Genomic DNA, 68,607 nt, shown 5'->3' on the forward strand with positions numbered 1-68,607 from the left:
TAAATCTCTCTCTCTATCTATCTCTCTCTCTCTCTCTCTCTCTCTCTCTCTCCGGGGGTTGAAGATCAGACGCAAATTGACATTCCTGAAATTTCCAGTGGTGCAACTTTCTGTTGGCTGAGTGAAAGACAGTGTCTTCGAGTGAATAAAGTGAGCGTTTCTTGTTGGGCTAATTTCTAATCCGCTAAAATTATTTTTACTTGTTTTGCTTTTCATTTTATTTTGTTTTTCTAAATTAATTAAAATTAGAATTAAAAATTATTTAGTGGCAATGGTATCGGGAGGAGTCTGTTACCTGTATCTGTCACGTGGGGTTGGCACTAATTTGTGGTTGCATTATTGTCCTGTTATTTTCATGATTTTCATTATTCCTTTTCTTTGTTTGTTGGCATTAAATCCCCTTTGTATGTGGTTGATATGTACATTGATTGAAATTTAACTTACTTCTTGTGTTCATGCCCATTCTGGAGTGACCGTCTCACCACGTGGATGGTTTGATGAATCTTATAAACTCAGGTGGCTGGCGGTTGTACATATTAATTTTGATTCACCTATACTAAAATACATGGACAAGTAATATCGTAAAAGCTTGATTGAGCGTCGATCAAAACACATAGTCAACCAAAACTTGTCGAATCAATGATCTTGACCTATATGCAATATTTTATTTATCCATGCTTTTTTTTTTTTTTAAATTTATCCATGTTTGTCAAAAAATGGAAGGATTAATATATGTATATGGGAGTAAATCAAGGGCATAAATGAGTATATCTTGGAGAGATAATCTTAACTAGATTATTAATTTGTCCTAATTTGTAGTTACTCGTGTGTCTACAACTCCCATGATTTTCAACGGCACCTGCTTTCGCCATTTTCAAAGACAGCTCTGTCATGCACTCTCTCTTTCTACGATGCATGAACATGGAGATATTCCTCCGTATTTTCGTATCATATTTCTTTGTCGTGTCGTACTTCCTTATGGTCATAGAGCGTTTCTTTTTTTTTATTATTCATATGTCGTGTTATATCTCTGTATCTTTGTGCATGCATCGTAGCTCTCTTCTTATTTTATTCTCTAATTCTAACGTGTATCCAATACATTTAATTAATTCAAAAATTGATAAATAATTATCTTTGCAAAGTAACTGAAAACAAAAAGATTAAAAGAGAGATATAAGTTATAACGTTCAAAAAACGCACAAACCCTATGGTTGAAAATAATAAATCCCCTTGAATGAGCTTGAATGGCAGCTGCAGAAACACAGATGAATTTTTATTGAGCTTTCCACCTACACATTTTAACTTTCATCATCCCATGCATATGTGCAAACTAATTAATTTCTGATTAAATCATGAAACAAAAAGAATATATATAGACCTTTTAAGAAGAAATCTATTTTATTTTAATAGAGATTAGTTGTAGGACTCATTCCATATCGAACCTCAATGATCCGATCTTTTTATTTTATAAGCCTTGATTCGTATATCATGTATGCAAAAATTCAATTGAATTCGAGACCAACTGTCCATTTAATTGTCATAGTGCAATTTTTAATATTCATCAATTTCTTTGAACTCAATTAGATGCCTCAAATATTTTCAATTTGGCTAACATCTTGTAAGGATGATTTATGAGGTGTAACTTGAAAAATAGACATTTCATATCGTTCAAATTTAATGTAATGTGGGCGCCACAACTAACCCTCAATTAAAAAAAAATAGAAATAAAATAGGAATCCCTTCCTTAAACTGTATATATAGTTTATATTTTCTTGTCAAAAATCCAAGAGGAAAAAAGCTTCCATGCACTGACAAATTCTTAAAAAACTATAACATTTGCTGGTCTGGGAATTCGAAAGCTGCAGGAAAATTTGAATCCCGGAGAGTTGAGTGAGTGTGGAATATGTGAAAACATCAAAACATGCATGCATGGAGCAACTCACAACATTTGGATGGTCCCTCCCTCTCCCACTCTCTCTCTCTCTCTCTCTCCTTCTCTCACACAAAACATGACTGTATTTGGGAGGAACATGTTGGCAACGTTCAAGACAATTCCCTTGGTAGAATGAGACTACTCACATGTCTCCTTTTTTTCTTTTTATAAAATTCTTCGACCTTTGATAAGCCACTTTTGTTTATTTACGTTTCTTTGTTCTTCTTTGATCGATTCAATTCGTGTTACTTACTACTGTAATTTAGTGGTATTATTCTTAACAATATGTGGAAATCAATCATCAATAAAAACAAGATCTCAAGCCTCTACATGTAGGCTTTGTGCATTTACCCACATTTCGCTACATCCAAACATTATATCGAGCTAACGGCTTAACACATGACGCATCGATTGGTTTAATTTCATATTTGATCAAATTGGTCTACTTTACTCAAAATCTTCTTGTTTTCCACTTTGTCACGCCAATTTTTTCAAATTTTCTATGACTAAATATGGTCTGGCCCAGTCCATAGTTTGAAGATGTTAGGCTGACCGGATTGGATTTTACCAGAACATTTTAGATTGGTTTGGCCTAGCCCAAAAAGTGGGTAGGAAACTTGTAGGGGGCAACTGAACATTTATTCAGGCTGGGGTTGCTATTGCGCTTCCCGTTCCCTTGTGTCATGATGGTTTACGGGCCCTTCACCCTAGAAGAAGATCGCTTTGGGGGTTACTGTGGCACGGCTGAATGTAGAGCAGTTTGGCCTTGCAATGTTTGATCAGTAGATTATTTAGAACTTCGGAAGATTGAGGGGCTATAATTAGAGATATTATTGTTTTTGGTACAGAAGTTCCTATAAAAATGGGAAATGCCCTACCTTTGAGTGCGGTTTGAACTATTGATTTACGTAATTGGAAGTAACCAATTAGGTTTACAACGAAATCTAGAAATCGATACAGGAGAACCAGGAAAGGAGAACTTTCCCCCCTTTTCCACCCGACTCTTTGGTCTTAAAAATGCTGGTTTTAAGAGCTAACAATTTAATAACTATCTTTGTAGCTCCAAAATGTTTAAGTTGATGCTCTTGTTATTCATGTTCAAGCAAGTTTCAACAGTACCATTGTGACTGTCACAAATGTACGGGGTCGAGTAATTTCTTGGTCCTTTGCCAGGGCTTGTGGATTCAAGGGTACAATGGTACACCATTTGTTCCTCAAACCACAGCAGGAAATGCTATTCAAAATGGCATATACATCACACATCCTAGATCAAGTAAAAACTCTGGGATTCCGACAAGCCACTACTCCATCCATTTCATTAGGAATTGGTGATCTTTTAACAATACCTTCTAATGGGTGGCTAGTCCAAAATGCTGAACAACAAAGTTTTATTTTGGAATAACACCATAATTATGGAAATGTACACGCGGTAGGAAAATTACGCCAATTTATTGAGATATGGTATGCTACAAGTGGATATTTGCAACAAGAATTGAATCTTAATTTTAGGATAACCGACCCCTTTGATCCAGTCCATATGAAGTCCTTTTCGGGAGCTAAAGGAAATGCAGCCCAAGTACACCAATTAGTAGGCATAAGAGGATTAATGTTCAATCCACAAGGACAAATGATTGATTTACCTATTCAAGCTTAACTTAAGCAAGCAGTTTACTTTTTTTTTTTAAACAAACCGTCTTGATCTACGACCATAACATCTAAAATATTTTATAATCGAGACTGATACCAATACGCGCGAACTGGTTCTCGTTGAAAATTCATAGCAAACCCGATATCTACTTGTACTAAAAAACAAGTGTAATTCCCCCAAGACAATAACTAGACAATAAAATATTGCCAAGGGCTAATGTAAACACTATTGGTATGTTGGCTTAGAGCATCTTCAACTGTTTCTCTTTAAATTCAATTTAGAAATATTTTAGTCATTTATATGCATAAAACAAATGAATGGTTCATTATGAGGATGTTACTTGTTACCATACCGTTTATTGTTTTAACACGAAAGGGGGAGGCTGAAATGCCTCTATGAGTCTTCTCGACCCCTGGAAGATGTGGATAATCGTGGCTTGCCACTAGTTGTCCCTTAAAAAAAAAAAATCTCCTAATTGAATGATTTTTTATAGTTATACGATCTTTAGATGATAGTAAAAAAAAATAAACGGTTATGATTGTAATGTTCAACAGTAAAAGCAGTAAGTGTGAAGACAAATGTGTGACATCCCACATCGCCCAGGGGAGTGATCCTTAAATGTATATTCTCATCTCTACCTAGCACGAGGCTTTTTGGGAGCTCACTGGCTTCGGGTTCCGTAGGAACTCCGAAGTTAATCGAGAAGGGGGCTAGAGCAATCCCATGATGGGTGACCCACTGGGAAGTTGTTCGTGAGTTCCCAAAAACAAAACCATGAGGGAATGGTAAGCCCAAAGCGGACAATATCGTGCTATGGTGGTGGAGCGGGCCCGTGAAATGATTATTGTGACATCCCACATCGCCCAGAGGAGTGATCCTTAAATGTATATTCCCATCTCTACCTAGCACGAGGCCTTTTGGGAGCTCACTGGCTTCGGGTTCCGTAGGAACTCCGAAGTTAAGCGAGAAGGGGGCTAGAGCAATCCCATGATGGGTGACCTACTGGGAAGTTGCTCGTGAGTTCCCAAAAACAAAACCGTGAGGGAATGGTAAGCCCAAAACGGACAATATCGTGCTATGGTGGTGGAATGGGCCCGGGAAATGGTCCCACCCGGCCCGGGATGTGACAATTTGGTATCAGAGCCTAACCCTGGCCGCGTGTGCCGACGAGGACGTCGGGCCCCTAAGGGGGGTGGATTGTGACATCCCACATCGCCCAGGGGAGTGATCCTTAAATGTATATTCCCATCTCTACCTAGCACGAGGCCTTTTGGGAGCTCACTGGCTTCGGGTTCCGTAGGAACTCCGAAGTTAAGCGAGAAGGGGGCTAGAGTAATCCCATGATGGGTGACCCACTGGGAAGTTGCTCGTGAGTTCCCAAAAACAAAACCGTGAGGGAATGGTAAGCCCAAAACGGACAATATCGTGCTATGGTGGTGGAGCGGGCCCGGAAAATGGTCCCACCCGGGGCGGGATGTGACAAATGAGTCTACCCATAAAGAAACATAGGCATTATCTTTTTTGAAATACCTCTTTATCCTTACATGTGAGACATATGTTGGTATAAATATAACCCAAATTGAAGGATAATGATTCTCTCTCCTCTCTTTTTTGTTTCCCTCCCTTCCCTCCTCTTATAGTATTTTTTTTCTTCTTTTTCTTTTCTTTATAAAGATATAATCTTGAGCGTTCAAACAGGAGAAGAGGGAAGGAAAAAAACAGAAGGGAGAGAATCTTTGTCGAAATTGAATGGGAAGTTCGACTTGGAAGGAAATTGATATGGATCCAATAGAAAATAACTACTGAGATCTTGTAGAACTTTTTCCAGCACGCGTATAAATGACATTAATATATAACCTTACGCCACATGGACAGTTGGTGCAATTTAATGAAAAGGAAAGCCAACGATTCATAAATACCAACACTAACTATGGACCAACCTACCCAACCGTCTATATTTCGCTGTCAGAAAAATGTGTTATTGTTAACTATTTGGACCGAGATTTTCTTCGAATCTTGCACTTCAGAGCTTGCAGACTAACCAATTCGGACCATTTAAGAAAGAGAGATATCTGAGGGTCAGAGAGAGAGATTGTGTGTGAGGTGGATCAATGAGATGGAACAACAAAAACCACAAAATTTAAATTAAACGGTCTGAATTGCTGGTTCATGAGCTCCGAAGTCGGGGATCCGAAGAAAATTTTCAATCCAACTATTTGGATGTATAAAGGTAAAAGTCATATATGTGTCAAAACATAGGTGCAAATGCAGTGAAGGTTGTCTTCCCCATTGCTATGCAAAGAGCTAAATTTGTAGGTGTTACTTTGGCAAAGCCATGCCACCATGACATGTCAATACTTTTTCTGGAGCATGTCTCTCACGCCATATCTCAAAGCTGCAAAAGCATGGTGATAGATCACTGCCATTTATACTTCCCCATGGCTCTGCAAAGAGTTAATATTATCAGTTCTCTTTCTGCAGGTACAGTAGTACTCTCTCTAGAGCTTACAAGTTCTCTTCAACAAGATCTAGTGATTGTCATTTTTTGGTAGCTCCAAACAACAACAAAGATCATAGACTTTTGGGGTTCTTTGGAGTAATGTTAGCGACTTAGTCTTGAGTAGAAATGCTTTCGAGTCGTAGATGTGTCTGTGTTAAACTCTTTCGACATGCTTAAAGTGTGTGTATCTTATGACTAGTTCAACTTCAATATAACACACGACTCAATACGACCATGTCATTTTGTCTTTAAATTGACGAGTTAGCAAATAGTTTGCTAACTTTGACTAATAAAAAGATGGATAATGTGGTAGGAAAACGCTTTTAATCATAAGGGCATGTTTACTAATCAGGAACTGGGGCAAGCAGGAGGAATTGAAGCCAAGCAATTTATTATTTGTCATAAATTAGAATGAAAATAATGTCCATTCCATTAAAATTGTTAATTGTTAATCGGACTCCAAATTTTATGTGGGGCTCGCAGTACTTTTTATTCCTCTTCCGTAAGTAAACAAACGAATAAACCTCAAATTTACTCTAAATTGATGTTAATCACCTTTGTTGTTAATCCATATCATGCCACATAAGAATGAGATGCTCTTATATAAACATGCCCTAAATAAAAAAAAATAAAAATACATTTCATCTTTTACGTAGATGATAATATACTTATATTAGTATCACAATAAGAAACACACTTTCGGTCAATTATTTTCATATATAGGTAAGTCCAAAACTTACTATTCTTGTTTATGAAATTCCAAAGAGGCCATGTTACATAAAGTCTCAAATACCTATATGTTTGTAGTATTAAAAAAAAAACTACTCCACTGTTGAAAGAATAGCAGCAACTGCAGTTAAACCCCTAATAATAGATGGACACGTGTCCAATCATATTTTTAATTTGGCAAAATTAGATAAAAGCACTCCAATTCTACATCTTATTAATTAAACATTTGTGGGTTTTCAACTTTTTATTAAAACACTTTGTATTTTGATTAAGGTGCTTCCATCTTTATCCATGTCATTTTTAAATTTCCAACTCATCATTTTAAGTAAATTTTAAAGAAAAAAAATGAAAATAAGAGTTATTTATATTGAAACTGATCATATCTAAAATCCCTAAATTCGTGGAAAGAAAATAAGTTTGAAAATTTTGATTGAATCATTGTCCCATTAATTAATTGTTAAGAATTTGATATAATTAATTTTCAATACAAAGTTTTAATATGAAAAATTCTTTGTTTTTTAAGGGCAACGTACCACTAGATTGTATGTACGAAAGTTAGGTTAACACATTGTACCAATACCATGGTACATACTAAAACAAAAATCACATAACATACCAAAATTAGTAATCTGTAATGTACCAAAATATTAATACGTACCAAAACTAAGATTATATAATGTACCAATTATGCACCAAGTTATTGGTAGGTTATGTTTAATACATATATGCATTCAGGTATCATGTCCATAATTGGTACGTTATGTTTAATAGGATGTTAGTTGTATTTTTAGAATTTTAATGATATTTTTATTTGAGTAATGAAAAGTGTCGTTTGAAATGAATTATGGAATAATATATCTCCCACATTTTAGGATTTAGGTGATATTAATTTGTCATTTGATTGGTAAACCAAATATATGTAATTTTTGTTATTAAAAATTAGATAAGAATGTTTGATCAAAAGTTTAAAATCTATGTTTGTTAAATCTAATAATTTCAAAAGCGAAGCACCTATATCAAAACATCCATTTTAATTTTAATTATTTGAACATGTGTTTATTTGTGATTAAAATTTAGCAGCGAAGTAGTGCGTATAGAAAAAGTGGAAATTAATTCTTGTTGGATCATTTTCCTAGAGATTCAGCAATCGTGTCCGTTTATCGTATACTGTGGTTAGTTTTTGTTAGGTACTATTTATATTTAAATTTTAAAATTTAAATAATTTATAACCGTATGATATACGATGAACAGACATAATTACAGAATCCTTATTATCCTTAAGAAAAGGATACGGCGATGATTCTTTTCCAAAAAAAACTCACCTCAATTTAGTGTACAGTCAGACTCACAAATAATTCAAACTTTCTTGACTTTTCCTCCATTTTCCCGGGAAACAAACAGAACCATGGTAAAAAAAAAAAAAAAAAAAAAACCCCAGAACCATGGTAAAAAAAATTACTCATGCGCGTACTGTACAGTCAGACTCACAAATAATTCAAACTTTCTTGACTTTTCCTCCATTTTCCCGGGAAACAAACAGAACCATGGTAAAAAAAAAAAAAAAAAAAAAAACCCAGAACCATGGTAAAAAAAATTACTCATGCGCGTGGGAAAAAGGCAAAAGGACGCACGGAATCTACCGCTAGATACAGCTCTTTCCCGGGACAAAACTAACTAAAACCGCCGAGTGCGAAATTACCAAAACACCCCTTCTCAGTTTCCGAGACTGACAAGCCGACCTACGTTACTCTCTCTCTCTCTCCTCTCTCTGCAGATAAACTCTGCAACAAGCATCAGAAAAATTCTGACCAAATTTATCTCTGTCCTCTCCCCACTGTCCACGTCGGCTCCTCCCTCGCAATCTGAATGGCACTCCCTAACCCAACCGCCCCTCGCATTCACCGCATTTACAACTCTGCCACTGGCCGCTCCTTCTCTATCTTCCCCTGCCTCTTGCTCCTCCTCCACGGAGCTCAACCACCAAGACCTCCTCTGTTTTTAGGGTTTGGGGCTTTATTCTACTCCGATTTTTACGCTTGCCCATTTGAAAAATTTCCCCAATTTCGAAGCGGGTTCGGATTAATCTCTATTTCGGAGGTTTGGGTTCGCTCAAACTTTGTCCTTTTTTGTTTGCATTTGAATATTTTTTGTTGTTTTGTTTAAATTTTGAACTTTTAGATTCTCTCTTTGACTATTTTCTCTCTCTACATCTTTCTCTAGATGTGTGGTGTTGAGCTGGATGGTGGTGGTTTGGGCTAATGGGAATGGGACTGCAGGTTTTGGTGGAAGGGGGTAATCAGCAGTGAGGTTTTGATGCTTTTTCTTGGAAATGGTGGAAATGGCTTTCTCGGTTTTTGATTTTGGAGTCCAGAGGTAAGAAGAAAGTGGCTCTTGTGAATTTCATGGTGTTATACTGTAGCAAAAAGGTCCTGCATTGTTCTTTGCTTCTGTAAAAATGCTCAAGTTTTGATTTTTATTCTCTAATATGGCAATGCTGATATATATATATATATATATATATATATATGTATATGTATATGTATAAGTGTGTGTGTGTGTGTGTATGTTCTGTTTCCAGTTTTGTGGTTTAGGGTTTTCTGAGAAATCAAGGCCACCGCATTCTTTACCAGTTTTTTTATTAGAGGTTCTTTCCGTTGTCCTTTTTGATGTTTGTATTGTTGGCTTGCCTCTTTCAGGTCGGGAATGCATAGGTTCTTTTGGGGTTCTGAAATTTGGATTTAGAGGGCGAATTCTGAGTTTTCTGTTTGATTGGTTGTTTTTTTTTTTTTTTTCGGGAAAATGATGGATGGGCGGCGACATTCTTTTGATATTCCTATCTCGAAAACTCTCGTGCAACTGAGGAGGGTGAGGTCTCTAAGGGATCCTGATACTAATTCTATGAGCAAGTTCTCTGCTTTGGTTGAGAATGTGAACTGGGAAACGAATTCGAGTAATGACATTTCTGTGCGGTTCATGAATAGTTTCCAAGAAGGTGGCTCTGGCAAACATCATTCTTTTAGATCAAAAAATCCGGGTCTGTATGGACAAGGAGGAGATTACATAGATGATTTTGAATTAGATCGTGGCTTAGGAAAATCTAGGTTGATCTTGCATGAGAATTCCAAGTGGATTGGAAGCACAGGGAATCGTCCAATTAGGAGCAAACAAGTTAAAGAATTTGATTTTTCAGTATCAGATAAGGAAGATGTTTATGAAAATAAATTACTCAGCGATAGGTACTGTGGTGGTCAAATGGATAAAGGATTGGCCTTGACAGGCATCAATCGTTTGGAGGATGGGGATTATGAAGCAGCTGTTAGGTCATCAAATTTAGAAAGATTAGATCAGATTGCATCAAGGAGACAATCACAACGCAAAAATAATATAAATTCATCCAGGAAAGTTGGTAATTTTAGTCAAGTTTGCAGTCCGTGCCACTCAGCAAGTGATGCTCTTTCAAGCCATAGTGCATCTTTATTTGTAAATGAAGAGGCTGATGCTGTGGATCACAATCGCCCTAGTTGCGAGGTCAGCTGCTGCTGGTCAAGAACCCCTCGATTCAGAGAAGCTAATTTTCCCTTCAATGTAGACGAATACCCTCTGCTATACAAGAATGTAGATGAGAGTGCGCTTTATGACCAGAGGAGCTCGAAACACATTCGTAATGATATGAGTCCACGATCAGAAAACCCTAGGAGTCTGAGTCAGAAATTCAGGCCAAAATCTTTTAATGAATTAGTGGGACAAAATGTAGTAGCGATGTCTCTTTTGGGAGCTATCGCTAGAGGGAGAATAACCTCATTCTATCTATTCCATGGCCCTCGTGGTACAGGAAAGACATCTGCCTCAAGGATTTTTGCTGCAGCACTAAATTGCCTTTCACATGAGAAGCATAGGCCATGTGGTCTCTGCTGTGAATGTGTTTTGTATTTTTCTGGAAGGAGCAGGGACATCAAGGAAGTTGATTCTGTGAGAATCAATCGGAGAGACAGGGTTAGATCCCTTATTAAGAATGCAGCTACTCCTCCACTTTCGTCACGGTTTAAGGTTTTCATTATTGATGAGTGCCACCTGATGCGCGGGGAAACTTGGGCAACTGTTTTGAATAGCATAGATAACCTTTCTCAACATGTTGTCTTCATGATGCTCACTCCTGATGTCGATAAGCTTCCCCGAAGTGCAGTGTCACGGTCTCAAAGGTTTCACTTTCCAAAGATTAAGGATGCTGATATTGCAAGCAGATTGGGGAGAATCTGTGTTGAAGAGGGTCTTGAATTTGATCAGGGTGCTGTAGACTTCATTGCTGCCAAGTCAAATGGTTCACTTAGGGATGCAGAGATGATGCTTGATCAGCTAAGTTTGCTTGGTAAAAAAATCACAATGGGCCTGGCATACGAGCTTGTAAGTTCTTGGCATCTGTTTTTATTCATTATTTACGTTTATATAGCACACTCTATTTATCCAATACTTACATGAGAATTTCTGTTTTGTTGTTATGCAGATTGGAGTTATCTCGGATGATGAATTACTCGGTTTACTAGATCTGGCATTGTCATCTGACACTTCTAATACAGTAATAAGGGCCAGGGAGTTGATGAGATCTCAGATTGATCCCATGCAACTGATATCACAGTTGGCAAATCTTGTTATGGACATTCTTGCTGGTAAATGTCAGGACAATGCTTCTGAAGTCCGAAAAAATTTCTGCAGTAGACACACGTGTAAGTAGTCTAACATTGCACGTGTAATATTGTCGCTTAGTACTTACTCTCCAAAAGCTCCATCAGAAATCTATACAGGAAATGATAGTTCTTTGAGGATGATTTTTAGACCCAAAATTTTGTTTATTTTGGTTTTGATTAATGGTGAAGTAAATTAATTATTAATGGTTTTTCTCAGTGTCCTCATAGATGAACCGAGTACTACTTGGAACTTGTTACAAGGAGTCATGTATGATCTATCTTATATAAATTTCTCATGCATTGTCCTCATAAGTTAATATTTCAATATGCCTATTATTTCTTCGATGTATATGATGAATCTGTTTTAAAAATGTTTGTTGGTTAGAGTGGTCATCGTGCCTACGTTATGTCTACTGCTGTTAATTACTCTGTCATCTCATGATTATATGCTTATACTAAGGTTGTTGTCTCAATTTTCTTCTTTGCAGCTGAAACGGACTTGCAGAAACTGAGCTATGGATTGAGAATATTCTCTGAAACTGAGAAGCAATTAAGGGTGTCCAAAAATCAAGTGACATGGCTTACTGCAGCTCTGCTGCAGCTAAGCTCCGTGGAGTCTTCGTCCTTGGATGGAAATGGTACAAAATTGTGTTTGAGAAGTACACAAGAGAGAGGTGAGAATAAGTGTATTAGCTGACTCTGACGAATACCTTACATTTTAATTTCATTCATGGAAAAGGCCTTTCTTTATCCATAACTTCCAACTCGTTAGTTTAGTCGAACTTTCATATCAAGGATATTTTTCCTTGGTTTCTGATATATTTTGTTATTATGGCGGTATATCATCCACAGCGACGGCGGAGAGCTTCAAGAATCGTGCCACTTGTTCATGCAATTTAGAGACACCAGACAAGTTGGGCATGCGGAAGGATAGTGATGGAAAGTTGGAAGCCATATGGAAGAGAACTACAGATTTATGCCGATCCAATTCACTCAAGAATTTTCTTAAGAAACAGGGAAAATTGTCTTCCTTGCTTGTTGGTCAAGGTACATACGTCTACTAGTATCTAGTACATGATCATTAATCATCAAATTATGGTAAAAACCACATACAAACATATTTAAAAATTAGGGGAGATAGAAATCAGGATGAGCTGGATCAACATCTTTATCTTCTTAATTTGGCTTGTTATATGACATTTCCGTACACGCAAAATGTTCTCATGTTTATAAAAGACGGAAATGGATTTTCTTATGCTCATGTGCACTAACAGAGTAATGCTCAATGTAGGTTTAGCAATAGCTGAATTGGAATTCTGCCATCCCGATTATGTATCTAAGGCTGAGAAGTCATGGAAGATCATTGCAAATTCACTTCAATCTATATGTGGTTGCAATGTGGAGATCAGGATCAATCTTGTACCTTGTGCTTCTGATTCCAAGTATGCGAAAGTGAAGAAGTCATCTTTTACATTGTTCAGCTGTTCCCGCAGAATGCAGCAGAAATCACAATCATCTACAGAACGTGGAACTGAGTCAGACTATTCTGAGCAAACTTCTGAAAAGCCTATGTTAAGCGACAGACCTACTTTACCTTGCTTGTCTGAGTGTTCTTATCGAGTGCCACATAACTGCAGTGACAAAATGGTGGTGGTAAGTACTTTGAGAAATAGTGAAGGAAATATTCTCAGCACAAGGACTGCCTCATCCCGCAGATCATTTGAAGACAACACATCAGAGGCACCTGGATTAGCGGTTGATTCTTCGAAGGACGATGGAAGCAATCATGAATGCCATGTTTTATCTTTTGAAGAACCTGAACATCAACCAAACTGTTTTCCTAGAACTTTGAGGCTTCAAAAGAAGTTCCGTTCATCAGATGCTTCTCAGACGACCTGTTGCACCAAACGACAAAACACGATTGCATTATCTAGCCCAAGCAAGACATCTTTTGGCACATGTCTCGTGGGAAATGATTCATATGTTTTCTGCAGCGGCGCTTGTAACAACACTGACAGCTGTATAGATGAGAATGCGTAAGTGTTGCTGTTAGTCTTCTTTCTGTGTGTTGGTGTCCTTAAAACTTTGGGTTTGAGATTCTTCTCGTCTTAATTTCAGATTGAAGGAGAACTCAGGCTTGCTTTGTTGGAGAACCCCAACGCTTCACTTGGGAAAGGTATGATTAAAAACTAAAGGACTAATCATCTGTTGAATATTTTAAATTTGCTTTTGTTGAAGTTTTAGGACCAAAAACAAAGTTCAAGATGTTCTTTCACTGCTTAATGACATAAGACCTGACATATTTGAGTGTTAAATCTGCAGGCTTGGCAGTTGAGACATAACCGACAAAACTCGAACCTAGGGTGTTGGGTTCTTCCCTGTGCAACTGCTAAGTAGTTCTACAAAGGAGTAGTACCTGGCGAAAATAGCCGTAATTTATGATGGCGGCAGAGGAGCTTGAAGGACATTCATACATGGTATTAGGTCTATATTTTGCAATCTGCAACAGGTGTCATTGATGTTTTGATATTTTCAGGACCCAGATTCAGGGTTTTATATATAATATACCAGCAAGAACTGTTTTTTCTCCGATCTCGTTTGGTTTTGTACAACATGCTTATGAAAACAGTTGATGGGAGGCAATGTTAAGACTTTCATGAAACGGGTTCATCCGGGTGCTAGACAGTGGCGTCCCGGTCCAATAATGCAAACGCCCATTCCATGAAAGTCGTTCTTCAGTATTGGATTCTCCAATTTTTGACTCCGAAGTATTAATCTCAAAAGAAAATAAGCAGTGTATTACCCTGCCTAGAATACTGATGGGAATCATAGGGAGCTTTCCTTGCATAAAATGAAATGTGGATACATGCCTTATCTAAAAGGTCGAAAATAAAGTGCTAACCATACAACCACTTATATTTCGGCTTAGTGGTATTTCTACTTCCAATGCAAGAAGATATCGTTTATTACGGCACCTTCGCCCTACATACATAAAAAAATGGAGGTTTCCAGCCCCTTTTCTATTCAAATGAGGAAATATGAGCACCCGGCCAATGGTAAGGTGCATTTATTTGAATCTCTGTAAAAAAAAGTTTCAGGTACTCACAAATTTGGGTCATATAGGATATAACACTTGGTTTATTGATTCTTGATTGTTAATGCATGTGGGTCTTGCAATGCATCAATAATCTAGATTTGCTTAAGTGATTCACCCGCTTGAGCAATTGGACGTAAAAAGTTCCAAAAAATAAAACAAAAATATAACAGGAGAAAAAAATTCCACGTACATGTTTTGTTTATCCCTCGATTCTCCTTTGATCTAGTTATCAAAAAACAGTTTTAGTCCTCCTAAAAATCAAAAGGCTTTTTAGCCAAAATGGTCTTTAAGATTTGCATAACTCCTCACTTTGGTCATTGAGATTTGAAATCGATAGAGTTGGTCCCTGAGTTTGTCCACAATCAATCATTTTGGTCATTCAATATAAAATCTCCATAAAATAAGGATAAAATGATAAAAATACCCTCAATTTTTATCAAATCATTTTGGCATGTTGTTTATTATATTGAGGGTAATTTTGTCATTTTGTCATTTTGATCCTTATTTAACATAACTTTTCACCAAAGGACCAAAATGATTGATGGTGGATAATCTCAGGAACCACTTCTATTGATTTCAAATCTTAGAGACCAAAGTGACGAGTTAGGCAAATCTCATAGACCATTTTGGCTTAAAATGTCAAATAAAAATTTCAAACAACCCCGTGGATCCAATCATCAAGTCCAATGGGCCAAAGTACCACGATTAAGCAAGTACTGGACCCAAACGGCCCATAAACCCCCTCCGATTTTCAGTTATCCAAGTTTCGGCTTCTCCGAGACGGCGGAAGGCAGTGAAATCGGGAAGACGAGAGCAGCTCTGGTTTGGGGAAGGCTCGCAGTCAGAGTGAATGGAGAACGTAAACGAGAGTACAAGTGTTCGAGTTCTATGCCCTAAGCTTGTCCTCTGCAAGAACGAAGCGGGCCTCCAATGGCTGATCGGATCCCCATTTTTCCCGCCACTCACAGTCGTCTCCACCGTCAGATGCATCCACACCGATTCCTCCTCTCCAGACTACCGCAGAGAATCAGGTACCTGAATTCTGTTTGTTTCCCGGGAAAATTGAATAAGTTCTATGAATATAGTGTTTCCGAGCAATTTCAGTTCAGAGTTTGATTGGTTTCCGTAACCTGAGCAGAAGAGCTTCGGACGTTACTGTTGAAAGGATTTGAGGTGATCGGGGCACTAATCGTTGCGAATTCCGGTGATGGAAAGAGCGCCGCTGGCGAGGCAATTGCGGCGGCTCGAAGGTTGCGGAAGCTTCTCTCCGGAGAAGGAGGAAAACTGGACAGTCAACAAGTAATTGGAGCTGTTGCGGATTTTAGTGGCGGCGACATTCAGTTTTTCGTGTCTAAATCCGCGAGCTTGACCAGCTTTGAAGCTGTGAATGTATTGTATGAAGATCATCCTGAAAAGTATGTTTGGGAGAGGGGTTGTCTGCTCCGGTGTGAGCTTCCATTTAAGCTCCCAATCTACTATCCGGTAAACATGCCAAATGGTAAGGTTTTTTCGGTGGTGCATTTTCGTAGTTTTGTGTAAACTATCTGATTGAGCATTGGTGCTGGTTCATGCTTTGTAGTTTGTTATATTTGCTAGTGTGATTTGGGTTGCTTGTGGATGAACGAGGGACAGACTGTTCAGAGCAGAAGTAGGAAGTACAATGTAGGAGCTTTTACTTACTAAAATGAGTGCATAACGTGGTTTCTGTAGCATCTTTTATCCGAATCTAGAAATTTAGATTTTCAATGGCTTTTTCGGAGTGGTTGAACGCCAGTTTGTAGTAGAGTGGTAGATTTTCTGGCCTTGATGATTCCATTGTTGACCTTTAATAATGAAGGCTTTGTCGAGTGTCAGTCAACGGAAATATGAGCTGTAATGGTCATATTCGCTTTTCCGTTTTTGCTTTGGACCTTTTCATTCATTTTGAAGTTCATACTTGTGTTTTGATGAAATTTAGCTACTATTTACTCTGTTAGATGAAGAGATCCATGTGGTTCATTGGAAATTGATTTAATGTTTATTTTCGTGTACTATTGAATTAGATTCAGAAAAGATGTTTCGACGTGCAACTGAAGCAGTTATTGCAAAATTCAAAGATCCAAAGGCTGCGTACATGGTAGAAGCATTAAGCAAAACATCTGCTGAAGTACCTCAACCTGTCATCCTCCGCGGTGTAGATTTGGATTTTGACACAGATCTCTCAAATGTCAAAATTTTTGGAGAAAGTGCTCAAGAGTCTGATGCTGATCTTTTGTCATGTTCCCACTTCTGTTTGGATAGTAAAAAAGGTGCACCGGTATATTCTGCTGAGGTAAGAAAAATGAAAGAGATTCATTGCTTATTGAGATCTTGGAAATATTTTATCTTCTGTAGTTTTATTTAATCCTTCTTTCAGCAATAACAGTAAGTATTGGAGTTCGATTTTTGAATAGCTTTCCTGCTTAGCATGCAGATAGAATCCAAGTAAGTGTTCTGCTGAATAGTTCAGATAAGTCTGAAAAATCGACAGCCCCCGTTGCTCAATATTTTCCAGGTATTGCTTTCACTCTTAATCATATGAGGTACATATTATACATTTTCGAATGTGAAGTTTTCTAGTGGAGATTATATTTCTACTCAGTTTAATGGATTTTAAATTGTGGTTTCAGCTTTGGAAGAAGCCAGAATTTTGGTGGTAGATTTTAAGCTAGAAGTGCTTTGCTATGCGGTCAAGGGTCTCCCGCTGAGGCATGCAGTTTCGAAGTTAATGATCCCGGGGTTGATTGATCAGTTTAATTTAGTGAAAAATACAGTCCTACCCAACCTCTTAGCCCAACATCCTCAGGTAAGGCAAACCATTTCTTTTGTAATATCATATCGATCTCTTGCTATTACTACCCATCTGAATACCTAAAATTCAGAAACATGAGATTATTTATAGTATAAGAGAGTACTTTCTTTTCCACACTTTCTTTCCATGTGCCTATAATTCTGGACTAGCTAGCGCTTAGGTGCCCACACTTGAAAACCTTAAGCTCTATCCGGGCATTCCGTAGTATCCGATGCCAATTCACACAAATGTTGAATAAAAGTCTAATACAGTGATTAATGATTATCGGCACAACCAGACCTAATTTCAAGTAACTATTGGTTTATTGCATTTTCAGCTACATCCGTATCACTTCAGTCCTCCCGGTGTTCTGCATCCAATCACTGTTATCTATGAACTCAACTACGGGGAGACAGAAATGAAGCAAGGTAGGCAGTGGCAACGATTAATTTTTCTACTTTCAGGGCACAATCGATTTATTAGTTTTAAGTGGCTCCCGACTGGAAGTTTAGAGATTGTTCTTTTTTATATTCAAAATAAATACTTACATTTCTTCCATGATTAAAAAGTTGTTTTTGCTTCAGTGCTTGTGAATGTGGAAAAGGTTGTATTATTTATTAGATGCAGAGATTTTTGGAGAGGAAGCTTTGTACAAGTTTCTTTTGTAATTGGATCTTAGAATTAGTTATCTTAATCTCATCTTTGCTTTCTGCAGTTGAAGTAAGAAAATCTTTACACCTAAGACTGGGTTTACCTTTTGATCGTCCTCTTCTAAGAATTGCCAACGCTCTGGATTTCTCTACATTGAGGGATGGTGTAAGGAGTGACGCAACACGGAAAGGTAACCTCATTTTCCATTGAATATGCAAACCTCATTTGTCAGTTGCAAGGCTCTTATTCCCCTATGTTTCATCTCCAAAAAGAAACGTTTTCTTATTCTTTGGTTTTTTTTTGTCGATATTAACTCGTTTGATTCATTTCTATGGTTGTATCAGGTTCTACTTTGCTTAAAGATGTACATATCGGGATTCCAAGCAGCGGGGGTTGGTGGCTGCTCTTGTTTCTTTGTTTATATCCTTTCCCTGCCTCTGATCAGTGGAATTTTGTTTGATACTATTACGTCTTTATGCAGTTTCTGGGGGCAGTGTGTCTTTGTTGCAAGGCTCTTATGAATACCATCATTATCTACAAGATGCCTTCAATGATTCAGTAATGAGCGATATCCTATACCTCGTATTTGTAATATCTTGTCGAGTATACATGTTAAGCTGCGGTTAGGTTGAATTTCATAATGATCGGATTAAAGCTGTCTAATAATTTTTTGCAGGAGTGCCCATCTAGGCCCTCTGATGAGTTTGAAATTCAGTTTTCTTAAGTGTTGTTTTGTTATCTTGCTAGGGTTGGGGTTGTGCTTATCGGTCTCTACAGACGATTATTTCATGGTTCCGACTCCAACACTATACATCCGTAGAAGTTCCATCGCATAGGTAATAAATTTACCTGTATAGGATTTGCTTGGTATCGATTAATTGCTACTTATCAGCATCGTATAATTTCATCTGACAAGCCAAGTGATATTAGGGAAATACAGCAGTCACTTGTAGAGATTGGTGATAAAGATCCCTCTTTCGTTGGGTCGCGGGAATGGATTGGTGCCATCGAGTTGAGCTTTGTTCTGGACAAGCTTTTGGGTGTAAGTATCATCAATGTGGTTTACGGATTTCTCGAATGTAATGCACACGATTTTGACAGGGTTTGGTTTCTTTACTGAACAGGTTAGTTGCAAAGTCATGAATGTCAGATCTGGAGCCGAGCTTCCCGAAAAATGTCGAGAGCTGGCCTTGCACTTTGAGACTCAAGGAACGCCTATTATGATCGGTTAGTTCCCTCCCGTAAATTTGGTTTTTCTCTGGATTAAAGATGGCATGGAAATTTTGCAGAAGTCAAGAAACACATTGAAAAACTCTCGTATGATTTGATATATGAACGTAGGTGGTGGAGTTCTTGCATATACCCTCTTGGGAGTTGATTACAATGAAGCAAGCGGAGATTGCGCGTTTCTAATACTCGATCCCCACTACACAGGCAGTGACGAACACAAGAAAATTGTGAGTGGCGGATGGTGCGGGTGGAAAAAGGCTGTCGATAGCAAGGGAAAGAGTTTCTTTCTGCACGATAAGTTCTATAATCTTTTGCTTCCACAGAGGCCTAACATGGTTTGATCTATCACTATCATCATCAAATCTATACACCCTGTTATGAAATGTAGCATTAAATTCAGCAGCAACAGTGCATTTCAATCGGCCGATATAATTTTAGAATTCTTTAACTCTTCTAAATTTGGCCTGAAGTTTCAGAGGTTAATGAGTAATAAAGGGAGGCGATTATGTTTTAGCACTAATTTTGAAATTATGCTAATCATGTCTAATATCTTTCGTGTTCTGCAAGAAAAATACCAAAAAAGCGACATTGATATGAAATTGAAATTCTAACCCATCAACAAGTGCAGATATTACAACTTTGCAGCCGCAGCGGTGGCAGCCGCAGCAGAAGCAGCCTGATCATGGTGAGAAACTTCGTCATACACTCCGGTCTCCTCATTGTATGAGTACCAAACCCCAGATGCAGCGGAGCAATAGAGCCCTGTAGACGGATCATAATAGTACCCCAAACTGCTGCTATAATAGTACCCCGAATTCTCATCAAACACATAATCATTCTGCCCTTCGGACGAACCGACTCCTCCTCCGTTAGAATCCGACGGTCTAGCAGCAGCATTAGCATCTTCATCATCATCTTCACCAAACATATCATATCCATCTCCAGCTGTTTCACCACCATTGTTATCATTAGCAACTGGCGCGGCCGGGATGCCTTCGAGTCTTGCCCTAGCTAAAGTCTCATACCCCTGAGCCTCCCGCTCGAAAATCTCTTTCTTCTCATGATTCACATCATACTCCCCATGCTTGTCCATCAGTGTCACAGCATCCTCAGTCAGCTGATCGAAAATCCTCTTCGTCTCCGGCGACATCTTCACCTTCTTGTCCCCCTTCAACCTCCTCAGAGCCTGCAACACCGTTTCGCCTTCCTCGAGCACATCGGCAATGCGCCTCTTAATCTTCCCAATATCTTCATCTTCCGGTGGCAAATCCTCCGTATCATCTTCGACTTTCGGTTTCGGAACATGTAACTGCGTAACTCCAGCTTCAACGCTATCGAGCCAAGCATCCTTCACTCGATTTCCCTCAGCGTACTCGACGAAATTCCCCTCGGCATCGAAATACCCCTCTTTCCTCTCCTTCTCCAAGTTGAAAGGCTCCATCTGAATCCCGTCCTCCACGAAATTGTCGTAATCCAATTCCTCGCCGTACGCGACTTCGGCGGCGGAGACATCGTCGCCGCCGATCCCGTCGTCACCGAACCGGCGTCGTTTCTCGCGTTCTTTGGCGGCGAAACGGGGGTCCGGAAACTCAACCCCGATCTCGTCGTCGTCCTCGTCGGCTCGGGGTATCTTCACGGGTTCGTCTTCCCGTCTCGCCTTCTTCCCCTTGGGAAACTTGACCCTCCTTTCCGCCGTGGGTCTGTCAGAATCGGAATCGGAGTCGGAGATTTCGGGGACAGGGCGCTTGCGATTAGATCGCGATGGAAGATTGGGTTCCATTGAAGAGATTGGAAGCAAATCGAATCAAGAGGGAGGTTTTTGTGATAGTGTAATACTGTAATTGCCGGCCGACGTTTTTGGCGCTGAGAAAAGCTGTGGAAAATGGAGGCGGTGGTCGGGTAGGGGTTTTTGTGAGGGGATTTTTTCACATAATTTTTGGGCTACAAGATAATTTGGACACAATCCATCTATTTAAAAAAAAAAAGAAAAAAAAAAAAAAGATTATTATTGTAACTTCAAAAATTTTATTCTATAAGATTTTTAAAGTGCTAATAATACTTCTGAAAATAAATAAAAAATGATTTTGCTATTTTAGTTTATTTAATTTTGAAAATGAAATAAATTTTTAGAGACGGCTACAGTATCTACTACTCAGTGATCGGGTTTTATACAAGATTTAACTACCATAAAAATTTATTAGATTCTTATACGCAAGATTAACAATTAATTTTTCAAATTATTCAGTTGTAAATAACATAAAAGAAAAAAAATCATTTAAGGACGACGGTAATGTCGAGGTTTCCGTTGATAAGAAGGGTCGGTGATGGAATGAGATACGCCGGAAGAGACGAGGGTTGCTGGCTGCGGGTCTCAAGAATTCTCTCTTTCAGATTTTTTTTTATTTTTTTAAATTGATTTTGTATTTTTTAATAAGAAAATGAAAAATGATGAGGTTTTTTGAAATGGGTCCAAAGTAACTAAAAATTAGACCTATTTCAAAAGTCAAAAGTCACTAAAAATTAGACCTATTTTAAAAAGTAGTCTCTAAAATTGGACCTATTTCAAATTTTCCCAAAAATGATTTAGCACTGTTCCGAGTCGACAATAGGGGAAGAGGTATATTCTATTGATTCTCCATCCTGTGCGAGGACTTTTTCGGGTGCCAATATTGAAAATTTTGGGTAAAAATGGTGTGGATGGGTGTCCAAATTACATTATTGGGTAAAAATGGTGTGGATGGGTGACCAAAACACGTTATCCAAAATGGGATTTTAACTTGTGAGCCTAAATATCAGCATCTCATCTCCTTCTGCAATTGACCCAAACACAAAACGCACTGTAGGGACCTCATTTCCCGGCCGATAGTGCCACAGTAGAATCTGACCAACTCTCTCCACTCCTATGTGCAAATTAACAGTCGATTTTTCATTATATTTATTTAACTACAGTAAAGATTTATTAGATTTTTATATGCAAGATTAACCAGAGTTTGAAACTTCACCGAGCCGGGCTGACCGGCCCCAAACTACAGCCGGGCTAACCCACTTTAGCCTGCCCATGGGCCGCGGACTAAATGATGACCCTCGAACCATGACAAGCTGCATTAAAAGAACCCAAGAGTCGGTCAATCAAAAGATACAAGGCAAAAATGTCCTACAAACTAGTGATAACTTTCACCAAATACAAGAAATTGCTTTCAATATCATGCTTACCTCCAGCAAAGTGACGACAGCAAACGCGGTGTGAAGTGCTCAGTTGACGCAACGTGTGTGAAGTGTCACCAAAATTTGCTTACTAAACTTGTTTATCTTACCTAACTTGTTCATCAAGTTTGTTCATGAAATGATATTGCTTGTGTAGAGTTACTATAACACCCAACAAAATTTAACGTCAAGAGATAAATTTCTTGGAAACAAGGATAAACGTGAATAGAACAAAACGACAAAAAAGGGCAGATTCGTATTTCCCTAACTGAAACCCTACCCGGTTAGACCGGGGCCGGGTGGAAGCAAAAGACGGGAGCAAAACAGTCCATGCTGGCTTTAGCGCGTAGGCCACGTGGACGGCCCTATCGCTCTCCCCACGGTGATGACGTGTACATGTAACCGTAGCCTCCCTATAAAAGCCTCCGCTTCCCTACACTTCCGTTCTCATCCACTTTCTCTCTCTCTCTCTCTCTCTCTCTCTCCTTACTTTCTCTCTCTACAAATCGCCAACTGATTGAGACTTCACTCGCTGATTCGGATCGAACTCCGCTGGTTTTCTGATTAGCCCGGACCCGCCGATCCGTCAGATCGTCGTCGGTCGTTCCTGGACTCGCACTTCTTCTGCAGTTTCGGCGCTTCCAGTGGGACTCCGGAGCTCCGAGATTTGGATATCCGATTGCTTCTCCTGTTCTTGGCTCGAGATCCGGGCCAAGCACAGAAGAAACGGATTCGCCGCTCTTCCGACTTCGTATACAGAGGTAATTTTGAAACTTTTGTTCGCGCGAATGGATTATTTCTTGCTGTGTACGTCGGTGGTGTTTGGATGCTGAGAAAATACGGGGGAAAGAGAGAAAATTATGCATGTGATGTTTGGTTTCCTCATTGTTTGGGACTCGGGAAAATGAAATTGGTGCTTTACTGTGTCTGATGCTGCATTTTGCTTTGTGTATTTCTTCACTTTCCTTCAGTTTCTTGGTAGCCAAACAGTTTTTAGCTGTAATCTTGATGTGTAGATAATGGTCACTTAATCCGTTTTAATATTTGATTAGTTTAATATTGCATAGGTTAATTAGTTTGTAACATATTTGCTTAGGTAAAAGTTTAAATTAGGGATTTTTTTTTTTCGTCATTAATTGGAAAGTAATATTTAGGATCGAATAACTGTATATTATTACTCGATATTAGTATTGATATAGGGATTTTATTTCAGGTAAATGGCCTCGAGTGAGGGATTCCTGACGAATGAGCAGAGGGAGAAGTTAAAAATTGCTAGCCAGAATGTGGAGGTTTTGTCGTCATCGCCGAAATCTCCTACATCTTTTCTATCTGAACACCATGTAAAAGCCCCCGCCGGTGGGAAGGCACCAACAGCTGGGATAGCCGTGAGGCATGTACGTCGGTCACACTCAGGAAAATTTGTGCGAGTAAAGAAGGGTAAGTCCCCATTCGGCACTTTTGCGATTCACCTTGATTTTATGTTAGCTTATAAAGTTTTGAAGAGAGTGGGATTGGATACATTGATTTGTAAGTAATGGTGTTTACGGTTTAATTAAGTAATTGTCCTTGTTAAATTATTGTCCCCATGATGCTCTTAAACAATTTTGGTGCATGTATCAGTTGAGTTTTAAACTTTTTTTTAGGCAAATGATTGCACTTTAGTTTTACATGGTCGAAGACTTGATGTTGTACATTAGTTCATCTTTGGGTCAATCGTAAAGTTTCTATCTAGCTCTACCACTTTTAATTTTTTATTTGATGTTGTTCAGTTGTGCTGAATTGACGATATTGTCAGTGGTTGTTAAAATTAGCTCTCTCTGGTATTTTTATTAGTTGACTTGATTTCTCGTCTATGTCTGATGGTAACAGAGGGAGGCGGTGGAAAGGGCACGTGGGGAAAACTGCTTGACACTGACGGTGTACCCACTCTTGATCGTAATGACCCTAACTACGACAGTGGCGAGGTAATATGTTTTTAAGTTTAGTTTCAATATATTCCCTACATGTATTATTTTGTGTACTCTGAATAGGTGAATTAAAAATTTCTAATTTAAATACTCTGGTCTCACCAGGAACCATATCGACTGGTTGAGTCAACTGTTACAGATCCCTTGGATGAATACAAGAAAGCTGTCGTTTCCATAATTGAGGAATATTTCAGCACCGGTGATGTGGCAGTGGCAGCATCTGACCTCAAAGAACTAGGCTCAAGTCAATATCATTCTTACTTCATTAAGCGACTTATTTCCATTGCCTTGGATAGGCATGATAAGGAGAAGGAAATGGCTTCGGTTTTGCTTTCATCTTTGTATGCCGATGTCATTAGCCCTCCCCAGATTAAAGATGGATTTTTCATCCTTCTTGAATCTGCTGATGACCTTGCAGTGGACATATTGGATGCAGTCGACATCCTCGCTTTGTTCCTTGCCCGTGCAGTGGTTGATGACATCCTTCCTCCTGCCTTCTGCACCAGGGCAAAGAAAGCACTCCCAGAATCTTCAAAGGGCGTTCAGGTAATCCAGACTGCTGAGAAGAGCTATCTTTCAGCTCCGCACCATGCCGAACTTGTGGAAAGGAGGTGGGGCGGTAGCACCCACATTACTGTTGAAGAGGTGAAGAAAAAAATTGCTGGTCTATTGAGGGAATACGTGGAAAGTGGAGACACTTCTGAGGCTTGTAGGTGCATAAGGGAGTTGGGTGTTCCATTCTTTCATCATGAGGTTGTGAAGAGGGCTTTGGTTCTTGCCATGGAGATTCAAACTGCAGAACCGCTAATAATTAAGCTGTTAAAGGAAGCAGCTGAAGAAGGCTTGATTAGTTTTAGTCAAATGGTAAAGGGCTTTTCTCGATTGGTAGAGAGCCTTGACGACCTTGCTCTTGACATTCCATCAGCAGTTAGCTTGTTCCAGTCCCTGGTCCTCAAGGCGACAGATGAGGGTTGGCTTGATGCTTCCTTTTTGAAGTCCTTGGATGAAGATGGCGATGCACGAGTTGAAGATGAAAAAGTGAGGCAGTACAAGAAAGAGATTGTGGCCATAATTCATGAATATTTTCTCTCAGATGATATCCCAGAACTGATCCGGAGCCTTGAAGATCTTGGGGTACCTCAATATAATCCACTCTTCTTGAAGAAGCTGATCACCCTTGCGATGGATCGCAAGAACCGTGAAAAGGAAATGGCATCTGTTCTGCTTTCTGCCCTTCACATTGAGATCTTTTCAACCGATGACATAGTTAATGGTTTTGTTTTGCTTCTGGAATCTGCCGAGGATACAGAATTGGACATTTTGGATGCTTCAAATGAGCTTGCTCTCTTCCTGGCTAGGGCTGTGATCGATGATGTCTTGGTTCCTCTAAATTTGGACGAAATTGGCAGCAAGTTGCCACCAAATAGCAGTGGAAGTGAGACTGTTCGATCGGCCCAATCACTGATTTCTGCTCGCCATGCTGGCGAGAGACTCCTGAGATGTTGGGGAGGCGGGACTGGCTGGGCTGTGGAGGATGCAAAGGACAAGATAGCAAAGCTGTTGGAGGAGTATGAAAGCGGGGGTGTTGTGAACGAGGCCTGCCAGTGCATCCGGGATCTTGGAATGCCGTTCTTTAACCACGAGGTGGTGAAGAAGGCACTGGTCATGGCCATGGAAAAGAAAAACGACAGGATGCTAGACCTGCTTCAGGAGTGCTTCAGTGAAGGACTGATCACAATCAACCAGATGACGAAAGGCTTCACCCGAATCAAGGACGGGCTAGATGACCTTGCTCTCGACATTCCAAACGCAAGGGAGAAGTTCAGCTTCTACGTGGAGCAGGCACAGGACAAGGGGTGGCTCCTGCCTTCCTTTGGATCACCTGCTGCGGATGGCTCTCAGAAATCCGACCCAGGCTCTGCAGCTTCTTGAGAAGGAACACATTTTTCGATTGCCTCTCTCTCATGTAATGTTGTTGGCCATGAGCTCTCTCTCTCTCTCTCTCTCTCTCTCTCTGTACTGTTTAAATTCGTGTTTTTTCTGTAACTTTCTAAAAGGCGGATGTGGGTATTGGGATGATATTTAGATTTGTTCTGAGATGTTTTTTTTTGTGTGTTACTAGTGGTAATCTAATCGGTTAGATTATAGCGATCCCACCGCGATGTATAAAGCTGCTTCTTTCGTTTTATGGATGTCTTATGTCTCCTTTCTTTGGGGCATTTGGGTGGCCAAAAACCACCTCGAAAACAACCTCGCGGCCTCCTCCCAAAGAGTGGAGACTCTAGTGGTGAACCTTGTGATTGATAGAAGTGCGTTGCGAGAGAAATTTACTTATACTGAAAATAATGCATGACAATGTGGTTCTTCCACCCGTTCAACTTCTTCCATGCCCTTCTTCTGGTCAATTTTGCGGTATGCTCACCATGCACATGCGTGTCAATTGACTTTACTCCAGTTAAGTTTCACATTCAATGTTACTTTTTTAAATTTGAAAAAAGTTAACTAAGGTTAGGTGAAAAGGCACGTGACATAGGATTAGATATATGGTGACCATACACTATAGTTTATGATGGTGAACAAAAATGTTTCCATGAAAAAGGAATTAAGATTCTTCCTATGGCTTTTAATTGAGTTGATTTTTGCTAAAAATAAACAAGCCCATTTGATTTGAAAGTTAACTAAAATACGATTTACGAGTTGCAGAATTATTGACATTTTCATATTTAAAAACAAAGCGCAATTAGTTGATAATGGAAATTTTATTTGAACTCATGTTTTGTATTTATACACTTGAAAATTTCAATGTGAAATTGTGAATGGTCTTTTCTACTCTATTATACATTATCGTTACGGGCAAAGATTTATTTGAAATTAATATTAAATTCATTAATATATCTTTACCCAATTAAGGCAATGGTCACTCAACTTTAATCCAATTCCAACTAAAAATATGTAACTATTGGTCCCTTAACTCATGAAAACATGCAAATATGGTCCTTTTCGCCGACTCAGTCAGAACTTCCGTCAAAATGAGTCATGTTGGAAGAACCACTGGTATAATCGAGTTAAAGTTGAGGGATTTCTCCAATTGTGTTAAGTTGATGGACCATTTCTCTAATTGGGTGAAAGTTGAGGGATCATTGCTACAATATTCTCATTTATTTTCCTTATTTACCCCTTGATTGAGCTACACGTGCCTAGCACCTGACTCATTTTAACCAAAATTCTAACGGAGTTGAAAAAAAAGACCATAACTGCATATTTTGATGGGTTAAGGGACCATTGCTACATTGGGTAACACTAGGGAGATCAAAATTTTAAACCAAATTTGCAAACCAATGATATGTCACCAGTAGAAAATACGCACATTAATCAACACTTAAGAAATAATCCAATCATTAACATCCACATAATTTAATTTACAAAATTTATTAAAAAATTTAGTGTCCCTAGTAGAAAATACACATGTTAATCAATACTTAAGAAATAATCAAATCATTAACATCCACATAATTTAATTTACAAAATTTATTAAAAAATTTAGTATCCCTAACATTATCCTTCTTCAATTGCGAGAGTAGGGGTGAGCACAGTCTGGTTCGGCCCGGTTCCACCCTCAACATGAAACCGGAACCGGAAAATTTCAACGGTTCGGTTTGGTACGGTTCCGCTTAAATTTATTACTAAAATCGTACGGTTCGATTCATGCCGGTTTACGATTCTAACCAAATATATATATATATATATATATATTTTTTTTTTTTTCTAATACTAGACACATATTTCAACCACAAATTGTCACATCCCGGCCCTGGGCGGATCACTTCCCGGGCCCGCTCCACCACCGTAGCACGATATTGTCCGCTTTGGGCTTACCATTCCCTCACGGTTTTGTTTTTGGGAACTCACGAGCAACTTCCCAGTGGGTCACCCATCATGGGATTGCTCTAGCCCCCTTCTCACTTAACTTCGAAGTTCCTACGGAACCCGAAGCTAGTGAGCTCCCAAAATGCCTCGTGCTAGGTAGGGATGAGAATATACATTTAAGGATCACACCCCTGGGTGATGTGGGATGTCACAATCCACCCCCCTTAGGGGCACGACGTCCTCGTCGGCACACCACGATCAGGGTTAGGCTCTGATACCAATTGTCACATCCCGGCCTTGGACGGATCACTTCCCGGGCCCGCTCCACCACTATAGTACGATATTGTCCGCTTTGGGCTTACCATTCCCTCACGGTTTTGTTTTTGGGAACTCACGGGCACCTTCCCAGTGGGTCACCCATCATGGGATTGCTCTAACCCCCTTCCCGCTTAACTTCGGAGTTCCTACGGAACCCGAAGCTAGTGAGCTCCCAAAAGGCCTCGTGCTAGGTAGGGATGAGAATATACATTTAAGAATCACACCCCTGGGTGATATGGGATGTCACACAAATTCAAGTAAATTTGAGTTTCCACTTCTAGATCTACTAAATTTGTGATCAGAAGATAGAAAGTGTAATATCCCCAAAATTTTAGGTGGTGATTATGAGTAGATTACTTGTGGTCATTAAAAGTTCTTTTACTTTTGAGACCAAGCTTTGGCTTGAAAAAAAAAAAAAAAAAACTGAAGTTATAGGATTAAAAGGGGATGGGTTCTAGAAAACCCCTCAATTAGCTGTTTCCCCTTCCAACCGAAAGAAATGAAAGGGTTTATCCCTTTTAGCTCTTAACTTGTCAAAAAGAAAATCTATGGAAGAGGAGTTTAGTTTTCTTTGCTTGTGAAGACTAGAACAAGTGAGGATCTTTCCTTTGTTTCCATTTAAGGTATCTATTTCTTACCTTTGGGATCTATTTGATTTTTTGGTTTGTTAACCCATGAATTAGTTTGGGTGGGAGTAGGAAACATGAAGGTATCATAGTTCATGTTATAGTTTTAGAGTTGAGCACCAAATGTTTGATTAAAGTCCCCAATTAACCTTGAATTAGGGTATGTTGTTTGGTATTTGTACAAGTGGTGTGTGATGATTTTTCTTACTTATAGATAAGGAAGAGAAGGACAAGAGGACTACGGAACAAGTCGACAAACACCCTGGAAGTTGATTGCCAAGAAATTTAGTTTGAGGTAGGGGAGCTTTAACCATAAAAATACTTTTATTTTTCAATTTTACTTGATCAAGCATTGTTGGCATTTGAGCACTATTTCAAGCTTATTTGAAATGTTTTTCCATTTTCGATTATGTGAAAGAAGTGAAGCAAATATTTCTCTTTAGTTTGATTTTAATAATTCGAATTTCGTTGCTAAAACTTTGGGGAGTTTAAAGTGATTGCAATTTTTTTTTTTAAATTGTGTTTTGACGTGCATGCCTCTCATTTTACTCAATATCGAATTCTGAAGCATCTCATTATGAATGTTCAAATTGTGAAAGTAGATGGAAAGTGGTACAATACCTGTGCAGTTGAGAATGTTGAGAAATGTATGAATGGGCATAATGACCCGTGAAGTTGTTTGATTATGGGCACAATGACCCAAGATTCCCCGTGGAAAGCTCCATGTGTGGGGGCTGTGAGAATGAGTTACGAAAGTGATAAATACATATGATATGAATATTGGCCAGGTATATTACAGTTCTTTCCAATCTGCTTGTCACTTGTTTGGGATAAAAGAAAATCTTTGTGATTTGTTGTGCTAGTGATTCTTTAAATGGTAATGGCTTTGTTATCTTCATGACAAAAGAAGTGACTTTGAACTTGTGTGTTGTACCGTTGTTATCAAGCTACTAATGCTCCGAAATCTTTGGTTTTTCTGTCATATGTTACTTTCCAGAAATTTTGAGCATATTTCAGATTTGTTCGATTACGTAGTTGTGAATATATGGTTTTGAATCACTCTTACTACTTTCGGCATGCATTAGAAATTTTAAATGACTACGGACTTACCCTACTGAGCATTTTATGCTCACCCCTTTTTTCCTAAACATGTACTTTTAGGTGTGTAGGGTTGACTAGCTGAGTTTCAAGTGGCAGCTCTAGTGTGGGCTAGTTGAAAGGAGTCCAGGTGTACACATCTTTTGGGTGAGCTGCCAAAGTGTTGTATAGTTAGTCTCTATCTGTAATCGATCCCTTTGTTGTGTAGCAGACTAAGTTGTTGTGGACCTCAGTGGGTTAGAGTCTCTACTTACCTGGGCTATGAGAACCATGTATATATAACTACTCGTCTTTTGACTTGTATAAGTATTTTTGCTGATATACATTCTCATCAAATGGCCTGAATATGTTTTCGTGTAAGAAGCCTTGAAGGCCTTTTGTCAACTCATTATAATATGCAAGGTTTTATGACTGGCTCTTGAAGAACCACTATAAACTTGGTTATGTTTAAAACCGTGGGTGTGTATATCCTACGTAGGTGACTTTTTGGCAAGGTTCAGAATTTTACCCTTTGGAATGTAGTCAGTTTTATTTCCAAGTAATTTGGTGCTGCTGAAATTGTTTTTACAGTAAAACAGCAGCATGCCTGTTTTAGATTTAAAATTTTCTATACTTCCCTAACTCGAAAATCAGTGAAATTTTAACACCACCCAGTTTTATGTGTATACTTTGGATCTGGAATTTTTCACAATTTTTTTGTTGAACGAGTTATTTTTGGTGAATTTTACGATACAGGTCGTTTTTTTTTTTTTTTTCAGTTTGTATTACCGCGAGGTCTTTAACTCTATTACTTTAAATTAACTTTTGTAATTTGATTTAATGTAATTGTGAAATATAAATTTTCATTGACATCATCTTAAGATGATATTTGTTTTACATCCTTGATTAACCACTTTGTTCTAGTTATTTCTCTTGAGCTCACATCTCTAGTTTTGGGGTGTGACAGAAAGTGTGCCTATAAATATAAATCAAAAGATAGAAAGACTCATATTAAGACCAAAGTGTAGATCTTAAACTAAAACTAAAATGTACATAATGCTTAAAACAACAAAAGAGGGGGAGATAAGTGAAGAAAAATATTGGGCTTATGCACATGGTCTTCTTGAAAACATGTCTTATTTATATAAAAATAATAATAAAACAATAATTTATATTAAAAGCGATTCGGTCCGGTTCTTAATATTTCCAAACTGGAACCGGAACTATTTGAAATGGTTCAGTTTAGTTTTTGTTCCAATTTTGACTTTTTTGATCAACGCGGTTTTTTTTGTCACGGTTCGATTCAATTTTCTGGTTTGGCGGTTTTTATGCCCACCCCTATGCGAGAGTGTTTGTGAAAATTAGCTCCCTTGCAAACCATTGTTAATTAGTCTTTAGCCTTGGTTTGGCTTAGCTTAACTTTTAAAAAAAGTGGGTATGAAAAAGAGTTGGAGCATTTTAAGTGTTTTGTAAACATTTTAAATTAGTTTTTCTTCAAAGTTATGGATGAAAAGAAGCTGAAAAATAGAAGTTGGAAATAACGGCTTCAACAAACAGCTTATTTTGCTAAAACACGAGTGAACAGTAAAAAATAAACGAACCTTTCAATTTTCCAATCCTACCTTCTTTCTCTCTATCATCAGTCGTGCCCTCCTTTTTTACCTCTCTCTCGCAACCTTCTGTGTTTATCCAGAAAAAACGTTCCCCCATAGTCTTGAGAAACCCTACCGAAGCTCTCTCTCTTCCTTTTCACTCCTCGCGTCCACAGACCACTAGCCTAAAAGGAAGAGCGAGTTGAAGGAAAAGCAACTCAGCAAATTGATTGGGAAGGATGATGGGGGAGTGGCAGCAGCAGCAGTAGCAAATAATCCACCAGAATTTGCAGAACCTAGAAGAAGATGATGGGATTGGAAATGGAAATGGAAGGTTGTTCATGACGGTTGTGCCTTGGCTGCTGTTGTAGTGTGAAGGGGATAAAGGGGGGATAAAGGAGGGAAAACACAAGAATGAAGAAGATGAGAAGGAGAGAGAGAGATTTATTAATTTTTAGGCATTAGAAATTATTTTTTAAAATTTCTTAATTATAAATATTTAAAATAAAATATATTTAGTAATTCACCTCTACTCGTTAAGAAAATTAAATTAATGACATATCTAGTATTATATCTTTTTTGATCGTTTCACACAGTCATAGCTGTTTTATATAAAAATTTATTAAACACTATCATACTGTTTTTTTTTTCCTAAAAGCATTTTTACAAAAAAGTTTACCAAATAATGTACTGTTTTATTTCACAGCACAGTGAAATTATTATTTTTTTTTTCAAACCGTTGCAATACCAAACCGGTACTTTTAACAAATACAAATCCGATGTCGTTTTATTTGATAGTCTCCTTTCGTACGTCGTACTTCTACTCTACGTCGTTGGCTTCATCTCTTCGCAGCCCCTCCCCGGTGTTTTCAGACTCTCAGTCGGAATCGAATTCCATCGTCTCAGTTTTCACCGAACGCCTGATTCCGAAGAGACGGATTCCAAAGGGGTTCGAATTCCCTGTTTTTTCGAGGTTAAAAACCCACCGCCGCCCCATTTTCCCCAGTATTCCGGAATTACCCCTGCGCCGTCGAAGATGATCATGATTGCGTCCCCTTATTGAAGCCCTAACCCCATCGAAGTATCTCCGGTACAATCCCCGATTTCGATCACAATGTAAGTACGGCGTTGTTTCGGGAATCATGAATTTTCTTGGCTGCCAGATGCAGAGGTGTTTGTGCTTTTGCTGAAGTCAGTTTCTTTATGCAGGTCGCAGGAGGAGATTGCGAGGGAAGCAATAAAACACGCTCTGAAGGCTCTGCGGCGGCGGCATTTGGTGGAAGAAGGTGCTCATGCACCAGCTTTCATCGCTCTTTCGAAGCCAATTCTTCATCAGGTAGTCTCTTAATTTCTAGCAAGCTGCGATTTAGGGTTTTGGTTTGGGGGATTTTGTTTGAATTTGAAATATTTGATCCCCGAGTTCTCAAGCAGAATAATTTTCGGTTTTCGAATGATGGAAATGATTGATGTGATTAATCATTGGGGGGAAGAATTTGATGCTTGGTTAACTTGCTGTGGCGTTTAGTTTCTCAGTTTCTCATGTAGTTGGATGGAGTATAGTTGTAGCTTCCTTTACGTTTGAATTGTTTAGAACTTGGAGATTGAGTTACCTTTGATTGTCATTTTAAGGGTTCAGAATGGAAGGAGAAAGCGGAGAATCTGGAAATGGAACTTCAGCAGTGTTACAAAGCTCAATCTCGGCTGTCCGAGCAACTCGTGGTGGAAGTAGCGAAGTCCAGAACTTCAAAAGCTTCACTTCAAGAGAAAGAAGCAGCAGTGGCTGATCTTCAGAAGGAATTATCTGAAAAAAGGTTCACTTTTTCATTACTAGTAATGGAGAAGCAGATGGTTTTTGAGATTTCAAGTTCTGTATGACTGATTTCAATTACATGTTGCAGGGATGAATGTTCTCAATTAGTGGCTGACTTGGAAGAGAAAATTAAAGCTTTGGAATTGGTTGTGAGTGAGAACAAGGAAATAAGAGCGCAGCTAGAAGAAATGTCTATAAGAGCTAAGAACGCTGAGGCTGAAAATAAGGTGTTAATTGACCGCTGGATGTTGGAGAAGATGAAGGATGCAGAACGGCTTAACGAGGTACTTTATATGTAATCAAACCCAAATTGTGGTTCACTTTTTTAGTTTAGTCGATAGTTCTAGATGTTAGTGGGTTTAAGGTATGACGCGAGACATAGCTGTACTGTCTCAAGGCTCTTGTTGATGTTGTCTTGCTGTAGGTTGTATCCTAATCAGAATGTTTGGCCACCGCTCAACATATGTTGATTTTCATTTATAAGTTCGTTCTTACGTTTGGTGACTATGCCAATTTGTGCTTAATTGCATACATATATATAATTTTGCCACTTTCACGTGTAAAATAAATGCTAGAAAAAAATAAATGGAAACGATGCTATATATGTATTAATTTGGATTTTTGTTGACGTGCAAACGTGGGCTTTGCCGTTTTCTTTCTTGCACTTTAAATATTATTTAACTTAAAACATTGAGAAAGTATATGGGATATCCAGATAAGATTTGAAATCTCATTTCAGTGGTTGCAAGCATTGCCTTGTTCTCCAGTATATTATAAGATTATGTATTACTTCATTTGTTGAAAGAAATATTTCTTTTGTACATTTTCTACCCGTTTTACATACGGCGTATAGGTTTTAACCCATGTTTTCTTTATTTAATTTAGGCAAATGCACTCTATGAAGATATGATTGAGCGGCTCAGGGCCAGCGGTTTGGAAAAACTTGCGAGGCAGCAAGTAGATGGTGTTGTCCGCCAAAGTGAAGAAGGTGCTGAGTACTTTTTGGAGTCAACCATTCCCTCCACATGCAAGAATAGGATCCCTGCCCATGATGGTGGCTGCGCTTCCATATTATTTGAGTACAATTCTGGGAAATTGATTACTGGCGGACAGGATGGGTCCATCAAAATGTGGGATACAAATACTGGGTCACTAACTCGTACACTTAATGGTTGCATTGGTTCTGTTCTGGATCTCACGATTACTCATGATAATAGATCTATCATTGCAGCAAGCAGCTCTAACAAATTGTATGCCTGGGATGTTAACTTGGGGAGGGTTCGACACACTCTCACTGGCCACATGGATAAAGTGTGTGCAGTAGATGTCAGCAAATTCTCAAGCCGTCATGTTGTGAGTGCAGCTTATGATCGTACCATAAAAGTTTGGGATTTGCAGAAAGGTTACTGCACCAATACAATCATGTTCCCGAAAAACTGCAATGCTCTGTCATTCAGCATGGATGGACAGACCATATGTTCTGGCCATGTTGATGGAAATCTTCGTTTGTGGGATATTGAGAAAGGAAAACTCCTCAGTGAAGTAGCTGCACACTCAAATGCTGTTACATCCATATCTTTGTCCCGAAATGGCAATGTTATACTGACCAGTGGGAGAGACAATGTCCATAATTTGTTTGATATGCGGTCTCTAGAAGTCTGTGGAACGTTAAGAGCCACTGGAAACAGAGTAGCGTCGAATTGGAGTAGATCCTGTATCAGTCCAGATGACAATTACGTTGCTGCTGGATCTGCTGACGGTTCTGTGTATATTTGGTCAATATCGAAAGCTGACATTGTGAGCACTCTGAAGGAACACACTGCATCGGTCCTGTGTTGTTCATGGAGCGGGCATGGAAAACCTCTGGCTTCTGCGGACAAGAACGGAATCATCTGTACATGGACGTGACAGATTTGGCCGATTCTTTTTACTCATGTTTGCACAAGACACACAATGTACACACGTTCGATTAGATTTGGTGTAAATATTGATTCATCTCGAATCGTAGCATCCTTGCATTCGTCTTTATTTCTCATCCAAATGTCTTGACTAAATTTTGTTCATTGTTTTAGCCATAGTTGTTTCCTTGTGTTTTCTTGTTAAGGCATGTCAAATTATCATTACATTTTGGGCTCGTTTGGAAGTGAATTTAAAATAACTGAAAGCACTCTTGGAGAAAATATTTTTGGATTTCAAAATCACTTAAAATGTTTTTTGTAAGAAACACCAATTATGTGTTTCTTGTAGGAACGAAGCTTATTTTCATAATTTTCGTGCATTTTTACTAATGATTGGTTCTAAAAACATTTTCATCAAAAACGTTTTTAGTCGTTTTGAAAGCACTTTGGATTGCAAAAGCACTTTTTAGTGCCTACTAGAGAAGCATCTACCTCGGGTTCTTTAGGCATTTTAGGAAGCACTTGTTCACAAGTGCTAATACTTAAAAGTGATTCATGAAATGAAAGAAGTATATAAAAAGTGCTTCTTCAAAAAGTGCTTTTATGATCCAAGGGTACTTTTCCACCCTAAGTCGTTTTGGGAAAAATGGGCCTAATAGCATATGTCAAGGTCCAACAAAAGCTCTCTCTCTAGTCCGTAGTTGTGTAAAGCAATTTTGGGGTTCGGATTCGACCCGTTTTCGGAAACGGAAGTATTGTCAGTGGGTCTCTACTCTCTCTCTCTCTCGCTCACCTGAAACCTAAAACGTAGATTTGGACACAGAAAAGGAGAAGGCGAAGAAGATGGTGAAGGTCGCGACCTACTTCGCTATGACTTTGGGAGCTTTCGTGTTCTGGCAGTCCATGGATAAAGTCCACGTCTGGATCGCCCTGCATCAGGACGAAAAGGTACTAGCAAATCTCTTTTCGATTGGTCGTATTGGGTTGTTTTTGTTCAAGACTTCGATTGAATTTCAGCTCCACAAGCTCACAATTTAGATGGGTTCTCATTGAATTGTTCAATTGGTCCTGAAAAATCTTATCTTTTGGAAATTGGCATGAAATTTGGGGGTTAGGTTTACGGGGAATGCAATGTTTGGTTACTGGGAATTGGGGACTTAATTGAATTTGGAAATTCTCTTTGATTGTTGTTATGATGCTACATTTGTGCGATCAAAGTGACACGCCTGTGTAGAATTCAACCTTTCATAAGTTATATTCGTTTCGTATCGTGGGGTTTCATATTTGGAGATCGTTTGTGATAAATGCAATGTAGTTGTTATACTCAATTCGTATCCGAGGGAAGCATAAATGCAATGCTTGGTTACTGGAAATTGGGGATGTAATTCGACTTGGCGTTTCACCCGTAATCATTGTTATTATGCTATATTTATGTGATCAGTCAAACTGCTGTGTAGAATTAAACCTTGTTTCATAAGCTATAGTCGTTTCTTACCATGGGATTTCCTATTTGGAGTTCTTCTTCCATGTTGAACAGTTGTGTTGTGATTTCCTAATGTGTTGCGTATTTTCATTTCTAGTTGTGTTACTTCTCTTTCGTTTGCCTGTGGTAGCTACCGGGTCCATATTACATTCCCTTAATTTCGGTAGAAATCAGAAACTAGTAAAACCCAGGAACTAGTATTTTCGTACTGAACTACATGTTTAAAGGATAGCAAGAAGCTCGGTTCAGAATCTGATTTGAAGTCGTGGTCGTTGGTAGTTAGCATTGGCTGCTTATAAATGTGCCTTTTTAGTCACCCTTCTCCGTGTATAAGCCGTTATGTTTTGTTATTGATACTGCTAACCATTTCCAAGTTTGGAATGATATTGATTGGGGTGTCGTTAATGTGGCAGCAAGAAAGACTCGAAAGGGAAATGGAGATTAAGAGGGTTAGAGAAGAGCTGCTGCAGCAGCAAGCCAAACAAAGGGAGACTCAAGCATGAGCGACTCAGATTTATCTTCTTGTACCTTCGTATTCCGTTGTTTCCTCTACTTCTGATTTTGTCCGAGCATTGCTCTGTTGAACACAATCACAATTCTGGAATAATTTAACTTGGCATTCACAGAATAGCTAAGTTCTGTCTTATCGATGACTTTACATAAGCTTTTGAAAATCATGTTGTGTTTTCGGTTGTTTACTTACACTTTGTTGCGCAGTCAGGAATGCATTATCTGAACATTGTTCATATATACCTTCATGGATAAATCTGTCACTTGCCAAAGCATTATCGTCATCAATGATTGTAGCAACTTATATTGCATCTCTTCTGCCGACTTGGTTAACATGCGAACACCATATTCACTTCACATGTCTAACGGCATGAACTTCTTGGGCCATACTCATCGTGCTGTCATGTCATCGGGATTTTGAGCGGTTAGATTTAAGATGAGTTGCCGTTCTGGTGGTGATGCATAGATGACATGACCTATCCAAGCAGGTCATCAACAAGCTATTGTGCAGTTTCCATGTAACTGATAGAAGTGAATCATATAGCCAGCAGCTTTTGGCTTCTGCTGCCAACAGCTTTTGGCTTCTGCTGCTAACAGCTTTTGGAATATTGTTCATCACAAAGATTTTTCTTTTCCCACTTAATCGACTTATATTTTCGTTTTCCTATTAGTTTACGAAAGGCACTAAAATTGAAGATGTACTTAAAATTCTACTTTATCTCTTGTGACTCAAGCTACCTGAGTTTTAGATTTTCATTCGGAAGAGTACACAAATGTCACGTTTACTTACAAGAAATGAGCATAGAAATTATTTTAATATTTGGTTTTTTTTTTTTTTTTTTTTTTTGGCGTTTATTAAAATTGGGTGCTGAAATCATTTAAATTCTTAACTTCTTTTGTTCACCGAAAGAATCGAAAAAGTGTGGATTCTACCTTAAAATTTGTAATCACATACTTAACAAATAACAATCAGATCAACTAGGAGTTAAGTTAATCTTATTCCTTATTTCCATTTTTGATTCATGATTATTCTAGTAAACACGCTAAAAATAAGATTATATCTATATATTTTTGTGTTTTGTCGAATTATTGGACTAATCGTGAGATTTGTAAAATATGATTGCAGGTCACATCAGGATAAAAACCATTAAAATATTGTTACATGTCACATCATTTGACGATTAAATTTGAGAAACTCTTTAATCCACTTAACATTATTGAAGATTGTTTCTTATAATTTTTTTTTTTAACAAACGATAAAAGAAAATTAGTGGACATCGAACTTGCACCAGAATACATAAATATAATTGCTTTCTGCCACTGCAGTAACAAGTAATCTGTTGAGCAAGTTTTGTTTCCAAAAAAGGGATGCAAATCGATAAAAGGCATCCCTCATTTTTCTTGATGAGAAAGGCCTCACTCACTTTCTCTACATGTAGAAGTGAATAGTTACCAAAACACTACGCAAGTGTCAAGTAAAGTCCTACAAGCGATGTTTCACATTCTTTTGATTGCTTCGGCCTTTAAGGAATCAAGAGCATCATGTGCGAGGTTTTTCTCTGGGTTTTCAAGATCTGGAACTCATTTGCGTGTGTTAAAAATTTGAAAGAAAATTGTTATTGACAGTTCAAAATTATTAGTATACACTATTCTAAGCGCAATCTTTCTTACGTTTCTCTTAAGTATGAATTCATAATGAATTTTTTTTGCAGTGCCAATAGTTATTCCCAAAGATTCTAGTTCTATACAAAGTTGTTTCGCCAATAAAGTAAAGACTGGATGTCGCTAGACAAAACCATGATCCTCTCTCTCTCTCCATACATGGTGATGGTATAAATTGTTGGGCATGTAAACAAACCCTAATCCAATAGCACATTGCTAACTGCTAAACAATACCTACTTTCTTGCTTCCTTTTCTATAAGTTCCATACCAAAATATGAACCCAAAACCCACTAATCCAATCTATTAATTGCTTCCACAAACAAACCAAATCCCATTTCCCACACAATCATCACCTCCCATATTTTCTCTCCATCATTAGAAGTTGTTCATCTCCACAAGATACCCCATAACTGACTCTCTTTATTATCCTTGTTATCTTCTTCCATTTCATCACCACCATCCCTGTAATTTGTCATCCATTCTTTGATCCTCTATATAAGGCAGCATCGGGGTCTTCGTATGCTCATCCTGTGTCGAAACTTGAACCCCAAGCCAGTACAAAAATGACTAAGTTTGTTTGGGTTGCGCTTGCTCTCTCGCTCACTTTGGTGATTGGGGTTTCTGAGAGTATTGATTACCATGAGAAGGACTTGGCCTCGGAGGAGAGCTTGTGGGACTTGTACGAGAGGTGGAGGAGCCATCACACGGTTTCCAGGAGCCTTGACGAGAAGCACAAGCGGTTCAATGTGTTTAAAGAGAATGTCAAGCATGTTCACAACACTAACAAAGGTGATAAGCCTTACAAGCTGAAGCTCAACAAGTTTGCTGACATGACCAACCATGAGTTCAGGAGTGTTTACGCTGGTTCGAAGGTTAAGCACCATAGAATGCTCCGAGGGCAGCGCGCTGACAGAGGCTTTCGGTATGAAAATGTTGAGAGTGTCCCACCGTCTGTTGATTGGAGAAGGAATGGTGCTGTCACTCCCATTAAGGATCAAGGCCAATGCGGTAAGCAAAAATTTGCTATCTGTTATAACCAAGTTTTCCCTTTTTGTTTCGTTCTCTTTCTACAGAATGGTATCTGTATAGATTGTTTTAACTGTATTCGTTTGTTTTGATGATATAATCCAGGAAGTTGCTGGGCGTTTTCGACAGTTGCAGCAGTTGAGGGCATCAATCAAATTAAGGCAAAGGAGCTCGTTTCGTTGTCTGAGCAAGAGCTCGTCGACTGTGACACGGAACAAAACCAAGGATGCAATGGAGGGCTAATGGAACTGGCAATGGAGTTCATCAAACACAAGGGAGGCCTGACAACCGAAATTAATTACCCTTACAGAGCAGCAGATTCAACATGTAATGTTGCAAAGGTAATTTTGTTCTTATACATTTCAGGGATATATCTTTGATCCCTTTTCTGATGCCCCTTTGCTTATGAAAGTGAAATTTTAAGGATATAACCGATACTTTTTATGCAGGAAAACGCTCCGGTTGTGTCCATTGATGGCCATGAGAGTGTGCCTGCTAATGACGAGGATGCATTGCTCAAAGCAGCTGCAAACCAACCTATTGCTGTCGCCATCGATGCTGGAGGTTCCGATTTCCAATTCTACGATGAGGTAAAGTTTCTATTAGTAATTTCTAAGTCGAGGGATCATATCTTAATCTGCTGGTCTATGGTTTTCAGGGGGTATTTGACGGGAAATGCGGCATAGAGCTTGATCACGGAGTGGCAGTTGTTGGCTACGGAACAACACTTGATGGAACCAAGTATTGGATAGTCAAGAACTCATGGGGACCCGAGTGGGGAGAGAAGGGTTACATAAGGATGCAGCGCGGCGTCTCTGCTAAGGAGGGGATCTGTGGAATAGCTATGGAGGCTTCGTATCCCGTCAAGAACTCTTCGACAAACCCTAAAGCAGCAGCTACCTCAAATCCTAAGGATGAACTCTAAACAAAATCCAACCCTCAACTTTAACTTCTGCTGATGCTGCCTCTGTTATAAAAAAGTTGCATCCCTCATGACCTCATGGCCAAATAATGCCTCCTAGGTTTGAATTATCCATGCATTATCTAAGATCTGTAACTGGTCTGCTAAAAAGAAATAACATTGTCGATTTAATCTCCTCAAACCCGGAAACTCATACAAAAGAAGCTTCGATATATAAATGAAGAAAGTTGGGGTTTCATCATAAAATTAATTGACAATATAAGAATAGCCCAACCTCTTATAAGCTCATGCAAGGTCCCTCCTCCCATTGTAAGACTCATTCTCAACACGCCCCGCACGTGTGGAGAATTTTCAAGCCTAATACTTGGACAATACAACGGTAACACGCCCACTAGGACAACACAACGAAAACATGCCCCCACATGTGTGGGGAATCAAACAGCAACACGCCTCCACACTTGTGGGGAATTTTCAAGCTTAACATGTGGACAACACAACGTGATGATGTGGTGTGCGTGTGGCCGTTTGGCTTCACACATGGGACAACCTGCTCTGATACCATGAAGAAAGTTGAGATTCCATCATAAAACCAATTGGCAATATAAGAAGTAGTCCAACCTCTTATATGCCCATATATAATCCCTCATCTCATCAATGTGAGACCTATTCTCAACAATAAAAACATGACGCTAAATATACATAAGCGATATAAGTACACAAAAATCAAACCCTAAACTCTTGAATCCCAACCGATGCCACAATGTTTCATTACTACATTTCTGGTTCCACTTCGAACCTCATTTATTTAAAATCCGCAAGATATTGACGCATCATATGTTATCGTTGGTGACTACAACTCAGGAAGATTTTCAATCATATCGCATCAAATGCATGCAGAACTTATCAACCGTAGCATCTGATGGGATCAGTGCAACCCTTTTCGGCAGATTGTTTGTTGCCTCTACGTCCTCCTTTTTCGAGATATTGCTGGTGGTACTCCTCTGCCCTGTAAAACTTCTTCGCCGGGAGGATCTCTGTCACCACCTCCGTATCGTTCAACTCCGCCTGCTTTGCTGCCTTTGATTCCTCGGCCAGACGAGCCTGGTTTTCATTGTAGAAGTAGATTCCGGATCGGTATTGTGTACCAACATCCCCTCCCTCATACATAACACAAAATTTATTTAATAAAAAACAATCATGAACCAATTGTTAGCCCAAAATGTAGTGCAACAACTCGAGCCCATCTCGATTACATAATTATTTGAGAAACGTACACAAACAATACTGGTTATAAACTTTTAATCAAAAACAAAAAATGGGTATCGAACGAGCAATAACATGTATATAAACCAAGGTATACTCTTTACCAACAGAACCAGGTTGTAAGGGAAAAAAAAGAAACCAAACTCGGTATTTGGGTTGTAACGGTTAATGTTTTTCAACTAAATTACACTCAAGGTACTTTCAGTTGGATTTTCGATCAAAAGTTCGTAACTAATTTTATTGCCCCCAATTACCTAATTTTTCCACCAAAAAACACAAGCTTTGCTGTAATTTAGCAATCGCTAAGACATTATGGCAGTAACATAAAATAAAATAAAATAAAATAAATAATAAATAAGGTTGTGCCACCAGTGTTCTTTTACTCTTGTTTTTAAGGCCAAAGAGCAAAAAGAAAAAAGAAAAGAAAAGAAAATGATAAGCACAAAATACAACTCCATGCGTCAAAAAGTAGGAGGCGCTGGAAAAACAACAATGATTCGGCCACAAAATCAACGGCCCATAAAAATGAAAAACCAAATTACCTGGCGATTGAGGGTCGTTGGATCATGACGATCCCAAAACACAGAGAGAAGATCCGTATAGGAGCAGACTTCCGGGTCAAATTGGACCCGAACCACCTCCGAGTGGTTCGTGCTTCCGGAGCAGACCAATTTGTAATTCGGATTGTCCACGTGGCCCTGGGAGTACCCGACCTCGGTCTTCACCACCCAGACCACCCGCTGGAACCTCAGCTCCGCACCCCAGAAGCATCCGGATCCGAATTGGGCGAACTCGTGACCCTGATTGTCCGGAGCGTCCGAGTCCCGGCCCAAATCCGGGTTGTTGACGGCATAGTTACCGGAAGCGGCGGCCATTGTTCTCGCTGATTAATTTCCTTATTGTGAATTTGTGGGAAGTGTGGTAGTTATGCAGCGCTGCTGAAGTCAACAGCTTACAACGACGTGTCGGTTTCACGTTCAGAATCACTTTGCTAAAAGCGTAAAACTATATGTCATGTATCTTGTTTCTTCAGATAAAAATATATTAGTACAGAAAACGATACATTGGTGGACGTGCCGGAGTGGTTATCGGGCATGACTAGAAATCATGTGGGCTCTGCCCGCGCAGGTTCGAATCCTGCCGTCCACGTTTTTTCACTTCCAATTTCCAAATTATTCATTAATTTTTCTATCAAAGTTGTCATTTTTTAAGATCATCTTCAATGGTTGAGCTAAAAGCCAAATTTTTTAACCCGGAAATTTAACTTTTAGTCCAGAAATAACTTTTCTGCTTCAACCGTTCTAACTTAAAATTTAAGCCCGAGATTATTAAAAAAAGAACTTAGGCTATTTTTTTTGTTAATATAATTTTTTTAAAAAAATAAATAAATATGTAGACTATCGTAAATTAATTTTATAAACATTTTAATCTAAAAAAATTTAAATTCCGATAAATATTGGATGGATGAATTTGGCATTGATTTAGCATTTAGCATTTAGCTCAAAATTTCCCCTTGGGTTGGAGTGGGTTTAGAGGGAAATTTTAGGGGGTAATTTGGCTTTTAGCCCACCATTGGAGTTGGTCTAAGTAAAATCGAGTTTGAAGCAACTAATGTGGTTGGTTTTTTGGTGAACATGCAACTAAGGTTGTTTGATGAAGTTTTTCTTATATAACAACTATATTGGCTTAGGTCATTCAGTATTATGGTATGGTGATATTCTTTTTCACTTATAAGTGAGAATTTTTAAGTTCAAATCTCGTAGTTAATGAATTCGATATCAAATTAGGTTGTTTATTATGTAGTTTAGCCGAATTCCTCTTCTCTTAGCGTAAAGTATATTGTTATACTAATACATACATATATATATATAGGCTAATTGTTTGGTTGAATGTAGAAGAATCTGGAAATGGATTTGTTTTTGGGCTTCTCATTTCGATGCATTTTATCAGGTAAAGTAAGATCCATGAGCTTTAGAAACGGATCCGCCAAGAAAGGCCCAAGTACTAAATAAGATGAGAGTGTGGGGGCCCAAAACGAATAAGAAGAACAAAACTCAATCCCACATCCAGACCCGGCTTTTTAGAAAGTTTCTATGTGGTACCAACAAGAAGATTTCTGTCGCATCCAGGAGATTTGATGAAATTGGAATGATAGAGAGAAGATTTGTATGACCCATGTACAAGAACGACACATTAATTGAGAAAAGGTCCAAAATGTTATTTGCCCCGCTAATCCAGTAGCTACAGAGGTCCAGTGTCCAACCATGTCCATATGCAGAAGACGATATGATCGGAGGAGATTCATTGAATTTTTCCTCTTACGAGGACATCAAATTAGCCCCAAATGATGCCGAACACCTTTTTGAGGTCAAGATCTTCCTACTAAATTTAAGGTTTTTATCCATCACTCTCCGCACTGCATTTAAAGTTCTTTTACCATTTTTCTGACATCAGAACGATAAAGAAGATTAGCATGACCGCTACGCAAGTCTCTTTTTCTAGTTCTCCAACATTAGGGTCTCTAAGTCATGATGGTGTTAGGGTCACACTCTGATCACTAAAGTATTGAGAGGGCCCTTGAATATTTGAGAGTATCAAATTTCCAACGAGGAAGGAGAGAACATGAGAAGATTCCTTGTTGCATAAGTGCTTACCTCAACTTTTTTGTCACCACTATTTTAGACATGGATGACGGAAGCAATGATGGGATTTGTTCGGCCTGCATTCCCAGATCAAATTAACATTCCTAAACATGATTTTTATTGACCCACATGCCAATTAGAAAGTGTTTAAGCAAATGCTTAACAAGGCAAGAGTAACATAATATGTGTTGGTAATAATAATCAAGTAATTAGGGGCCTATTTGGCACCTTTTGGAATGGCTACAAACATTTCTCGACACCATTTGACAGAAAAATTTTAAATATGTGATTACAAAACTTTTGTTAGTTTTTTTTTTTTTTTTTGAAGCATTGAAGCATTGACGCATTTTTAAGTTGTCTATTTTCTCATAAGCAAGTGGTGGATTATTCTAATAATTAGGACTTTCTGAATTCAAATCAACCAATCTCGCTAATATAAACTAAAGTAGTAACATCGCTTTTACCATACAATAAAAAAAGTATTTTGCTTCTCCTATTTCTCCCCAATAGTTAATAACTGTCTGTTATGCTTCTAGTAATAAGCATGAGTATTGCTGCACGCATCTAACATGTCTAATTGAGAAAATTGGTCTCTGTAAATTTGAAAAAGTGAGCCACATTTTTTATACCCAACCAGAAAAAGTGAGCCACATTAGGTCCGGAAGGAAGAGAGTGAACGGAAGAGGAAGAGAACGCCGCTGCCATGGAAGAAGGAGACGGCAAAAAAAGAATTCAGGTCAGAGAAGGGGGTAGCTAGGGTTTACAACCTAAACTCGTCGATACCATGTAGAAATTATATTCATAAAACAAAAGTCTTTTTACACACACGTGTATCCTTAGCGTACAAGTAAGGATCTCTACAAATCAGTAATACAATTAGAGTTATGTTACAATATTAATTCCTCAACCTTAGAAGAATCAGTTTCCTTGTATGAGGCTCCTTCTCTAACAATTTGAATTTGCAACTGGAAATATGTCTTTGCATAATATCTTTCTCGTCACTTGTTATTGAATAAGATATATCATTGATTACACACAAGAATCTTGACATGAGATGAGACAGACACTGAGAAATATATCCTCACATAATTAGACTAAATGTCTAGAAAGATCTTACAAATTTGATAAATTCTTGGTTGGGTTAGTGCTGTCTTCTCCTTAGCCACCACTTTTTTCAGTCTGCTTAGCCTTCGAGTCCAATTTTGCATCTTGCAGCCATGAAAGAGACTATAACGTTGTCGTTTTGCAATAACTTCAACAAATTGTAGCGGTTGTTTTTGGAGACTTCTAACTACCAGTTTTTAATTGACCAACTAGTATTTTTGGGGACTTCTACGTACCAAGATTTTTTTAGTGTACCTAGAATAATTGCTCATATTTTATATGTCTTATATAAGTAGAGGAGCATTTAAAGAAAAAAAATTATTTATTCGTAAAAAACATATGGCGTATCGTTTGTGTTTTAGACACATTGAAAAATATCTCCTAACTGCTAGTACAAAATTGACCAACATGAAACTTACTTGGACCTTGGGGCAAAACATTGTCACACCAAAATTTACCTAAAATTTACTTTAGCGGTAATTCACAAATATTAAGGTTATTTTAGTTTATTACGTCATGATTTTTTTCGGTTTTACCACTAAGGTTCCCAAGACAACGAAGCATGTGAACATGGCATGTTATGTCACGAATTATTATATTCGTCAGATGATTTGTACGCAGTTTAAATGATTATAAAGTTTAAAACTTAGGTTGCGTCTTTAGATATATACAAAACTCGGTTTTGACTGAGAAAAGAAAAATTGAACCTTGAAGCATGTAAACATGGCATATTATGTCACGACTTACGAATCATCATATTCATCGGACTAGTTATACACAGTTTAAATGATTATAAAACTCATGTCCCTTTCTTTCTGTATTATTTATGTATTCAATTAACTTGTAATTGATACAACCTTAAATTAATCGAGAAGTAACATATGCATTTAAACGTGCAAATAATCAAAATTGTGATGTTTTCAAGCTGTGTATTAATATTTTTTCTCAATACAATATTTTTCTAAATGTGTGTTCAAGGTGGGTGAAAAATTAATAAAATATTTAGTCAAATAAAGACCTCTCAACTAATTAAAACTCTCAAACTTTTGTTTTTTATTTTAACACATTCATAAAGTATAAAGAAAAACAGCTACAAATGTCCATTTTATTTAATAATTTTTTTATTTCTTTTTTCTTTTAAATTCTGTCACCTGCCATTGGATAGCAATGAGTTGTTGAGGGTTCCACATCAGAATATGTTAATGCACGTTTTGAAGGTGATGATACGTAATTTCTTATTTTGTAATTGGTTTTATGACAAAATCACAAATTTTTCATGGTATAAGAGTAAGTTATCCTGTATGTAAAGCATTACGACCACACGTCCTCTAGTCATCGGATTAGTGTTGTTCACATGCTAGGCTTGAAAATTTACCACATATGAGGGGACGTGTTAAGAGTATTAATCCCACATCTAGAAGACAATGGATCTTGCATGTGTTTATAAGTAATTTCCTATGTTACACTTGATTTTACAGTGAAACCTTAATTTCTTCATCAAATTCAGTGACCATCTTTACATGTCATCAAATTAAAAAATAAATCACCTGCTCTAAAATGTACATATACTAAGCTAAGTATTTTTTTTTACTAAGCTAGATATTATATTTGAAGTCACAAACTGGTATAACAATTAAAACTTTCATATAATGAAGATTGAAGAATACAATAATCAATTTTCTTTTCAAATTAATATTTTATTTTCCTGTTAATTTTGAAGATTTTTTTTTTTTCAAATTTTATATAATTATGTGTTATCTTGTTTATAGATTTAGTGATGAGAGAGACAGACATAATCTTTTGAAGACTTTTATATTTTCAATTTTTATATAATTATGTGTTATCTTGTTTATGTATTTGTAATGGGAGAGACATTTTATACAGTCAATTATTGTCAAAGATCTTTTTATTTTGTAATATCATGTATAAGAAGTTGATGTTTAAAGATAAAATCAATTGACAATATAAAAATTAGTTCAATTGTTTATAAACACATGCAAAGTCTATTTTTGCCCGATGGCAATTTGATACTCTCAACACTATTAGACAACGAGCATGCACCAAATCCATGTATATCCAACCGTTGACAATTTCCTCCTATTAAGGAAAACTGTCATTCCGTAATGTGAGAGGCTTAAACCACTCCCTTAGAGTTCTATTCCCACTCAATTTTGACATAAATAACTATATAATTTATCTTCTAATACATGTATAATTCTATGTCTTATTTAATAGAATACAGAAAAAATGATGTGGGTTTTCACACAAATGGCAGAATCTTGTAGTAAGCTCTAACGTGAAGCTGTATCATGCACGTGGGGAGGCAAACAGATGCATATCATAACGAAATCAGAGCTTTGATATCATGTTGGACAACCAATATGCCTAAAAGGCTTAAATTGTTAGGAAATCCACAAACAACATATATTTTACTAACACTAAAAAGATAGACACATGTTAAAATTACAAATTTATCATAATATTAAAGATGAGATAAATGTCACCAAAACAAATGAAAATATACTGAAATAAAAATTACTAAGGTACATATAACTAATGAAACCAAATTGGACATGATAATACTTCCCCAATATTGGTAACTAAACATATTAACTAAATGTTAACCCCAATTTCTGCTAGGGTTAAGTACCATCTGGAAGAAACAAAACTCCCACTTAAATATACATTGGACATGATCATACACAGTTCTTTGTGACATTCGTGGGGGAAAAACAACCAATCATCATGTCACTAATTTGCCACAGACCTAATCAATCACAATCTGAAACTTCTAATTCCATTAGGAGGAGGAGTCGTGCTTCTTGCTTCTCCTAATTCTTCCTCCCTCTTCCTCTTTGGCAGAGACAGGGAAGATATGGTTTTGGCCGACACCACCTTCTTCACAAGCAGTTTCCACCTGGCCTCGTCTCTCTTTTTCTCTTGCTGCATTTTCAACTTGAATTGCCTGTCACATTCCCGAAAACAACACCGTGTCAATAAAATATCAATACTAGTTGCTAATAGTTATTCGTGATAGCGTAATGGACGCTGCTGCAAAAGAAAAAGACAATTGAAGGAGCTTTAAACCCCACCCGGCACCCACCATCCATGATATATGTGGAGGATGGAAATTTTGAAAAATATCAAATCCTTATCTTGTCGTAAATATTCATGTCCAAAAGATATTTTTAAATTTGCAAGTTGTAAGAGTTAGGAATTAGGTTTGCGATGCAACACTTTTTTGTTAACAAAGTCGACACATCATTGCGATTCGATGTAAAAAAGAAGTGTTAGCTGTAGATTACTTGACACTTTACCCATCCCTTATCAAGATTTGGATCGACAACAACGTAAGATAAACTTATATAGATAAAATTTAAGCTAACATGTATTCTAAATTGTATGAGTAGAAATTTGAATTAATGTGCAAAAAAGTCAGCGCAGTACCCTAAGAAACTGGCGTAACTCGGATATGTACCCTTATAAACTAGGGTAACTCACATATGCGAATGAAGCACTTTCACATTGTATCTTTCATGAACTAAATTGACCAAAGTGATAGGATGGAAGGGTCGTGAAAAATGTTCAGTTTCTTTGTCGCATATGGATGGAATCTAATTTATATAATTGATATTTGACTTTATTAGCCAGCTTCTGTCTCCTTCATCCGTGTTACACCATGACATGCACAAGCTGTCGCTCTAGTACTTGATTCATGCACAATGAACCTTTTACTAGAATGAAGGGGTCAGCTTCAAAACCTAAATGGTTATGATATTTCTACCACTGAAAATTCTCAACCACAAATAACTTTTCACGAAAGGTTGAAATTTAATTAAATATCAGCAGCTCTCTTTTGTCGTTTTCTAACAATAGCTAAACATACCTAAAATATTAGAGTCCTAGCAGCAAACAAATCTCTATAAGGAGAAATATTCTCATGCCAAATGGTCCATCAAACATAAGATTTCTGATTCTAAATCTCGACAATTTATTCGTTTGATTATTTCGTATGAAAAAATAGTTCATATTTACAGTATATCAGGATATTATTCCTTTATATTACCCTACCCTACGGCGGACCAAAATTAAATTGCAGCCAGGCGAATGGGTTGGCATGAGTTGGGCTCCACCACCCTTCCAAAGATGCCTCAATCGTTGAAGTAGGTTTCAATGATTCAGGCACTCGCCTATTTCTTCATTGTCCTATATTTTATGAGATTCCAAACCAGAAAAGGCTAAATATAACTAAAAGTGAGAGTTTTTAACAGGTTTATTTTGCAACTTATTACTGTGGTATAATGATATTTTTCTTCACTTGTAAGTGAGAAATCTTATATTTGATTCGTCAAAAACGCTAATTCATTGTAAGGCTTAGCCTACTCCTTCACCTTTAGTGTAGGTAATATTATTTGTTAAAAAAAAATTTGTTTAATTTTAGGTCACATTCCACATTTTGTACTTAAAAAAACATGCAAATTAAAGAAATCCAATTAGTCTAGCTGATAAAATCGTTTGGAATCCTACCAACAACTCCTTTTTTCTTGGTTATTCATTAAACTACAATTAGAATTCATCAAGCTACCATTAAAATACATTAAACTAAGATTAGAATTTAATCAAGGGTTTTATGTTTTTACCTGCACAGAGGGACTCTGCAAGAATCAGGTTCGTCGCACATTGAAGAGTGAAGCTTAAGAAGCTGCCACATGCGCTTGCAACGCAAGCACCCTCCATTCACCCTCCGTTTACACGTGGCGAAGTGCTGGAACAGCATCTGGAGTCCTTGACACGTGGAAAACTTGCTGCATGGGCCCCTCTTGTGACCTGGCTCCATGTCGTAGGGTCCAACACTTGTGCAACCTTCCTTGCATATGTGCTCCAAGCACTCCATTGCCTCACTAAGCTGGAGATACAACCTCTGCTCCTCCCTATGCTTCCTTGTCCTCTTCTTCCTCTGCTTAATCACAGGGTTAACTTTGATTAATACAATAATCAATTGGGTTAAAAAATAATTAAGAATTATCACAAATGATAAACTTTTCCAATGCAAACGTTATATTAGGTGATTAATAATCAATAGTTACGTCTGTTTTACATGTATCAACGACCAACAGGTGTGCATGTGACTCTGACTCGTCGTCCATTTTCTTAGCGTCTACGAAACGAAACAAATGTAGAGTAGCGTACCGATTCGATCTCGTCGATGAATTGCAAGATGTCGAGTTCGAGCCAAGGGTCGTGATCTTGCAAGAATTTCCATCCTTCAGTTGTCTCAACAACCTTGAAGTGATTAGCGACCAACTTCAAGCACTTCAGGTAGAGATCCGCTGCGTCGCACATCTTCGCCAGTTGGAGGACGTCCACCACGTTTTCGATGGTCAAACGTTGTCCGAGCTCCTTAGTGCACCGGTGCTTCAGCTGTGGAACCAGGTACACGTGGGACAGCGCCAACAGATGGATTCCGTACTTCTCCATGTTCTCCTCTGAGCAACTGAAGGGCATTTTCGTCAGTTCAAATATGCCAGGTGTAATTTAAGCGGACGGCTGAGATGAAACGGACGGCGGCGATGATCGATGATTTGAGGTAATAGAAAAACGTGTTGATTTAGACGAACCTGGAGGAGTAGAGGAAGCGAACGAAGGCCAATACGGCGTCGTAGGGAACGCCGAGAATCGGAATGACCCGCTCGGAGCTCCGGTGCTTACGTGGCCGGTCGATTACGTTTTCCAGCACCGGCGACACTGAGGCCTTCAGAAATAAGAAAATAAATAAATAAATATTCAGAAATTACCGAAAACATAAATAAAACTGCTTTACGAAAATGAGAAGAGGCGGCGGCGCGGCGCATGTTTGGTGAAATAACGTACCAGGATGCTAGAGTGCGCGGGGATGCGGAGGGCGTCGCAGGTGAGGATGTCGACATCAGGTTCGGGAAGAGATTTGGTGTCGGAGAGACCGTACAGGTCGACGGAGATGCCGGAGGTTGCGGTCGGAGAAACTTCCATTTGGGGGAGAGAGAGAGAGAGAGAGAGAGAGAGAGAGAGATGTGGTAATGAGTAGAGAGAGAGAGTCTGGTTTTTGTAAGTCGGTTGTTTTGTGACTTGTCTGTAAGAGGATGAATGAAGAGGTTTGGTGGACGGGCCTGACTTTATAGAGAAAGAAAGATCGGACTGGAATTGGTACATCATTAAAAAAAAAAATTTCACTATTAAATATCAGAAACATACTAGCGTAGCGTGTGACTAATGTTTGGTTGTCCTCCACCCCACGCGCTTTCTAATATCTGCACTTGCACTCACCCAACAGAGCTTATACAGATCCTTTAACGGAAAGGATCTCAGATTTTCTTACAAAAAAAATGAAAATTAATTGTGAAGTTTATATCATATCGAATTTTAATGATCTAAATAGTTTACAAGATCCGAAAATGAATTCACAACCGTATAAATATAGGCGAGTTACAGCCTACAATCCAAATTAAGAACGGGTTTTGGAAGCCTTGCGCTATCAATTTGTCCAAAAAAGTAACAAATAAAATAAGGAAAAAGAAAATCCTTTGTACTATTTCAGTTGATTTCTTTACCTTTTTACTTTGACATTCTCTCTTTTATGTCATGACATAGGTTGACTGAATTTCCCAAGTAAGCCATGCGCGTGGGAAACATCCCATAATTTTGCTAGCAAAAATAACTATTTTTCCATATTTACCCTCCCAACTTTGAAACATTTCCATATTTTAATAAAAGTTTTAACAAAATACGCACAGTTCATTATACTGTTCATTTTTAACGAAAAACCACATTTATACATTTTTCTAATACTATTCTCTATACTTTTAAAAAAGATTTATCATTTTTTTTGGATCTTTAAAAAAGATTTATCATTTTTTTTGAACTTTTCGATAATTTTTTTTATTTTAATTTAGTAATTATCCAAGAATACGTGGAAGGCTTGCACCCACTTGGTCTTTAAATTCTAAAGGCGTGGAAAAGCCGGGCCAAAGTTAATTTAAAAATAAAAGAGCCTACAGAGGTCGTTTATTATTTGTCTGCCCTTCTTTTATCATGTTCTTCACATTTTTTTTTATTTGTACGGTCACAGTTAAACCACGTCAACATATCTTATTATTTTTATAAAAAAATTAATATAAAATATTAACGTAATTTAATAATGACCGTACAATATAAAAATGAATGAAAAAGGCATGGTAATGGGAGGGAAGACGATATGCCTCCGTCTGCTTTATTATAAACGGCCTTTCGTCACCCGAAGCGCTTTACTCGGTATGACGTGTATCAACTCTATCTAATCCTTTTGCCACCTCAACTGGCTCGATCACAAACCAATGTCCACTTGTACGTGTCAACAGCCAACCCTCACATCACAAAAAATCCCCAAATGTTTACTTGATTGGTGACCAACTCAGTCTCGGCCGTCCGTCACCGCCGTACCGGGCCCCACTAATACTAGTATTCTGCGGTTGAGTTTAAATTTCCTTTGTAATTTATGAACGGGCCTCATACACCACTAACATAACTGATATTATTTTAATTTAGAAAATTGTTATTGATATTTAAAAAAAATCTCATTTTACATTTCTCACACAACTGTATTTTTCTTTTTAATTATAAAAGTTTAGAGTGCCAAATAAGATTTTTGAAGTGTTAATAACAATTCTCTTAATTTAAATACATATTATTAAGTGTTCAATTTTATTATAAAAAGTCTTCATGGTATTCTAATTAAAAATCTCATATATTAATTGTGTATTATGTTGTCATATAGTCGATGTGTTATCCTATTTTCAAACATGCACTCTCAGAAGTGGCCTTACACAGAGTCATAAGAAAAACCAATTCCTCACATAAGAAATTTGTTAAGTCATTATGCCGGAGCTAACACAACTTTTTGAGACCTCGTTCATCATTTAGGAAATAGAGTCAACACAACTTTTGGAAGACCTGGTCAATTAATATCCTTATGTTTAAGTTAGGGGCAATTTTGGAAAAGCATAACTTAGGGAGGCAAATTCGAGCCTAATAAATCAGACTCAGAATGTGTCAAAAGAATAGCCTGTTTTGATATCATGATAAACTTGTAAGCCCAGCATGATCCACCATCAAAATCACCGATATTGTTTTCACTTAACCATCTATTATCAGGCAAAAAATTTCAACATAAAATGCTTCGATAATATTAAAAATAATTATTTGGTTACATGATAAATATGAGATTCTATTCTCCAATAATTTGGACTCTAACGTAAACTATTGTTTGTATAAAAACTTTAACCATGATATTTCAGTTTGAGGTGGTCAATTTTGGTTTACAAAACACTTATGTTTACTTTTGAATTCTTTTTTATTGTTTGCAAATTTAAAGAATTTAATAATCCAAAGCACTTATGATTGGTTTTAGGGAAATTTGACATTTCTATTGCAACTTTAGCTAAATCAACCAAATATAAGAACAGTAATAATCCAGATTGCCATAAGAAAGTGGCGTGAGTAGTAAATTATAAGCTGTTTTTGTACAAAATTATACATTCATTTTGGTTAGGTTTATCGATATTTAACTTGATTTTTTATTGGGTCTCAATTCTTCGGCCGCAGATTTGTTGTTCTCAAACTTTGCGTCTCCTGTGCGTCTCTTTCCTGATTTTTAAATGTATCTTTCAACTTACCAAAAGGTTAACACAATTAATTTTATTAACCGCAACAAGTAGTCCAGTGGTAAGGGTACGGATTCTGGCTTTCAAAATATAAAAAAACTGGAGGTCCCAAGCTCGGGGCTTCAAGCTGGTGAGTCAGTTTGACTCTAGCTAGAGGAGGAGGCTAAAATGCCTCTGTGAGTCTTTCTGATCCACATAATAAGTGGATAATTGTGATTTGTCACTAGTTATTCCTTTTTTTAATAAAAAAAATACAGTTAACTTTATTAGCTTTCATTAAATAAAGTTAACAGTGTCAAGAAAATCCACGTCATTGTTAACCTTTTGGTAAGTTGAAAGCCATGTGTCAAGTAATTAGAGAAAAGACACGAAGGAGACCCAAAGTTTGAGACAGCGCCTGTGGCCATGGAGGGTGGAGAGGCGCGATGCCAATAAGGCATGAGGTACTGGCTCACATACTGTCCTCTTTTGGCAAACCAAAAACAATTGAAATTCAAGGACCAAACTTCGACTGCTGATATCAGATATTTCATCGAACCTTCTAAGAAGGAATATAAAACTGTTAAAGTGGCATGCATGGGGGTTCGGTTTTTGTTTATTTCAGACACAATTGAGAGGCTGGAAAACATTGGGAAAATTAAATAAAATAGGGTATCAATCTTAATCTTATATCTTAATTTATGATTATTTTGCGAGCTGTGGAATACGAGTCACACGATCAGATTTTTCTGTGGTGTCTTTCTTCAAAGTTAGGAGGAAGAAGGCAACCTGCAAAGCTAAATGTGGAGTGGCAAAGTTGGTAGGGGGGGAGCAAGAGGATGGGAATTAGATGAGTTAATGAGGGACGGCTGGACGTACAATAAGTGATTTGCCAAACTTGACACAATGCGACACTGATATGGTGATACTTATACAACACTCCAAAAAGTTGCATATAATTCGCATATTGTTGTAGAATTAGTGGGTGAATGCCCACTCAAGGGAATAAAGACTTAGGAATAGTATTTGATACTTTCAAAAGTGTCATTATTGTATTTGTATGATTGTTATCACGGGAGTTGTTCTATAAATAGAGCACTATATGTGTTATCAAAATGCACATTGCGAGAGAAAGAATTAAAGAAATAATATCAGTATATCTCCCTCCCTCTCTTTATTTGCCATCTTTTTTATAGCTACTAAAGTTATAATGTGACATTTTGCACTCACTTCGCTCCCGTCCTTAGAAAATGTTATTTCTCTAACTTTTGCATATTTATAACACATATGATCTTTTTGAATTGTATTTTTGACATTTAAATGATCAGTGCATTTTTTAAGGATTATTAGTAAAGCACATGCAAGTTTTCTTGCCCGGATAATTGACGCACTTGAGCTATATATGTATAATCCAGGTTGCATTTTGTAGTAAGATTTAAAAATTTAGGCAAGGCATTAAGATTTGAACAACAATTTGAGGTCGTGTTATGCTTAACTAAACAACGGACACACTATCGATATTTTCAGTGTTATATTCATAACATGCTGATACATTTCGTTACCTGTCGACCAAGTTTTGCACTGCTTTTGGAGAAATATCATATCTGTGAATTTTAACCTCATGGGCTTACTGTTATAGTTTTGCACTCCTTTTGGAGAAATGGTTTTCTCAGTCCAATAACGTTTAACTAGTTGATCCACACCAAAATGGGCTAGACTAACTTGCAGCTGGATCTGTCAATGACGGCTTGGCTTCTTTTTGTTTCCCAATTCTCTTCTTTCTTTCACTTTGGCTGTTTTTTTTTTTTTTTTTTTTTTTTGGGAAACTAAAAGAGACGGGGGGATGCAACACGAGGACTTGGCTGATTTTAAGCATTACTGAAAAAAGTTTAAAATGAAAAATCAAATCTACGTAACGATATTCATTAATTGACGTGGCATAACCACTTCAGTTGCCACATCAGAAAATTAAGGAAAAATGTCAGTTTATTGTGTAAGAATAGCAATTATAGATTAATGTAAACAAAAAAAATGTATCATGAAATCTAGGATTCTTTCAGTTTAAGCTTTCGTTATCTTGTACTGATAGAAAACTATCTAAAATTTCCACCCTCTTTGAGATTAAGCTAAGAGACTACAATTTCTAACAACTGATCTCAGTTTAGCAGGGCTTTACATATTCGTGATCATTTGTCAACATTTTAGTTGATCGAGACAAGGGTATGAGTTAAATGGTGAATTAACTTATGAGTAACACATCCCTTGCTTAGGACAATGCAACGCTTCTCAGTTCTTAATCAACTCTCATGAGTGGCGGATTCAAGATGTTCTCCTCCCGTTAGCAAGATGAAGCATGTCACTTTTCTTAATTGCTCTTAGCTCTTTACCATATCTGATTTTTAAAGGCGTTTTGTCATACATCTTGCCCTCATGAAATCCATGCTCACATGAGCCCGCCCTATCTGTAAGCTAAGGCCATGGAAAGTCTTGGTTTTGGGGATAATGGGGACCTAGTTTATTGGTCTTAGTCGTATTCCAATTAGGTCTCTTTCCACTAATGTCTGCCACATGGTTGGGTCCAAATGGCTACCTCATTGCATTGGACTGCAAATAAGCTTAACCTCTTTGGTCCCCTTCACTCCCTCAGACTGCATATCAGTGATAGCTACACACTCTAATATTAGACTAATTATCCAAAAGACTTTGATTTTATGAATTTTTAAGACTTAAACACTATTGTTCAAAGGGCCAAACATGAGTTATAGTGGCAATACTGCACAGGAAATTATCATTGGTTCATACTCTCAATGTTCTATATTTCTCGACAAATAGTCAGTCTCATATAATTTTTTCTCACAAAAAATGGGAAATATGTGAAGCCATGTTAATTGAGTCAAACGATGATCACTTTATTTTTCAATTTTTAATTTGTTAATCTTAAAAGATTATGAATTATGTATATGAGCCATCACATATTAATGGAGAGATAAAAACCTGCACACTCGTTAAACAACAAAGGTCGTTTATGAGACAACGACGTTTAATAGGGGAAGATTAGCAACTGATGCATTGGAACAGGAACTTTCCAAAACCTGGAGCTGTATCATATAACTGAAAAACCTGCAGAGCTATATCATCATCTGATGCATCTTTCCATGTGAGAACTCATGTAGTCAATTTCAACCTGCGAAGTAAGAAGGGGCTACTTTTGTAGCCTTCTGCAGTGTTTGCATGCGTTTGCTTTTTGAACGTGGCTTGCTTCAATTCGGCAACTTTGTCAAAGACGTGGTTGGTCGTAACTTGGAGCTAAATAGTGCCCCGAATAAAATACTATAATTTTAAAAGCAGATGGCTGAGATGGCTCCATCAAAAGAAGTTCCAGTTTTAGGGTTTGCATGTGCCTTCTCCTTCATTAGTCGCAGCCCTAATCGAGCCCTTTATGTTTAAATTCAAAACCCTGCCCTACCCAATTCTTTATTTGTAGGGGAACGGTTTTGCTAGTTTTTTTTTATCCTACTTTGTTGGCATCTTGTTTTAACTTTGGGCATGCAATCTTCTTCTGGTCTATATGCCTTGGTGGGTGTGCAGCTTGTATCTCTTGGTCAAAAAATTCTGGGAGACTGTTTGTTCTTATAGAAAATCAAGTATTGAATTCTGTTTTTCTGCTCCTTTTATCTTTTGGGTGGAAATTGTACATCAGTTTGAACGAAAATTATAGTAAGACCTTGTGTATCACACGCAGCGAATGAATTGGAAACTAAATGAGCATGAAGAATTGACGGATTCAATGTTCAAGAATTTTAATGTATATTGTCTTATTTGAAAATACTTAGGTTTGTTTCTTCAATTCTGTAGTTTTTTTTCTATATTTTTCATGATTTACTTTTGTCTTTGTCTCGTATATACTATGATTTACATGTAGAAAACATAATACTAAAATTCAAATGGAGAGAAAAAGACAAAGGAAAAATGCATCAAATATTGGAAAATAGATTGATAATTTAGTAGAATCAACACTTCATTGACGGATTCAATGTTCAAGAATTTTAATGTATATTGTCCTATTGGAAAATACTTAGGTTTGTTTCTTCAATTATGTAGGTTTTTTTTCTATATTTGTCATGATTTACTTTTGTCTTTGTCTCGTATATACTATGATTTACATGTAGAAAACATAATACTAAAATTCAAATGGAGAGAAAAAAGACAAAGGAAAAATGCATCAAATATTGGAAAATAGATTGATAATTTAGTAGAATCAACACTTCATTGACGGATTCAATGTTCAAGAATTTTAATGTATATTGTCCTATTTGAAAATACTTAGGTTTGTTTCTTCAATTATGTAGTTTTTTTTTCTATATTTGTCATGATTTACTTTTGTCTTTGTCTCGTATATACTATGATTTACATGTAGAAAACATAATACTAAAATTCAAATGGAGAGAAAAAGACAAAGGAAAAATGCATCAAATATTGGAAAATAGATTGATAATTTAGTAGAATCAACACTTCATTGACGGATTCAATGTTCAAGAATTTTAATGTATATTGTCCTATTTGAAAATACTTAGGTTTGTTTCTTCAATTATGTAGTTTTTTTTCTTCTATATTTTCATGATTTACTTTTGTCTTTGTCTCGTATATACTATGATTTACATGTGCAAAACGTAATACTAAAATTCAAACAGAGAGAAAAAAGACAAAGGAAAAATGCATCAAATATTGGAAAATAGATTGATAATTTAGCAGAATCAACACTTCAACACTTGTCTTATCTTCTAGGTCATCAAGATTCTCTAACAGAAACCCTAATGCAGCCTCGGAGGAACAGGGCGAGGTTGTAATCATTTTGAAAATTGACTAAAAAAAAAAGTAAAAAGAAAAGGGACAAAGTATAAAATATTGGGTAAAAAAGAGAAAACTTGGAGGGAAAGAAAAAGGCATGAGATATTTTGTCTCTCATTTTTTTTCTTTGACTTCCCTCCTAAATATGTCTAGTTGAAGTTGAATAGTTCTTGAATTAATCACTTTAGGAATGTCGTTTTCAGCAGGCCACAAGCTCGACATGCGATCAGCAATGAGAGCCCTTTCGGCAGCTAAGTGTGCCGGCAGACGTGGTGATTGAACCCACTAAAGAAGATGGCCTTGCACCCAAGCTCGAAGCCCTGGCATAGCTTGAGGAAGCTCCAGCACCCGATGCGCTAAAAAACGCACCGTTTAACATCAAGTCTCCTTCCGACCTCCAATTCCAGTTCTTCCATTCACTTTCTGGTGCATCCTCATGTTTGGTCACCTGCGTATAAAGTTTGTAACATATTAATTATAAGTTAAAACACAAATTATAAAATTAATTTGTAACATTTTTCTTATGTGAATAAAAATAATTTGATGGGTTTTCACCTCTTTGCTGAATCTGATATCTGGTGCGACAAATCTGTTCCCTTGGCTATTGATTGTAGGGTTTGCACTCCCTCCAATAGCGTACATCTCCCAATGGGTATAGTCATTGTTCACCACATGGAAATATCCATGCCTACATCTGCAAATGTGAATAAAAAAGATTATGGGAATTGTGTGTTTTTTCAACCGTTCTTATTAACATTATCATTTGTCAGCAAGACTAAAATAATTAAACATCAAGTAAATTTTGAAAGCATGAAAACCATGGACCACCAACCTATTTACTTTATACAAATTAAATAAAAAAATTGCCCAACTAATTAAAGTCTACTTTTTCTAATTACCTTGGCATTCTTTGAACCAACCCTTCTCCAAAGTGATTGAATGCAATGGTGACTTGCATGTTCTTGTCTTGTGTATACGAATCACTATGCCCCAAAAGCATCACCTTATCATGGTGCGTCATGTAATTGTTTGAAATTGTTATCGCAGTGGACCCATGAATCGCATCAATCAACCCATCGTTGCAGTTGGACAACGAGCAATGGTCCACCCACACGTGGCTCCCACCGAAGATCGACACGCCGTCGCCGTCCGATATGGTTCTCCACCCGAAGTGCCCTGGGGAGTCCCTCACCATAGCGTTCCCACCCTGCTTGCAATCGTGTATGTTCAGTCCGTGGATAATAATGTTGGTCACGTACTGGATGGTGATGCATGGCCCGCCGGCAATGTGGACGGACGCTCCCCGGCCGTCGATTGTCTTGAAGGAGTTCATGATCAGCTCCTCCTTGAGCTGGATGGTCATGTCGCGCTGGAAAATGATCCATAACGGCTCGTCTTGGATGACGGCGTGTCGTAGGGTTCCTGGCTTGGGGTTCACGGGGTTGTCGTCGCCGGAATCTGTGACCACGTAAATCTTCCCGTCTCTTCCACCGATGGCGTTTTTCCCGAACCCTATGGCGCAATCTGCTAGACGCTGCCTGTTCTTCTCCCAGTTCGGATCGCACCGCCAGCAGTCGTCGATAGGGTTTCCAGTCCCACATGATAAGTAGCCCAAGTTCCTCCTAGACACTGAGTCGCTAATGTTCCTGCAACCATAAACATGAGACACATTTTAATGAGTAACTTACTCTTATCAAATTTGTCTTGACATAATATGAATTTTGAGCACACATTCTGCAAATGATGTTCTCTTATCAAACTTACATTGTCAGACTGTGAATCTAGAACATACATTGTGAAAAGAGTGGGGCAGATTCACAGTTTGTCGAGCTAACATTTTTCAAAAGACTTACTTCTAGAACCGCACAAAATAATTACTAGTGGAGCCTTACCTTTGTACCTCTTGTACTACCAATTCAGGGTCTTGAAGATGAAGTGGCCGGGAGGAAATGAGGGTTGGGGAGAGGAGAGAGAAGAGGAGGAGAGAGAGAAGTGAGGGGCCTAAGGAGGGCCTTGCCATTTTTTGGTCTTTTTTTGAATGTGCAAGGCACTGAGACAAGCACAGGGAGAGAAGGTGAGGGAGAGAGAGAGGAAGTGTGTTTGTGAATGGAAAGAGGTGAGGAAGGGGGGAGTATATATAAAGAGAGAGGGGATAATTAGCATGATTAAACTAAACATGTGGGACCAAACTGCTACGTGATTTCAGGTTTTTACGGGTATCTAATTGGGTAGTTTTTGCCGTTAAGCAAGGCTTGAATAATGGGATAAAGATCATCAAGAATAATGTCAGAGACACTAAATTTGTAGATAACATTTTATAAATTAAATGATATGAAAGTTGATGGTTGGATTATTACTTAAATGTTGATTATTGTGCTTATTTTTAGTGATGATACATCATTTACTCTACAAATTTAGTTTACCTAACAGAAACTAAAGTCATCTTACTCTTTTGTTTTCTACTCACCTGTTGCCTACGAATAACACTTGCACATTGCACGTGCTGATGCTCAATGGTGAAGTGGGCATGATGGTTGTCACCCTTTTCTTTTCGTCTGAGTTTTGTTTGCGTCAGTCGTCCACTTGCGTGCAAAAGTAATAGGATTTTCATACTCATCAACGGTTTAGAGTGATTCTCATAAACATTAATAGTTTTTGTACTATTGTTGGCATAGACGGAGCTATGAAGGGACAACAGTGGTTTCTCAGGCCCATCATAACATTTTTTTTTTCATGAAAAAAAGTTCAGTGTCATGCTTATGATTTTTAAGGTTTTTTCATAGGTTCAGGGCCCCAATCCGACGTTTTTTGTTTAATTTCTTTCATCGGGTTTGATTTGACATTAGTGGATCGTATAGAGTTCAAGCATTCATTGCTTGTGAGCTTTGAGGGGGCGAAAGAAAGAAATGAAGAAAGATAGACTTGAGGGTTTAGGTTTAATGAAGAGGATGATGAGGACGATATCATAGCAAACCCAAACAACGGTGGTCGGTTGCTCACCACATTGGTTATTGGACTCATACATTAATACATTTTTATCGTTGATCTGATATGAGTTCCATATCTCAATCAATTTCAGATACCCTAACGACCTAAAATCACCGCCCACACACAATTGAAGGACTGACCATAGAACTCCTCCATATAAGATAGATCATTACATATTCTCTTTGGATCTAAGTTTGCAAATCTTTGAGATAATTTTGGTAAAAGCATAGTGCTTTTCTCATAAGACTATGAACTCCACCACAACCATATGCGTTTAAAACACCCGCTTTTGGTTAATGTTGGTTGACGTCCTTATTAATTTCTCCTCTGCATGCTGTGTTTATTTTCCATAACATCAAATTAAGCTGGTAGAGTAGGTTTTACTCTTTAAGACGATACAAAATTTAAGTAAGACCTTGATGCATTTCATTTTCTTTCGAATAATGCATTGTCGCATTTTCACGTTGCCATTGACAGTGACAAAAGACATAGACACCAAATGTGGTGGAGAAATATGTGAAAAATGGAGAATATATCATTTTTACTTTGCTTAGTTAGTCCCTAAAATTGACTTATTTGCAATGGTTATGAACAAACTACTTTAATTTTTATTTTTATGAATATAATAATTTTGGCATAAAAAAAATGAAATGCTATGAGTTTCGAGCTAGCAGACATGATGAACAAAAAAAAAAGATTATTTGAAGTACACCAATGACTAATTAGTACTCTAGCTAGGCGTGACAAATTCAAAGATTTCGTAACAATTTATATATATATAGTTGATAAGTTTTTTGACTTTTGCTTATTTTCTACTCTTACATGGTAATAACAGGAAGATATGGCTCACTTGGAGTGCTTTTAAAATGATTGAAAAATGCTTTTAGAAAAATGTTTCTGCTCCAAAAGCACTTAAAGTCCTTCCTGAGCATCAGTTATGTGCTTCTTGTAGAAAACACTTCAAATGGTTTTTTAGGATTTACTTGCATTTTTATTAAAGATTGGTTTCAAAAATATTTTCACCAAAAACACTTTCAGCCATTTTAAAATCACTTACAAACGAGTCCTCATTCGCATTAGTGAGTCTCATTTGAATATTATTTTCATAAAAGATATGAAATTTAGTAATGTCATCATTTTTTTAACAATAAGATATTATAAACCGCTTAAATATAAGCAAAGAAAGATTATTGAATTGCTCTCGCCAACCAACCTGACTCATATCAAGAGAATAGATTCTTGAGCATACGCTCATGCGAGCCTAAAATGAGCTCTAATAATCACAAAAACGGCTACGTTTCTTCAAAGACACGGCATATTATCCAACGAACATGATCAAAAAAAATGTAATGCAAACTGTTTTTATCGCATCAGGTTTTTCAGTTTATTTTTAAATTTGGTAAGTGGATAATGCACATAAAATTGTGACACAATTGTGATGCATTTCGCGTGCTTCAAGAACAAGCAACGCCAGAAATTCTTGAGAGCCATATGAAATCTGTTATTTCTGAATTTAATTCAAGCAGGCAATTAATTAGACCTAAAATCCTCGTGACAGAAGCACATGCATTTGCCCAAAAATTCAAACCCCCAAAAGCCCAAGTAGGCCCAATATGCTATCCTCCCCTCAAATTTTCTCAATTAAAATTTCTTAGCCGCAAACTTCGCGGAATTGTTCAAAAAAGTGGCCCATCGTGCTGACATGGCACACTTGGAGCCTCCTCAGAAGCCACGTGTTCGAAAGACCTATCGTGTTGGTCTAGAAATTTTTTCATCTGCCCGGAATATGAATTGAAGTATGAACACATATATTATATGTAATTATACAAATATAAATTTTTTTTTTTTTTTATGCGTTTCTTCATTTATATAATGATATGTTGAGTATATATTCGTATTTCGGACACACTTTTAATTTGATGACTCGGGCTTCCACGCAACGATTTTATTCCCAACCAACGACATTATTGTCGTCTCCACGAATTGTGGCCGTTGATTGTGGATGGCAAAGCAAGTGGTCGCCGTTCAATTTTTTGAAGGATGGGGCTGGATCGACTTTCTGAAGGAAACAGGGGTTGTGGACAAAAGCAAACGACGTGAAAGGTCTTTGTTAGCTGCTGGGTGGGGACTAGGGGAACGTACATAAGTAATTTTTTCTTTTTTAACAAATGATATTATCTATATTAAAAAAAAATGCTTAATCTCACAATGAATTTGTAATAGTGCAGTTCAAATTCGTATTTGACAGAAATCGAACCTAAGACTTCTCATTTACAAGTAAAGATGAATATCATTAAACAGTAATACTAAATGATAGCATGCATAAGTATTTTACATACTTACATGTAACGGTTTCATCTTTACGTAATATTACATTCATTAATACAAAATTATGTGCATATTTCTCCACACGACAATATATTATGAGAAGAGAAATGTTAAGAAAAGTTTATCAAAAGTTTAACGTTAATTTTCATGTCAACATTATTAAATATTGTGCCAAAAATATGAGTAAGCAGAGAGTTCATAAAGAGTTTCACTTTTGAGAAAATCTCCTTAGCATTTCTCATGTATTATTGGAACCGAATTATTACGATTGTACTCATAAGCGGAGCCATGAAGGGATCACCATGGTTCCAAGCCCATCCTCACATTTTTTTTCACGCATGAAAATGTAGTATATTGCTTATGATTTTTAAGGTTTTTCCTGTAGGCTTAAGGCCTAAATCTGGCGTTTTTAGTTTAATTTTTTTCATTAGGTTTGATTTGACGTTAGTGGCTCTTATAGAGTTTACGCAATTTGTTGCTTGTGAGCTTTGAGGAGGAGGGAGAGAGGAAGAAAGTCAGAGAAGCTTGAAGTTTAGGTTTAAGGAAGACAATGAAGAGGACGAAACCACAGTAGACTCAAACGACAATGGCTGGTTACTCATCACACGTCAAAGTAATTTCTATAAGATTAGAAGAGTGTTTCAGTTTAAGAATTTGGGGCCCCTTTTTTAGTCTAAAATCCTAACTCCGTCGCTGATTATACTGAACATGTTTCATATAAATTGTTATAGAGAGAGAGAGAGAGAGAGAGAGAGAGAGAGAGAGAGAGAGAGAGAGAGAGAGAGAGAGAGAGAGAGAGAGAGAGAGAGAGAGAGAGAGAGAGAGAGAGAGAATAGAAGGCATAGGAAGCATGAGCAAAGCCATGTGAGTGAAAACTACAAGGCAACCTACACATCCACTTGATACTTGGCGATCAGTTGAGATGCCATTTGGCATCATTTTCTCAATCAATGGTTTCTTTCATGCGCACATGCTGGAAGCTTCAAACTTCACATCATACGAGATTTTCTTCTCAAATTTGTTGGAGTTCAATTTTCCCTAATTGCCTGCCTAATTTGTGGTTTCTCCTTTTCCCGCCCCCTCATCAAGTGTGAACTAGTTTGTTGATTAAGCTTTGTTTTTCTCACGGTTTATTGCCATTAACAGTTGAGAATCGCTTACGTAATTGTTCTTAGTATTCCCTTTTTGTAAATTAAAAACTAAAATTATGTGCCACCGACATTTTATTTTGCATGAAGACTTGTAATTTTGATTAGATTTTCTTTTTATTTATCTAGTCAAGTCAAACAAAATTATGCACTTTAGGCCATTGGCCAAGAAAAGGAAGGTACATGCACATTTATATTTGTTCGTATAAGTTTAGGATAATGCTATCCACACATCTCTTTGTACTTTCCATACACTGCTTGTTAATTTCTGTTATTTGATATTTTTCAATTCATTCGTTCCGATGACGAAAAATTGAAAGAAATGTGTAGATGGTAAAAAGAGGAGTGTGGTTAACACCACCCTACGCAAAAGTGTGATGAAGGAGAAGCGAAAAGGAAAGCAGAATATTTTCTCAACAGAAAATCTTACAAGATGTTGAGGATGGTGTAAAGAGGGACCAACATGGCCACTAATCACCAAACTAATTCATTAATTAAGGTTTATTAGCCAAACCACACCAATTATTAGGGCTGCTTGATCTGATTATGAGGCCTTTAAGCCATTATGTAGACACATGAGGAAAGAGCAAAACCCTACCATGTTCTAAGTGGGGGCTATTTGGTGCTCACATTTTAAGCCTTGATGTAAGCCTTTGATGGACCTTCCCACCCTACAATGTAGATAACATCGAACTCAATCCTGGCAATTCATTAATACAAAACAAGTAACGGTCTTAAGGTTGATGTATGATGAGGTCCCGTGAATGCCTCCAGGTATAGAAAGGACAGCGAGTTTCGTGCTCCTCTTCCTGCCATGAGCGAATCGATAGTCAGATGTTATGAATCACAAATTGATGATAACCATAAGTTCCGAGTACCATAATTCTAGAGAGGGAAAGAGGGAGGGAGGTAGGGAGTATTGGATTTGAGAAACATACCACATAATCATATAAAGTCATGTGGCAAAGTCTCAAGACTATCATGTTTAAGTGTTTAATTGCTAGACCTAATCATGTCAAAAAACTGTCTTGTTAGCTACTTAACTGAGGCATAATTACCTCTCACTTTAATCAAATAGGGCATGATATAGATCAAATGTCAAAACCTTCACATGCCCAAATCATTACTAGCAATGCAAATTCCCTACTTTTGTTCTCATTTTTGAGAAATGCTAAGGAGTCCCGCGAAAAGTGTGACTCTCCATGTATTCTCTTACATCTCACACTTTAATATCAATTCTCGTGTCAACATTATAAAATATTATGCTAAAAACATGAAGTGACAAAGAATCCCATTTTAAAAGAATCTCTTTAGCATTTCTCCTCATTTTTTGGGTGTTTCTTCTTCTGCATCTACTTTGATCCATTGTTTCTTTCTTTGCCCCTTCCCAAATCGGATATGTTTGGGTCTTTTGAACATCAACAAAAGCAAAAATTATGCAAGCAAAAGGTAAACTAGTTAATCCACCAAACTACCCCATTACATATTGGGCTGGCAATTGGATAAGGGCTTCTTGCAGGCCTATGTGTAGACTATCATTATCTATATTTCTCCATGTATCAAATATTCAAAATACCCCTTTTCAGAACCAAAATCTAATGAATCAGGTCTTGAATTTTATAAAAGTGAATAGTATCCTAAGATCTTGATTGGTGTCTGGAATTAAATCGGAACAGATAACCCTCAAAATTCAAAGATATTGAAGGTAGATGAGAATAAATTTCGACTTGAGGGGATCAGAAGGGTATTAGGCATGAAGGAAACTTTTCACTTCTAATCCTAGCATATTCGGGAGGATTGGAATGGATTTCGTTTTGAGTAATTCATCTTTTAACCTCCAATTGGCCATAATTTTTTTCATTTCTTCATCAACATACCTTGAAAATATCAACTCCTACATTTCAATCCAATCCAATCCAATCCAATCCAATCCAATCCTCTATACGAAGTAAGGCCTAAACTAAGAAACTACGTATTCTTATAGCTGTAATCGCAATACACATCTCTTCTCCAAATCATGTACTTTTCAAGAACTACGAACATAAATATCAATGAAATTCGCTTCAATTTCAAACGCAACTAAACTGAGTCAAATAAGATAAGCAAGATAACATGAGTAATTGAATACTCAAACCGTGAATTACCTAGGACCTAAGGAAATAAGGATAACTACTACTAAGGCTTGGTTTGGTACTGAGGTGATTCTGAAAAAAGCTGGTATCAAAAAAAGCTGGGAGCTGTTTTTGTGTTTGGTAAACATTCAGCTTTAGCTTTTTTTCACAGTTTTGGGTGAAAAAAAGCCAAAAACAAGAAACTGCAAAACCTAGCTTTGAAAAACCGACTTTTTTTCACATCTGTTTTACATAAAAGTTTACCAAACACTATAATAC

General features: G+C 37.6%; 10 protein-coding genes and 2 non-coding genes across 13 annotated transcripts; 8 read left to right on the forward strand and 4 right to left on the reverse strand.

The window, feature by feature from the left end:
• Positions 1-9,546: 9,546 nt before the first annotated feature.
• LOC137713802 (protein STICHEL-like 2) lies at positions 9,547-14,050 on the forward strand. The gene is made up of 7 exons (XM_068453159.1): positions 9,547-11,211; positions 11,312-11,531; positions 11,981-12,166; positions 12,345-12,539; positions 12,784-13,528; positions 13,611-13,668; positions 13,815-14,050. Exons 1-7 carry the CDS (start codon positions 9,610-9,612, stop codon positions 13,887-13,889), a joined length of 3,081 nt encoding a protein of 1,026 aa, XP_068309260.1. The 5' UTR covers positions 9,547-9,609; the 3' UTR covers positions 13,890-14,050.
• Positions 14,051-15,339: 1,289 nt separating this feature from the next.
• Positions 15,340-19,795, forward strand: LOC137712674 (probable Ufm1-specific protease). Its single transcript, XM_068451801.1, has 13 exons — positions 15,340-15,620; positions 15,728-16,087; positions 16,632-16,900; positions 17,035-17,122; positions 17,238-17,413; positions 17,736-17,826; positions 18,114-18,239; positions 18,394-18,441; positions 18,531-18,607; positions 18,797-18,885; positions 18,980-19,091; positions 19,174-19,276; positions 19,391-19,795. The coding sequence occupies exons 1-13, from the start codon at positions 15,440-15,442 to the stop codon at positions 19,618-19,620; spliced, it is 1,950 nt and encodes a 649-aa protein (XP_068307902.1). The 5' UTR covers positions 15,340-15,439; the 3' UTR covers positions 19,621-19,795.
• A 42-nt stretch (positions 19,796-19,837) lies between these two features.
• LOC137712675 (uncharacterized) lies at positions 19,838-21,201 on the reverse strand. The gene has a single exon (XM_068451802.1). It carries the CDS (start codon positions 21,057-21,059, stop codon positions 19,911-19,913), a length of 1,149 nt encoding a protein of 382 aa, XP_068307903.1. The 5' UTR covers positions 21,060-21,201; the 3' UTR covers positions 19,838-19,910.
• A 1,753-nt stretch (positions 21,202-22,954) lies between these two features.
• On the forward strand, positions 22,955-26,638 carry LOC137712635 (MA3 DOMAIN-CONTAINING TRANSLATION REGULATORY FACTOR 1-like). Its single transcript, XM_068451748.1, has 4 exons — positions 22,955-23,244; positions 23,697-23,920; positions 24,353-24,447; positions 24,556-26,638. The coding sequence occupies exons 2-4, from the start codon at positions 23,701-23,703 to the stop codon at positions 26,380-26,382; spliced, it is 2,142 nt and encodes a 713-aa protein (XP_068307849.1). The 5' UTR covers positions 22,955-23,244; positions 23,697-23,700; the 3' UTR covers positions 26,383-26,638.
• A 2,462-nt stretch (positions 26,639-29,100) lies between these two features.
• LOC137712996 (autophagy-related protein 16-like) lies at positions 29,101-35,825 on the forward strand. 2 transcript variants are annotated; one of them, XM_068452222.1, is made up of 6 exons: positions 29,101-29,258; positions 29,476-29,556; positions 33,140-33,266; positions 33,560-33,741; positions 33,829-34,024; positions 34,626-35,825. In XM_068452222.1, exons 4-6 carry the CDS (start codon positions 33,596-33,598, stop codon positions 35,646-35,648), a joined length of 1,365 nt encoding a protein of 454 aa, XP_068308323.1. In that variant the 5' UTR covers positions 29,101-29,258; positions 29,476-29,556; positions 33,140-33,266; positions 33,560-33,595; the 3' UTR covers positions 35,649-35,825. The 2 variants fall into 2 exon arrangements, with proteins under 2 accessions (XP_068308323.1, XP_068308322.1); XM_068452221.1 differs by lacking the exons at positions 29,101-29,258; positions 29,476-29,556 and adding an exon at positions 32,702-33,046.
• Positions 35,826-36,352: 527 nt separating this feature from the next.
• On the forward strand, positions 36,353-37,765 carry LOC137713450 (uncharacterized). Its single transcript, XM_068452745.1, has 2 exons — positions 36,353-36,586; positions 37,535-37,765. The coding sequence occupies exons 1-2, from the start codon at positions 36,482-36,484 to the stop codon at positions 37,622-37,624; spliced, it is 195 nt and encodes a 64-aa protein (XP_068308846.1). The 5' UTR covers positions 36,353-36,481; the 3' UTR covers positions 37,625-37,765.
• Positions 37,766-39,605: 1,840 nt separating this feature from the next.
• LOC137713116 (vignain-like) lies at positions 39,606-41,493 on the forward strand. Its single transcript, XM_068452374.1, has 4 exons — positions 39,606-40,302; positions 40,426-40,661; positions 40,770-40,910; positions 40,979-41,493. The coding sequence occupies exons 1-4, from the start codon at positions 39,858-39,860 to the stop codon at positions 41,243-41,245; spliced, it is 1,089 nt and encodes a 362-aa protein (XP_068308475.1). The 5' UTR covers positions 39,606-39,857; the 3' UTR covers positions 41,246-41,493.
• Positions 41,494-41,795: 302 nt separating this feature from the next.
• LOC137713117 (peptide methionine sulfoxide reductase-like) lies at positions 41,796-43,467 on the reverse strand. Its single transcript, XM_068452375.1, has 2 exons — positions 43,048-43,467; positions 41,796-42,400 (listed from the first exon to the last, which is right to left on the reverse strand). The coding sequence occupies exons 1-2, from the start codon at positions 43,378-43,380 to the stop codon at positions 42,146-42,148; spliced, it is 588 nt and encodes a 195-aa protein (XP_068308476.1). The 5' UTR covers positions 43,381-43,467; the 3' UTR covers positions 41,796-42,145.
• A 105-nt stretch (positions 43,468-43,572) lies between these two features.
• On the forward strand, positions 43,573-43,654 carry TRNAS-AGA (transfer RNA serine (anticodon AGA)). The gene has a single exon. It is a non-coding gene; the product is annotated as a tRNA-Ser (tRNA).
• A 964-nt stretch (positions 43,655-44,618) lies between these two features.
• Positions 44,619-44,724, forward strand: LOC137714014 (U6 spliceosomal RNA). The gene has a single exon (XR_011065357.1). It is a non-coding gene; the product is annotated as a U6 spliceosomal RNA (small nuclear RNA).
• Positions 44,725-48,764: 4,040 nt separating this feature from the next.
• On the reverse strand, positions 48,765-52,416 carry LOC137712769 (BTB/POZ and TAZ domain-containing protein 1-like). The gene is made up of 5 exons (XM_068451928.1): positions 52,123-52,416; positions 51,870-52,003; positions 51,442-51,745; positions 50,892-51,208; positions 48,765-49,216 (listed from the first exon to the last, which is right to left on the reverse strand). Exons 1-5 carry the CDS (start codon positions 52,258-52,260, stop codon positions 49,027-49,029), a joined length of 1,083 nt encoding a protein of 360 aa, XP_068308029.1. The 5' UTR covers positions 52,261-52,416; the 3' UTR covers positions 48,765-49,026.
• A 7,203-nt stretch (positions 52,417-59,619) lies between these two features.
• On the reverse strand, positions 59,620-61,857 carry LOC137712540 (probable pectate lyase 18). Its single transcript, XM_068451617.1, has 4 exons — positions 61,646-61,857; positions 60,653-61,399; positions 60,309-60,447; positions 59,620-60,201 (listed from the first exon to the last, which is right to left on the reverse strand). The coding sequence occupies exons 1-4, from the start codon at positions 61,771-61,773 to the stop codon at positions 59,980-59,982; spliced, it is 1,236 nt and encodes a 411-aa protein (XP_068307718.1). The 5' UTR covers positions 61,774-61,857; the 3' UTR covers positions 59,620-59,979.
• Positions 61,858-68,607: the final 6,750 nt, after the last annotated feature.

Source organism: Pyrus communis, chromosome 13 (assembly GCF_963583255.1).
Source record: "Pyrus communis chromosome 13, drPyrComm1.1, whole genome shotgun sequence".
Classification (NCBI taxonomy): Eukaryota; Viridiplantae; Streptophyta; class Magnoliopsida; order Rosales; family Rosaceae; genus Pyrus; species Pyrus communis.

Bases quoted from the DNA above. Each gene is read 5' to 3' on its own strand.
- LOC137712769 (XM_068451928.1), bottom strand. From the start codon at position 52,260: ATGGAAGTTTCTCCGACCGCAACCTCCGGCATCTCCGTCGACCTGTAC. The intron at 51,746-51,869 runs GTTCGTCTAAAT...AATGCCCTTCAG, and splicing joins CGCTTCCTCTACTCCTCCAG to TTGCTCAGAGGAGAACATGG. The intron at 51,209-51,441 runs GTACGCTACTCT...GTGATTAAGCAG, and splicing joins TCATCGACGAGATCGAATCG to AGGAAGAAGAGGACAAGGAA.
- LOC137712675 (XM_068451802.1), bottom strand. From the start codon at position 21,059: ATGGAACCCAATCTTCCATCGCGATCTAATCGCAAGCGCCCTGTCCCC.
- LOC137712674 (XM_068451801.1), top strand. From the start codon at position 15,440: ATGGAGAACGTAAACGAGAGTACAAGTGTTCGAGTTCTATGCCCTAAG. The intron at 17,414-17,735 runs GTAAGGCAAACC...TTGCATTTTCAG, and splicing joins TCTTAGCCCAACATCCTCAG to CTACATCCGTATCACTTCAG. The intron at 18,442-18,530 runs GTTGGTGGCTGC...GTCTTTATGCAG, and splicing joins CGGGATTCCAAGCAGCGGGG to TTTCTGGGGGCAGTGTGTCT.
- LOC137712540 (XM_068451617.1), bottom strand. From the start codon at position 61,773: ATGGCAAGGCCCTCCTTAGGCCCCTCACTTCTCTCTCTCCTCCTCTTC. The intron at 60,448-60,652 runs GTAATTAGAAAA...TCACATTTGCAG, and splicing joins TTGGTTCAAAGAATGCCAAG to ATGTAGGCATGGATATTTCC. The intron at 60,202-60,308 runs GTGAAAACCCAT...CTTTATACGCAG, and splicing joins ATATCAGATTCAGCAAAGAG to GTGACCAAACATGAGGATGC.
- LOC137713450 (XM_068452745.1), top strand. From the start codon at position 36,482: ATGGTGAAGGTCGCGACCTACTTCGCTATGACTTTGGGAGCTTTCGTG. The intron at 36,587-37,534 runs GTACTAGCAAAT...TTAATGTGGCAG, and splicing joins CCCTGCATCAGGACGAAAAG to CAAGAAAGACTCGAAAGGGA.
- LOC137713116 (XM_068452374.1), top strand. From the start codon at position 39,858: ATGACTAAGTTTGTTTGGGTTGCGCTTGCTCTCTCGCTCACTTTGGTG. The intron at 40,662-40,769 runs GTAATTTTGTTC...CTTTTTATGCAG, and splicing joins CAACATGTAATGTTGCAAAG to GAAAACGCTCCGGTTGTGTC. The intron at 40,911-40,978 runs GTAAAGTTTCTA...TATGGTTTTCAG, and splicing joins ATTTCCAATTCTACGATGAG to GGGGTATTTGACGGGAAATG.
- LOC137713117 (XM_068452375.1), bottom strand. From the start codon at position 43,380: ATGGCCGCCGCTTCCGGTAACTATGCCGTCAACAACCCGGATTTGGGC. The intron at 42,401-43,047 runs GTAATTTGGTTT...GTTATGTATGAG, and splicing joins CAACGACCCTCAATCGCCAG to GGAGGGGATGTTGGTACACA.
- LOC137713802 (XM_068453159.1), top strand. From the start codon at position 9,610: ATGATGGATGGGCGGCGACATTCTTTTGATATTCCTATCTCGAAAACT. The intron at 12,167-12,344 runs GTGAGAATAAGT...TATCATCCACAG, and splicing joins GAGAAGTACACAAGAGAGAG to CGACGGCGGAGAGCTTCAAG. The intron at 13,529-13,610 runs GTAAGTGTTGCT...TCTTAATTTCAG, and splicing joins AGCTGTATAGATGAGAATGC to ATTGAAGGAGAACTCAGGCT.
- LOC137712996 (XM_068452221.1), top strand. The intron at 33,267-33,559 runs GTAGTCTCTTAA...TGTCATTTTAAG, and splicing joins CGAAGCCAATTCTTCATCAG to GGTTCAGAATGGAAGGAGAA. The intron at 33,742-33,828 runs GTTCACTTTTTC...TACATGTTGCAG, and splicing joins AAGGAATTATCTGAAAAAAG to GGATGAATGTTCTCAATTAG.
- LOC137712635 (XM_068451748.1), top strand. From the start codon at position 23,701: ATGGCCTCGAGTGAGGGATTCCTGACGAATGAGCAGAGGGAGAAGTTA. The intron at 23,921-24,352 runs GTAAGTCCCCAT...TGATGGTAACAG, and splicing joins ATTTGTGCGAGTAAAGAAGG to AGGGAGGCGGTGGAAAGGGC. The intron at 24,448-24,555 runs GTAATATGTTTT...TGGTCTCACCAG, and splicing joins CTAACTACGACAGTGGCGAG to GAACCATATCGACTGGTTGA.